The 72,089-nt window shown below is 35.6% G+C and overlaps 1 protein-coding gene and 2 long non-coding RNA genes across 5 annotated transcripts; 2 read left to right on the plus strand and 1 right to left on the minus strand.

The window, feature by feature from the left end:
- Nucleotides 1-4,793: 4,793 nt before the first annotated feature.
- On the minus strand, nucleotides 4,794-7,490 carry LOC128230085 (uncharacterized). Of its 3 annotated transcripts, none has more exons than XR_008260165.1 (3): nucleotides 7,461-7,490; nucleotides 7,036-7,156; nucleotides 4,794-5,443 (listed from the first exon to the last, which is right to left on the minus strand). It is a non-coding gene; the product is annotated as an uncharacterized LOC128230085 (long non-coding RNA). The 3 variants fall into 3 exon arrangements; XR_008260166.1 differs by having other exon boundaries at nucleotides 7,418-7,467; XR_008260164.1 differs by lacking the exon at nucleotides 7,461-7,490 and having other exon boundaries at nucleotides 7,036-7,404.
- Nucleotides 7,491-8,586: 1,096 nt separating this feature from the next.
- On the plus strand, nucleotides 8,587-10,870 carry LOC128230086 (uncharacterized). The gene is made up of 3 exons (XR_008260167.1): nucleotides 8,587-8,676; nucleotides 9,324-9,394; nucleotides 10,061-10,870. It is a non-coding gene; the product is annotated as an uncharacterized LOC128230086 (long non-coding RNA).
- A 7,271-nt stretch (nucleotides 10,871-18,141) lies between these two features.
- LOC128232882 (tumor necrosis factor receptor superfamily member 16-like) lies at nucleotides 18,142-41,545 on the plus strand. Its single transcript, XM_052946664.1, has 8 exons — nucleotides 18,142-18,216; nucleotides 27,223-27,634; nucleotides 34,366-34,530; nucleotides 36,677-36,754; nucleotides 37,245-37,365; nucleotides 37,664-37,740; nucleotides 39,508-39,576; nucleotides 40,104-41,545. The coding sequence occupies exons 1-8, from the start codon at nucleotides 18,202-18,204 to the stop codon at nucleotides 40,121-40,123; spliced, it is 957 nt and encodes a 318-aa protein (XP_052802624.1). The 5' UTR covers nucleotides 18,142-18,201; the 3' UTR covers nucleotides 40,124-41,545.
- The last annotated feature ends 30,544 nt before the right edge of the window (nucleotides 41,546-72,089 follow it).

A 72,089-nucleotide genomic window follows, 5' to 3' on the forward strand; every position in this document is an offset into this window, starting at 1 on the left:
TATATGGACAATTGAATGAAATATGCATGGACCGAAATGACAGCTGATTTATCACTGACATTGGATGCCGTTGAGGCAGTTTTAAGATTATGACCATTCAAAGTGTGAGGATAGAGTGTGTTACGACCATGACCTTTGACTCTATGACCTCAAAATCCATAGGAGACATCAGCTGGTCACCAAAAATCTAAATGAAAAGTTTAAGGGCCATGGGTGCAGGCATTGACAAGTTATCACACAGACGAGCTTTTTTCATTGAAGGTCACTGTGACCTTGACCATTGACCCCTAAAATCATAAGGGGTCATCTACAGGTCAGACACAACTCTAAGTCAGATTTGAGGGCCATGGGTGCAGGCATTGTTGAGTTATCACTTGAAACATTTTCGCATTCAAGGTCACTGTGAACTTGACCTTTGACCCAATGACTCCTAAAATCAACAAGAGATGTTTGTCAAACATTATGCCCCCCCTGAGCGCCATGTTGTCAGGATTATATGGACAATTGAATGAAATGTGCATGGACCGAAATGACAGCTGATTTGTTGCTGTTTTAAGATTATGACCATTAAAGTGTGAGGATAAAGTGTGTTATGACCGTTATGACCTTTGACTCTATGAACTCAAAATCCAGAGTCATTAGCTGGTCACCAGAAACCTAAATGTCAAGTTTGAGGGCCATGGGTGCAGGCATTGTCAAGTTATCAAAAGACAAGTTTTTTTCGTTCAAGGTCACTGTGACCTTGACCTTTGACCCGATGACACCTTAAATCATAAGGGGTCATCTACAAGTCAGATGCAACTCCAAGTCAAGTTTGAAGGCCATGGGTTCAGGCATTGTTGAGTTATCACTCGGACACCCTTTTACCATTCAAGATCACTGTGACCTTGACCTTTGGCTCTATGAATCCTAAAATCAATAAGGGTGATCTACTGGTCAGGCTTAACATCCATGTCAAGTTTAATGATCATAGGTTCAGGCATTGTCGAGATATCATTGAGGGAAGATTTGTTAACTTTTTTGCATTAAAGGTTACTGTGACATTGACCTTGCCCTGATGACCCCAAAAGTCGATAGGGGTCATCTACTTGGCAGGCCCAACCTTCATGTCAAGTTTGATGACCATAGGTCCAAGAATTGTTGAGTTTGCTTTCAAGGTCACTGTGACCTTGACCTTTGACCCCTAAAATCAATAGGGGTCATCTACTGGTCAGGCCCAACCTCCATGTCAAGTTTGAGGGCCATGGGTGCAGGCATTGTTGAGTTATCACTTGGACAACCTTTTATCATTCAAGGTCACTGTGACCTTGACCCAATGACCCATAAAATTAATAGGGACAATCTTCTGGCCAGGCTCAACCTCCAAATCAAGTTTAAGGGCCATGGGTGCAGCCATTGTCAAGTTATCACTCGGATATCCTTTTACCATTCCAGGTCACTGTGACCTTGACCTTTAGCCCAATGACCCCTTAAATCAATAGGGACCATCTTCTGGCCAGGCCCAACCTCCAAGTCAAGTTTGAGGGCTATGGGTGCAGGCATTGTCGAGTTATCACTCGGACAACCTTTTACCATTCCAGGTCACTGTGACCTTGACCTTTGGCCAGATGACCCCCAAAAACCATAGGGGTCATCTCCTGGTCAGGCCAATTCTCCAAGTCAAGTTTAAGGGCCATGGGTGCAGGCATTGTTGAGTTATCAATCGGACAACCTTTTACCATTCAAGGTCACTATGACCTTGACCTTTGGCCCAATGACACCCAAAATCAATAGGGGTCAAACTACTGGTCAGGCCCAACCTCCAAGTCAAGTTTGAGGGCCATGGGTGCAGGCATTGTTGAGTTATCACTCAAACAACCTTTTACCATTCAAGGTCACTGTGACCTTGACCTTTGACCCATTGAGCCCAAAAAACAATAGTGGTCAGCTACTGGTCAGGCCCAACCTCCAAATCAAGTTTGAGGGCCATGGGTGCAGCCATTGCCAAGTTATTACTCGGATAACCTTTTACCATTCCAGGTCACTGTGACCTTGACCTTTGGCCCAATGACCCCTTAAATCAAGGGACCATCTTCTGGCAAGGCCCAACCTCCAAGTCAAGTTTGAGGGCCATGGGTGCAGGCATTGTCGAGTTATCACTCGGACAACCTTTTACCATTCCAGGTCACTGTGACCTTGACCTTTGGCCAGATGACCCCCAAAAACCATAGGGGTCATCTCCTGGTCAGGCCAATTCTCCAAGTCAAGTTTAAGGGCCATGGGTGCAGGCATTGTTGAGTTATCAATCGGACAACCTTTTACCATTCAAGGTCACTATGACATTGACCTTTGGCCCAATGACACCCAAAAACAATAGGGGTCATCTACTGGTCAGGCCCAACCTCCAAGTCAAGTTTGAGGGCCATGGGTGCAGGCATTGTTGAGTTATCACTCAAACAACCTTTTACCATTCAAGGTCACTGTGACCTTGACCTTTGACCCATTGAGCCCAAAAAACAATAGGGGTCAGCTACTGGTCAGGCCCAACCTCCAAATCAAGTTTGAGGGCCATGGGTGCAGCCATTGCCAAGTTATCACTCGGATAACCTTTTACCATTCCAGGTCACTGTGACCTTGACCTTTGGCCCAATGACCCCTTAAATCAAGGGACCATCTTCTGGCAAGGCCCAACCTCCAAGTCAAGTTTGAGGGCCATGGGTGCAGGCATTGTCGAGTTATCACTCGGACAACCTTTTACCATTCCAGGTCACTGTGACCTTGACCTTTGGCCAGATGACCCCCAAAAACCATAGGGGTCATCTCCTGGTCAGGCCAATTCTCCAAGTCAAGTTTAAGGGCCATGGGTGCAGGCATTGTTGAGTTATCACTCGAACAACCTTTTACCATTCAAGGTCACTGTGACCTTGACCTTTGACCCATTGAGCCCAAAAAACAATAGGGGTCAGCTACTGGTCAGGCCCAACCTCCAAGTTAAGTTTGAGGGCCATGGGTGCAGGCATTGTCACGTTATCACTCAGACAACCTTTTACCATTCAAGGTCACTGTGACCTTGACCTTTTGGCTGATGACCCCCAAAAACAATAGGGGTCATCTACTGGTCAGGCCCAACCTCCATGTCAAGTTTGAGGGCCATGGGTGCAGGCATTGTTGAGTTATCACTCGGACAAGCTTTAAAATTATTTTACCATTAAAGGTCACTGTGACCTTGACCTTTGACCCGATGACCCCCAAAATCAATAGGGGTCATCTACTGGTCAGGCCCAACCTTCATGTGAAGTTTGATGACCATACGTCCAGGAATTGTTGAGTTATCACTCGGACAAGCTTTGGTCTACCGACGGACCGACCGACCGACCGACCGACCGACCGACATGCCTGTGCAAAGCAATATACCCCTCTTCTTCGAAGGGGGGCATAATAAGGGTCATTTCCTGGTCAGGCCCAACTTCCTTGTCAAGTTTGATTATCATAGGTTCAGTCATTGTTGAGATATCACTGGGAGAAGATTTGTTAACTCTTTTGCGTTAAAGGATACTGTGACCTTGACCTTGGCCCGATAACCCCAATGTCAAGAGGGATCATCTACTGGCCAGGCCCAACCTTCATGTCAAGTTTGATGACCATAGGTCCAGGAATTGTCGAGTTTGCTTTCAAGATCACGGTGACCTTGACCTTTGACCCCTAAAATCAAAAGGGGCCATCTACGGGTCAGGCCCAATCTCCAAGTCAAGTTTAAGGGCCATGGGTGCAGGCATTGTCAAGTTATCACTCGAACAACCTTTTACCATTCAAGGTCACTGCGACCGTTAACTTTGGCCCGATGACCCCCCAAAACAATAGGGGTCATCTACTGGTCAGGCCCAACCTCCAAGTCAAGTTTGAGGGCCATGAGTGCAGGCATTGTCGAGTTATCACATGGACAACCTATTTCCATTCAAGGTCTCTGTGACCTTGTCCTTTTGCTCGATGACCCCCAAAAACAATAGGGGTCATCTATTGGTCAGGCCCAACCTCCAATTCAAGTTTGAGGTTCATGGGTGCAGGCATTGTCAAGTTATCACTTGGACAACCTTTTTCCATTCAAGGTCACTGTGACCTTGACCTTTGGCCCGATGACCCCCAAAAACAATAGGGGTCATCTACTGGTTAGGCCCAACCTCCAAGTCAAGTATGAGGACTAAGGGTGCAGGCATTGTCGAGTTATCACTCGGACAACCTTTTACCATTCAAGGTCACTGTGACCTTGACCTTTGGCCCGATGATCCCACAATACAATAGGGGTCATCTACTGGTCATGCCCAACTTCCATATCAGGTTTGATTACCATAGGTCTAGGCATTGTTGCGTTATCACTCGGACAAGCTTTAAAATTCTTTTACCATTAAAGGTCACTGTGACCTTGACCTTTGACCCGATGAGCCCTTAAATCAATAGGGGTCATATAATGGTCAGGCCCAACCTTCATGTCAAGTTTGAGGACCATACGTCCAGGAATTGCTGAGTTATCAGTCGGACAAGCTTTGGTCTACCGACGGACCGACATACCGACCGACATGTGCAAAGCAATATACCCCTCTTCTTCGAAGGGGGGCATAATAATACACTTTTACACTGTTTAATTTTCAACACTTTGGCACATACATAATCATATTCTCATTAAAAACTACACACTTTATCAATTTACAACACATACTATGTACTTGTACAGTGTGTATACTGATTGACATGCGAAAGATAACAAAAACCTTAAATATTTACATTTCAGTGGGTATAATCAAATCAATGCATTTGCATAAAAATATTATATTTAATCAATATGCTATGTATTATATCTTATACCATGTTTTTCAAAGACAAACACCCTCAAACGATAAAAGAAGTCTTCAAATTGAGGGGAATGCATAAACATATTGACCATTTTGAGCCTTTTCATTAAAATGTCCCACTGGTGTTAGAATTAAAGATGTCTTTCAGTCTGCAGATGTTCATGTCATCAACTGAATCATCTTATGATGAAAGAATAAGGGTATACAACCCAGCACACCATCTTCAAAAGTTCCCTTTCAGTCAATAGCAGTATCATGCAAAATTACATTACATCGAATATGAGGTTGATCAACTGCTTGCTTTAGTAACAAGATGTCCTATCAGTTTGTCAACATTGTTGGATCATCCTTCTAAACGATACCAAATGTATGACGTTTAAAACCAACACTGGACACACACAAGCTTCTGTATTTTGAATGCCAATGAGTGGTGATTAGGGATTAAATCTGAAGTCTTATGGCAATGATTTCAAGTATGTAGTATAGTTCTGAGGTAGTTTATTTATGCACTGTCAGTCAAGGTTGTCTAGTTATTGCATTTGGCTACAGATATGTACATGCAGATCGTGTCGCATATAATCGTCTTTAAATCAGCTGCTAGTACACTGTACTTTGGCCTGAAAGTAAAAAAAGAAAAGTTGAATGATTTTTCATAAACAAATAAATAACAGTTATTTTCCTGATATACCTTTCAAATAGTTGACAGAAATAAATTGAGTACAACAATGTTTATCATTTTTTTACAACCCATCTCAATATCTTCAATTTGTGAATCGAATCAAGACTTCAATGATCAAGGTACCACTTTGAAGAGCATTTTACTTCTTAGCAATTACAGGGCAATAATTATATTCTGAATAACAAATGGAATTAGCCTTAAAGATGCACTTTTACACAGTAGATATTTTAGCATTCACCAATCATTTAATATTTTTGCGTTTTCAGTTATTAAATACACTGTTACAATCTTGTTATACTTATAGTAATTAATAATTTGCATAAATGCATCATTTAGTAAGTAGTTAAAGGTTTATCATTCAAAATCATGTTTGTTATACATGAGTTTGTATTGATTTTGAATAAGAGTGTCACTTTAACATTATTCCATTCCATATTTAAAAGATGCTGAAGAACATTGTATTGGTCTGAAAATGCATTCAGAAATACCATTCTCCAAATATTATTAACATGACATACGAAGTTAATGCTATAAAGTATATAAATTGCAAATACCAAATGTGCATACATGTATATCTGAATGTCTTATACCCATTTTACTTATGGACTGCACTGCCATTCCACATTAGTAGAATTTATAGTGTGTTTTTATTTAAGTTTGAGTAATTTAGGCAATTTGAGGGATATAACTTTAAAGTGACTGGGGCTACATTTGTAGCTGGTTATAGAACCTGACTGAGATATGCTGCTCATGCACATACTGTCCAATGTTGATGATTATTTGGATAAATGCTCCGCAATAGTAAAACAGTGTAGCCAAAATAAAGTTGATGTAATAGAAGCAATTCAAGGACCATAAGTCTTATGTAATTCTATTGACATGTTTACAATTTCTACACATGTATGTTCATGTTATCTAAGTCTCCCTGCTGCAGATATATCCATTTTCCATCATATAGCGGGCATATAAAAAAATGAGGGGAGGGGGGCACATCCAAATTTGTGGCCATACGGTTGCGCCTCTAATGCCTCTAATGCCAAGTCCTGGCTACGCCCAATACTTTGCATACTTTAAAGTTGCACTCTCACAGGTTGACCGTTTTTGACAACTTTTTATACTTTTTTTGTCTTGGAATGAACCCATATTTGCGTAAACGTCTGGAAAGTGGAAACCATTCATATTAGACTACTGGCAAAAGATCAGATCGCAGTTTTTCATATTTATGTTCAAAATTGTTCTGTTATGGCTAAAAGCGTCACTAACGCTTAAAGAAAAATAATATTTTAAGCAATCTTCCGAACAATTCAGATCTGTTTTATTGGAAGTTATCTTATGACTAAATTGAAGGCATTGATATCAAAATCAGCCGATTCTGAGACCAAAAAAAAATAAAATGTCAAAACTGTCAATCTGAGAGAGTGCAGATTAATAAGACCTAGCTGGTACAATTAAATAGATGGCTAAGTTTAACGATCAAGTTGTTCATGTCATTTTTACAAGTGATGTCAAAAACCAGATCACTCAACTTACATCATTGGTGCCTAGAACATGAGAGAAGTCCTTTTAATAGCTGGAACCAATAAACATCGCACTTCCAGTTGGTGCAAAAAACCTGCAGCGTGACTGCCAGACATCTCAAGAACTCAAGCGTCTATAAATTTAAGAGGCAGCAATATTACCAATACAAGTCTATTACTGTCCAACATTTCAGAATTTAACAGTTTATAGCAGACACTTATCAGTTAATAAAGCCAATTTTGTTTCAAAACTGCTCAAATTGCTTGAAGTACTAAGACACAAGAAATCGACTACGACAGCACACAGACAAATTGCTCAGACAGCATGATGTTTTGGCCCAGTCATCAGACGACGACAACGCCATAATAAACAATAACAAAGTAATCTCAATTACAATTATGTTAACAAAAGGTTATAAGTAGCAAGAGTAAAAGTACAATGAGGAATAGTACTATGTGGCTTCCTAGTGAAATAGTCCCCAAGTGAAATAGTCCCCAAGTCAAATAGCCCCCAAGTCAAATAGCCCCAAAAAACACCCCCACTTTTTAAAAAAACCTCGAAGCTTGCCGGAGATGGCCGGGACTTGTTACAATTGGCATAAATGTTGTCTGTGTCAGTATAGTTTCGTTTTATTGGAAAGGTAAATCCATTTTTAATGCATTTAATGCATAGTATTGTGCAAAATATATTTGCAATTACTTGGTAAAATATATAAATATAAGCCTTTATTATCTATTTCACACATAACATACTTCTAACACGTCTATTATTTTAGACTACGGAGACAACAAGCCAAAAATTCGATAAAACAACAACAATAGGAGTACTGGGAACTTTTTTTAACATTTGGATATTCAGAGTCGCCAAATAAAAAATCATCAAAGACTCTGAGGCGGCTGTTTATATGGACTAGTTTTCGCCGATGTTCTCGTTATACTACGAATTGATACGCCGTTATCATCTCATAGTACTACCTCTCATTGTACTTGAACTCTTGCTACTTATTAACTTTTGTTAACGCCACTTAATTTGGAAAGTTGTTTGAATCTATTTTTATTATTATTATTATTATTATTATGCACCAGTCAATTGTAACCACGCCCCCCAGGTCCGGGGAATAGCGGGGACCTTGACTTTCGGTCTAGCCAACCCCGGCTAAAATAGGGCGGGGACAAACAGATGGTAAAATCCCTGCCAAATGCCCCGCACCTCAGGGACCCTAGGTAAGGCCCATTCCCTGCTATATTTAAAGCGAAGACAAAACCACCACATTCACCTGGCACTGCGGGGCCACCAGAAAGGTAAAAAACGGCAGTCAACAGGTCCATGGTTTACTTTACGGTAAAGATTACTATCTAGTATGGAGTTTAGTGCTGGCAATTTTAGTCTGGTTCCCTGCTTTCTGATATTTCATACAGTACGATGTTAGGGGAAGGAACTCCAGACTATGGCAATTTCATTCGGAACTCCTAGGCCATTTTATTCTAAAACAACCTCAGGCAATCGGAACTCCTCGGCTAGTATCAAGATATGGCCTCGGGTCGTAAGAAAATAGTCCATCATGGCCGACCGACCAAGAAGGTGTTCAAACAACCAAGAGATATGTTAGTCCAAAGACAGAATGAGGAGCGAACTTTTACCACTTATTTGTGTGTAAGTGTTATTTTTTTATACTTATTGTATTTTAATAAAATATAAAAATAGTTTTAAAAGAGCCCTAATGAGAAACTAATTGGAAATGTCATTAATTCTTAGTGGGTGGGGTAAAGTCTTCTTTCATTTGACAGATTCTAATTTAGTAAATAACAATTTTGAAGCTCCAGTGATCAGTGGCAAAAATTAAGAAAACAATTACTTTATTTGTTTTGTGTTTTAATAACAAATAAGTCTGAATCTGACTTTACTTAGATCGATAATGGGTTAGACTTTCTTTCTCAGTGTATTTATCTCATACATTTCATATCATTAACTTTATTTTTTTATAATTAAAATTTACATTCTTTTAACCAAGGATGTATGGTTTATATGTCCGTAAGTGTTGGTAGCGAACAACTTAATGTAATGGCACAATTGAATACCTCGGCCCTGTTCACTAATATAGTTCTCTAAATAAATAAGATCTTCATTCTATTGGTTTAACAAAATGAGTTTGAACGCATAAACCAGCACACATTTCTTTCGAGACTAAATTCTTTGATATCCACCAGTGGTGGTGATGCAGAAACATTGAAAAATGCTGACATTTTTACTGTGCCAATGAAATGCAGACATTTAAATTTTAATCTTATTGTCATTTTCAGAGAAGAGTATGGTACCAGGGGTGCAGCTGACTCTGATTCCCGGCTTGTTCTAATGAAAAAAGGCAGATGAGGTAATGGTTGTGCTATTTTCGAAATTCGGACAATAATTTAACAGTCAAGTATCCTATTGGTTTAAGCCCAAAAGTACCTGCATGTTTGTACAATTAACCAACAAGGATTGACAGTATTAAAATATCAACATTGTAGATGAATTTAAACATGATAACAATTTCATTTCATATTCTTTAATTAACCAGTAGTCCAGAGCTAAAAGCTGCTCTCTCACAGATTGACGAACAGTTCTTCTTGGTCATTCTTCAAAAGCCCAAAAGAATAATTAAATTAAAACACATATAATTAATTATATGGCTTAAAGCAATAGCAAAAAAATATTTTCCAAACAATTGAAATCTATTCTATTATGTGTGACCTTATATGACTAGTTGGAGGATTTTTTACCAAATTTTCAAACTTGTATATGAAAGACTGTGATCTGATATTATGTCAGCAGTCTAATATCACTGGTTTCCATACATTTGCACAATAATTGCCAATTGGCTCGTTTAAAGACAAAAATAAAAAGGGTGTCAGAACAGTAAAACTGTGAGGATGCATCTTTAAATCGGTGTTGCACTTAATGTTTTGTGAATACTTTTCTGCTGTTGTACAGGCTTTTAAAATAATTGATCTGAAAATATAATTCCTATTATTGTTGTATTTTCTGTTTTCTATTTCAGGCACTGGAATCCGAATGTAATCAAAAAATGCCATTGTATGAGGATTGACCTGCAATGCATGGCAATCATCTTAACACAACTGCAACGCCTTCCTTGGAAAAATGAGTGCAAGATGGAAGCGTTCAGTGGAACATCTTGTCATCTCAAATATTTGATGACTTACATACTGATGTGAAGTTGAAGATAAAATCATCTGTTGGTCCGTGATTATTAAGTAAATCCGAACATATATTTTAAAAGGGTAAAATGGTAAAGGATTTATATACGCTTTAAGTGGTTTTCCTATAATATGGAGGGAAGATAACTACAAAAACAGAAACAGATGGCATCGGCAGACCAAATAAAGGAGAACTATTTTGTTCAGTTCAATTTTTAAGACTTCAGAAAATCTGTTAATAGGGCACATCCTTGCAAATGCCATATTGTAAACTGGGCTCTTTAAAATGTGAAAAGGTGAAAGTGGTCTAGAGGATAAGCCCCAAATTCAAGGTTGTGAGTTCAAGACCTCCAAGATACTTTCTCTTGACCTCAGGAAAAGGATGTCTATACTTCCAGCTTGCATATAGCAATCTGATAAGGCATAAAATAAGATACTAGCTACAGTTTTTCCATTTGTGTTGATTTATTTTTCAGTCTGTTGGAATGTTTATTAGAAGTGATGCGCATTGCTTACTGCAACCAATATTTATTTTCTTTATTAAGTTGAATTTAACGAACACATAACATGACTTGTGATTTTACAGATGCATGTTTATTTCGTTGATTGTATGAGTTTATTTTCTCAAATGATGTAATAAAAGTTATTCTGAATGACTGTCCTTTTTTGTTTGAAGAAAATGTGTTGAGGTTTTGGCATAGCATAGTGTCATCATCATCATTACCATTGTTGTGTACAAATAAAACATTCAAAATAATGTATTAAAAACCAAACTGTCAAGCCAAGTACTCAAAGAGGCACAAGGATATTGCTAAAGAGACCGGTAATACAATTAGACAAATAAAATGTAAAGAAAGATCTATAATTCTGACACATGGTAATGCTTTAAATAGTCCTCTCATTGTGTGTTTATGGTTAAAGTGGAGACATACAGTATATTTTGTAATGAAGACTTAAATTTGTATGGCAACTTAAAGCCATATATGGGGATTAAGCGCCAGAAATATTGTGAAGTCTCCCAAAAGACTCAATGCACTTAAAAAGCACAGAAATGAAAGTAAAAATGGGAGCAAAACCTAATTTATCATTAGTTTTACATTGGATTGCATACACATGGCTCTGCTATTACTTGACTAATATTAAAAATAAAATTAAGAGACATGTTGATCCAAACTGTAATTATTCTTGTTTGCATTTTATGGAGTTGGACATAAAAGAGTCATTTGGTGAAGAGTGATCTAAAGGCTAATTATTCAAAATAGATTAAGTATTATTGAAAAAAGTCTGGTATACATTGCTGAAAAGATTAGTAACCTGGCTAAATATTTGTTTAAGGCTTTTATTTACAAAAAAATGAATCAGTTGAGTATCTTATCAGTTACTCTTTTGGTGTTGTTGTTTTTAATAAAAAATGACAATTTACTCAAAGATATTGAGACTAATAATTATAGATTTAGACAAGTATAATGTGTAAGGAAACTTCTAATGAGTGGGTTTTATCCACAGCCTAGGAGGTAAAGTAAGGCATGATCTGCCTTGAACAAATACAATTTTAAGACAAGATCTGTCAACTTAGTGCACCAGTCAATTGTAACCCCCACCCACCCCAGGTCCGGGGGAATACTGGGGTTAACCAGGGGAAATGGGCCGTGTTTTTACCTATCGGGTGGCCCGGTAGTGCTGGTTGAATGCGGTGGTTTTATCTTCGCTTAAAATATAGAGGGGAATGGACCTTACCTAGAGTCCCTGGGGTGTGGGGGCATTTGGCAGGGATTTTGCCATTGGATCGTCCGCGCAGGGTGGGGATTTTAGCCGGGGTTGGCTGTACTGAAAGTCAAAGTCCCCACTATTCCCCAGACCTAGGGAGGCCATGGTTACAATTGTCTGGTGCATATCCACATGAACGTTGTATTGGTACTCTAACAATTGAGCTTACTGCGTGGATAGTCACCGCCCCACCTCAACCCCACAGAACTGTTTACACAAAAAAAATCTGCAGCCCAAACCCAATAATGCTGAAGTAAAGGCATGCATAGATTTCAGCTTGTAAAGCTGACTGGGTGCCAAGCTCACACCCATCCAACTACAATCCACAAAAGTCTGCACAATGCAATCAATGATTTTACAGAATAGTAATGTTGTTTTAATGGCAAGGCATGGTGTGAAAAATAACACGGCAAAGTATGACTTAAAACTTACATTTCATAGGGTATTCCTATAACTGTTGAGAAAATGTTGACATTTAGTCCATGCATGCATTTAATGTAATGATTCATGCATGCCATGAACCGTATGACTGTCAAGTTCATCTGTGTGCTCACGATTTTTCTAGAGGAAATAGAGTGCTTCAACTATAAGAAAACATCTAAATATTTATAAAACGAACATTTTTTGAGGTTACAATAAATATTTTCTCTTAAACAAGCACATTTAATTTAACACAATCCATTTCCTTGTTGTTACAATGGGCCTTCTTTACGCGGATTGAAAACGGTGTTAATCGCCGGCAGCCGCATCGCACTTTCGTATATCCTTACTACTATTTACGAGGTCTATCTCGAAGCTTGCCGGAGATGGCCGAGTTGTTACGATTGGTTGTTTTAGAATATCTTGATACTAGCCGAGGAGTTCCGATTGGTTGTTTTAGAAAAAAAATGGCCGAGGAGTTCCGAATGTGGCAATTTTTGAATTCCGCGCTCGTCGTTGATGGGCAATACTAAAAGGCTGACCAAATGGCTGCCCATATAGATATAGATGGAAAAGGCTGACCAGGCCAGAAAAGGCTGACCAGGAAAATAAAATAGAATTGAAAAGATGTTTTTAATAAAAAAAATAACTTTTATGTTTTAATAAGTTTATATTCATTAAGAGTATTGTATTTTTATATGTTTTTTTTTAAATGTGTAAGAAATCGTGATGTTAAATTAATATCGAATAATTCAATAATTCAAGTCGATGCGATACATTCTATTTCATTATTTTATTAAATTATCAATTTATAGATTACAATTGATATAAATATATACAGCTTTGCATAACTTTGTATAGATCTGTAAATATGAGTAATTGAAATAAACGAAACAAACCCCTCAAGTAAAGTGACTTTCTTGGTAGCAGTTGCATGGGTTTGGTGAATGTGTGAGAAGTTCACACGATATTATTAAAGTTGTTCCTTGTTATAACTTATCGTAATTGGCGTAATTAAGTCAATTCAATATTTAAATAATTAATATATTGCTCTAGATATTTAATAAATTGTGTGATTTGGATCTATGTGATTTTGATTATAATATTACGTGGATTTGTGTTTAGTTTATTCAAGTATATCTTATGACGTACTTAACGCTGACCAGTGTATCCATGGTAACACACCCGATGTGTACAGCCCCATGCCGAACAGCAACAGGCCTATGGAATCTATTACGGCCTCACCAGAGGCTAGTGTTTTAGACCTTCTGGAAGTAGAAGGTAACGATGACATCAAACAAATCCAGGAAATACAGTGTTGGTTTAATACCTACCCTATGGATAAATTTGTTGATCATATATTGTTGACATACCAAAACTCAGATCTCGTGATAGAGGAGGTACGTGCAAAACTCTTCGAGGTCCTACGCCAGAATGACGATTACCCGTTTGAACGTAATCGTGAGTTGGAGCGAAGAATGAACTCGCGCCTCGGAGACAGCGCTTGCGTGAAAATGGCACGTGATATACATACCATTACTTCAGTGATCGAGGGAGACGACTTCCATTTATTGACCGAACTCCTTGGCAACCCAAAGAAGCATAAATCACGACCGTCGACGTTCGAAACACCGACGTCTCAAGGGACGACAACGTGTGAGTGTGCCGCCGATGTTCAGGTCCTAAAAGACACTGTTAAGTCTCTACAAGCTGAATTGCTTCTTATTAAACAGAAGCAAGCAACGATCGACAACGATAAAACAACAGATGTTAAATCGCTTAAAAAGTCTGTCGACACAATGCAAGAAACCATGAATAACTCGGAAATGTATATGTCGGCTACGTGTACGAAACATTTACAAGATCTCGATTCCCGGTTCTCTAATGATCGCTCCAGATGTAAGGAAAAATCACTTTCAGACACGGAGTGTATTAAAACTATGCAGCATAACATTCTAAATATAAACGCTGTGTTGCCGCATATTCAAACATCTATTGGGAATATTCAAGGTTTCATACAAACCAAATTCCACCAACTCGACACTAACGTACGACAGGGTACACTGTCCCCAAACGAGTGTAATGAACCAGAGAGACGTAATGAAAACAGTCGATGCCAGTCTTCTTTTGACGTTGATGTGCCCGCTCAACCAAGATACAGTGCTGAGCGTATAGACAATTCCAATCAAATGACTGCTAAAAATAGTCAAACAGCAACAACACCTCAGAGTCCTATCGACAACGCGTATTGCAGAAATGACACAATAAGTGATGGGTCGGATCCAAAGCGCATCCCGACGCGTGTTTCCGCCAGAACGACCTACAAGAAGAGAGCACTTCCAAAACATCAGAAGCAAGACATTGCATCGACGGCTCCGAACATCAACTTTGATGTAATAAACGATGAACGTTCTAGGATACAAGAACGCCGAAACCATACATTTAATCAACATAACAGTCGTCGAATGTATGACGCAGACGTCGCTGAGCACACCGATGTGGGCGACAGTGATGGCGAATTCGAGAAATATGTTCAAAAGCGAACCAAACATTTATATATAGGTGGTTTTAAACCATCCATAACCGAAGACAAAATTGCCAACTATATCAATAAACGCGGCCCAAAGGTTACTCATGTAGCTATATTTCCAAGCCGGCGTTACAACAAAGTCGTGGTGCGCGTTAACGTAGAAGACGATGATACGGCCTCTCTTCTCACGGACGACCCGGAGTTCTGGCCACGTGGTATAACGTGTCGGCCTTGGGCCAGGCAGAGATCGAATAGGTTTCAGGGCCCACATGAAAATGACGTCACTTCCGGAAACCAACGGGGACCACAGGCTTCAAACGAAAACCTCCAAAACCACGGCTTCTTTGACAGTAACCAATACGAGGTGTTAAGTATTGAATAACATTTTCTTTTGTATCATGCCACTTCAAACATTAAATATAGCAACCTGGAACGCAACAGGTGAATGAACTTCTTACAATGAATAATATTGACATATGCGGCGTCTCTGAGCATTGGTTGTTTCACAAGGATTTACACTTTATGGGCTGTATACACAGTAACTTTTCACATTATTCAGTGGCAGATCAAACGTATTTCATTTCAGAACATGTTTTGTTATTTTGTCGTTCGAACGATACTACTAGGCAGTGCCTTTGGCGAAAATTAAGTTTAATGTTCACAGTAAATCAGTATGACGAATTTTGTCAAATGCATTATTCCGAACAATTATTAGAAATGATCACCGGTTTCCGATCGTTTACGCTCAGCGACCACAGTCGAGTACATATTTTCAAGACGGTACTACGATACTTACATTTTCTCAGCAAGCCACTGGCTCATTTTTTACCGCATATGTAATTACATGTACAATGTGTGTAAACATACCCTCTTTTGAAGTCTTGTTCATTTGGGTTGTTTTTTGTAAAAGTAACTATCTATTTCACTATGCTTACTTTACTTATAAATATCACTCCTTTTATATCATTGTCATAACTCTATCTAAAATGCAGGACGATGTGTAATGTAGGGACATGTCATTTATTTCCCATTCTTTGTATTGTTGTGTACCCTGAAATTGATGCCATGCATATCATGTTCCTATTCTTTTCTATGTTATGATTATATATCAACTGTATATTCATGTATTGTATGTTATAAATATGTAATGCTCTCCATTGTTGGAGGAATAAAAGAATCTATCTATCTATCTACCGTGCGCGAATTCCAGGAGAAAAGTCATACATGAATGCAAATAAAAAAACGAAACTGATCATGAACGAATTATAACTACGACAATCCTTTCCATTATGATCAATCAAGCGAGAAATTGTCACTAAGTCACAATAAAACTGCCACGAGGAGCAATTAGCGCCCCGGGTGTCGAATCGATGTACTGTATTTGTTATGAAATTGTATTGATTTGGGTACAAATAATGTTGAATTAGTGAACGATACATTTTTCATTAATGAATCTGAAATACTATTTAAATCATGTTCAAATTACTTGATAATGTTTCAAAAGATCCAGTAGGTAAATAAATGATAATACATGTATGATATAATAGAAGGATACAGTTGATCATTTGTGAAACTTAATGACATAATGTAATTGGAAACATGTATTTCTTATCGCTGACCAACCTGGTCAGCCTTTTTCGAACACTTACATAGCGTAATATCTTATCGCTGACCAATACGGTCAGCCTGTATTTGTTATGTTATTCGCCGACTATCACGGTCCGCCTTTTTCGAAACTCTAACTAACAACGATAGTAGATGTTGTTTAATTCGGAAATAAAATATTTAAAAGGTAATGATAATACATGTATGATATAATAGAAGGATACAGTTGATCATTTGTGAAACTTAATGACATAATGTAATTGGAAACATGTATTTCTTATCGCTGACCAACCTGGTCAGCCTTTTTCGAACACTTACATAGCGTAATATCTTATCGCTGACCAATACGGTCAGCCTGTATTTGTTATGTTATTCGCCGACTATCACGGTCCGCCTTTTTCGAAACTCTAACTAACAACGATAGTAGATGTTGTTTAATTCGGATTTTTTTTTTTAAAGTAATGTTAATACATGTATGATATAATAGAAGGATAAGTTGATCATTTGTGAAACTTAGTGACATATGCGCATAAGAATAAAATTTATTTAATCGACAGCATGGGAAACAAACGACGTGATGATAGAATTAATTAATCCGGATGGGTTAAAAATTCAACTATCGCAGATTTATGGGGAAAATGAAGACTGTCTAAATATCGTTGTACCTACAGTCAAAAAACAAGACAATTCAATAGATTGTGGCTTATATGCCATTGCACATGCAACATCTTTTTGTTTTCGGCAAAACCCGTTTTTCGATTTAATATTTAATTCATTAAAACTGCGTGATCATTTATTAGAATGCTTAGAAAAAGAAGAAATGTCTGAATTTCCAATCACTTCCAAGACAATCAGTGGACGGCGAAAAAATTCAAAAATCATTAAAATTGAAAACTATTGTGTATGTAATTTGCCAGAATGCTTAGGCGGCCAAGTGCAATGTGATAACTGACTGAACAATTACAACTTAGGCTCAGACATTTACGTATTCAGTAACTCGATCAATCCTTCATTCAATCTTGTGATCAATCCATCATTCTTTCATTTATTTAACCATTAAATCAATCAATCAATCGATCAATCAATCAATCACATGTGCCATGACAAGAGCACCTCCACGTGATGTGGCCTGGATGAAGAAGGATACTTTTTCTTACAAAAACGTGAAAAAATGAAGACTGTCTAAATATCGTTGTACCTACAGTCCAAAAACAAGACAATGCAATAGATTGTGGCTTATATGCCATTTATTTAACCATTAAATCAATCAATCAATAAATAAATCAATTGATACTTTTTCTTACAAAAACGTTACGATAAGTCATCCATCTTCAACTAAACGCTCTTATAATTTATAATATATTAATAATATATCAATTATAATAATTTAAATAGTACACAGAAATAAATAAAACAACAAAAAAATAATAAGATATTAAAAAAATTCCATTCTCATTTTTCTAGTCAGCCTTTTCTGGCCTGGTCAGCCTTTTCCCTCTATATCTATATTGGCAGCCATTTGGTCAGCCTTTTAGCACGACCCGTCGTTGATCTCTATACGGGTATAATGCACCAAGCTAATACCCGTATAGAGATCAACGACGAGCGCGGAATTCAAAAATTATTCGCATGCTTGACCATTTAATTATTATTTAGTATATAATGTGGTTGTCAATGGTTAGTATTGGGTTGGTTTGTTTCTTTGTCAAAATGGCCCATATGCTTCCGTTGCGTGGCGAACGAACTATTTGAATTAAACCTGTTATCTGTCTTTGAATTTTTGATAATCTTTGTTGACAGTTACCATTACCCGGTTGGTGGAACGAAACCACGGAAAGTCCGTGGTTATGGGTGGTTGCAGAGGGGTGAGGAAGTCGGAGGGGGGGGGGGGAGTGTGGCTAAAACTTGGAAACCCCCTTCATTTCCATAAGTACATAAAATAAGAGTATGAGAGGTGGTTTAATGCTGCTGCTAATTGTGTTGCAATGAAAAGGGACTATGAAGAAGTCTCAAATACTTAAGATATTTCAGTGTAGAGGTATTGGAGGGTAGGGCTCATACTTTATCAGTGGTCAAAATTAATACAAGCCCGCAAGCCCTGCACTGGTAAAATGTCTTCCGGGCTTGCTCTAATTCTGAATTTTATATAGCAGGGCTTGTTAAAACAAGAGCTGTCACAGATACAGCACGCTCGACTATTCCGCCGCTTTTCAGTGTAATTATTAAAAAGAAATTAATATATTTGTGTTTATTTTACACATGTTTACAATACTAAATGTAAGACAAAATTTAGAGCCTGTGGTCTCATGTTCTGTAATAGTAACTTGTAAACACTAAAGGACAGTTGCGTTCTGAATAAATAATGTAATTTATACAAAGAAATGTACAAACAATATTGTAAGGGAACATTGGTGCTTAAAATCAGTGCATGTACTGTATCTGTTTGCCTTTTAAAATATGATGAACAAAAAAAAATTTAATAATGATTAAATAAATTAATAATCGATCATTGATCTGTTTCATAGACCGATTATCGATAGTAATTTTTCTGTCCGATTCCCAACACTACAATATCACTTACCATCAATGCACGTAATTACGAATCATCAACATCATTTAATCATAGCTACAATAATGAGCAATCAGGGATACTTTTTTAATATTTTGACATTTCTTATGTATCCCTGTAACTCTACAACTCTCTACCATTTAACACTGGACGAAATACTATATAGTAATATTATGAATCCATGTTGAATAATAATAACAAAATTGTTCAATATATACCCAACAGTGATCTAAACTGGACTAAATTTGTCATTAAAGTCGTTACTTTCACATAGATATATTCTGGGTCACGAATACCATTTTATAAAATACATGTACACAACCTGTCAGATTTGTCCCTGACACAGATTTACAGATATCGGGATACTTGATAAACGATCGACACATGTAAGTGTTAAAGCTGCACTCTCACAGATATATACCAATTTTACAACTTTTTTATTTTTTGTCTTGGAAAGAGCAAATTTTTGCTAAAATCTGCAAACCAGTGATATAAGATTGCTTACAAAAAATCAGATGGTAGATTTCCATATTTCCATTCGAAAATTAATGTTTTATGGCTTAAACCGTTCCTAACAGTTTAAGAATCAAGAGCCGTCGTAAGACAGCGCGCTTGACTACGCCGCTTTGACTTGGAATACAATAACGATGTAATAATACCAAGTTTGGTCTCTTTATGTCTAACCTAACTAAAACTATTCGATACATAAGGTGACTTTGATGCTGCCCTCCCACCAGCCCGCCCAAACAATGACGCAAGTCATTCAAATAACTTGATTTCCCATTATGAAAATGTGGTTAAGAATATACAAATATGCCTTTCAAAGGAAATTTAAAAAAAATTAAAAAAATTCAAGGGTCATAATTTGTATTTAGGCTTAAAACAGAGTTATGTTTCTTGCTGTAAGATGGTTGTGAATAATTTTGAATTTTATAAAGTGCATTTAATGAACAGTATAGAAGTTTTGTTTTATTAAAATCCCAACATCCCTTAACTTTTACTTGCTTCAATCAAGTCAATCAGGGGCCATAACTTGTATTAAGGATATGGAGTTATGTAACCTCATTGAGTGATGGTCCTGAACAATTGTGTGAAGTATTAAGTCAATTGAATGAAGGGTATAGAAGTTATTAAACAATATCCCAACCTGCCCTAAAACTTTAACCTAAGTTCCATAGTCAATCAGGGGCCATAATTTGTATAAAAGATAATACGGAGTTATTTAACCTCATTATGTGATGGCTCTGAACATCTGTGTGAAGTATTAAGTCAATTGAATGAATGGTATTGGAGTTTTAAGTGAAAATCCCAACTTGCCCTAAAACTTTAACCTGCCCTAAAACTTTAACCTAAGTCAATCAGGGGCCATAACTTGTATTTAGGATAATAGGGAGTTATGTAACCTCATTGTGGGATGGTCCTGAACAACTGTATGAAGTATTAAGTCAATTGAACAAAAGATATAGAAGTTATCATTAAATATTCCAACTTGCCCTACAACTTTAACCCAAGTTCCATAGTCAATCAGGGGCCATTATCTATGTAAAGGATAATATGGAGTTATCTAACCTCATCATGTGATGGCCCTGAACAACTGTGTGAAGTATTAAGTCAATTGAATATAGGGGTATTGGACTTATAAGTGAAAATCCCAACTTGCCCTAAAACTTGAACCAGACGCCGACGCTGGGGTGAGTAGTATAGCCCACCTATTCTTCGAATAGTCGAGCTAAAAAGCATAAAACATCAATTTTTGAATTTAAATATAAAAATCTACGATCTAATTTTTGTCAGCAATCTGGTATATAATTGGTTTTCATGGATTTTCGCATAAATTGGCTCGTTCCAAGACAAAAAATAAAAAAGTTGTCAAAATGTTCAATGTGTGAGAGTGCAGCTTTAAATGATATCATTACTCTGAATATTTTTTTGCATAATGACATAAATAAATAAGTGTTAAATAGTAGGCAATAATATTTTCATATTAATTTGAATTTATAACGGAGATAATTTCAAAATTGTGGCTGCGAGGTTTCTCTGATCAAGAATTGTTCGCTACTTTTTGCTGGGACGTCTCAAGCATAGTAAAAAAAATTGTCAAATACTCGTTGACGTCCATTTAGGTAAACTACATTTAAACATTGGTCAAAATAGCGGAAATGGGAAAGTATACTTATTAAATGAAGGCATATATAAAAAAATAAAAAATCATGCAGCATTCATTGTAAATGCTTACAATGCTTGCTTCAATATCAATTATGTTCATGTTATGCACCAGTCAATTGTAACCACGGCTCCCCAGGTCTGGGGATAAGCGGGGACTTTTGACTTTCGGTCCAGCCAACCCAGGCTAAAATCCTCGCCCTGTGGGGACGAACAGATGGTCAAATCCCTGCCAAATGCCCCGCACCCCAGGTAAGGCACATTATCCACTTAGTCTAAAATAATAGACGTGTTATATGGGATTCTTCCAATCCCTGAAGGATTTGCCATATCAAAAATCTAAAAAAAAATCCGTCAACGTACAATTATTTGGACTAATTACCCACTATATTTTAAAACGAAGATAAAACCACCGCATTCACCCGGCACTGCGGGGCCACCTGAAAGGCAAAAACATGGCCCATTTCCCCATCTGAATTACGGACACTACGGACCATGGACATTACGGACCATGGACATTACGGACCAGATCTAGGGACACTACGGACCAGTTTTAGGGACATTACGGACCATCTTCAGAAACTTACGGACCATGATTTAAACATTATTTTTTTTAAATTATTCACTCATTAGTTTTTAATTTGTTAATAAATACTTGAATATGAGTGCTCAGTATGACGTTATATCTTCCATAAAACTGTGAAAAATCCCGTGAAGTTCGAATATAAAACTTGTGAAATTCCAAAAGGTGTTAAAGACCTATGCATTTATAACAATTATGTGAAAAATAATGAACGAAATTTGAAAGATCGGCAGTTAAATCAGTTAAAAGCAACAGAAGAAATATTTTCCAAAACAGTTTATTTCCCAAAATAAATCGAGCAGAAATATTTTCCAAAACAGTTTATTTCCCAAAATAAATCGAGCACATATAAGAACATATCAGTGTTTACATGAATCACGAATAAACAGCATATGTCACCAAAGCCACCATTCATATCTAAACAGGCCCATAAAGTCTCGCACATGCTTTGAGCAGACTGCTTGTAGACAACTCGTTGGCAGAATACTCTGCCAAAAGCTTCATGAGCCGGCCTTGCTTTATATTAAATAAACGATGTGTGTTTGTTGCAATTCTTGCAAACTGATGTTTAAACTGGCAATTTCTGTTGCCTTACCGGTAATTAGTGTTTATCAGTTATAATTGTACCCGTAATTATCGGCGGTTTATTACAAAAGAAACAAACATTATACGGACAACCTTTAATTGGCAATCATAAAAGTGTGAAAACCCATTGTAACGGCGCACTTTCACTGAACCTTTCAATTAAAACAGATGAAACGGAAAACAAATAAATATGACGATCCAAAGTTTATTTCAGAAAGCAATCGATCACATATGAAAACATTAATATCCACATTTACAATTATAAGATAAACACATATTTCGTTCATTATTATTCACATTATTATAATATTTTATTAAATACATTGATGTTTCACATTGGAATTTCATGGGATTTTTCAGTTACATTAAAGATAATTGTCATACTGAGCACTCATATTCAAGTATTTATTAACAAATTTAAGACCAATGAGTGAATAAATAAAAAAACCCAAATGTTTAAAAACATTAACAATGATGGTCCGTAAGTTTCCGAAGATGGTCCGTAATGTCCCTAAATCTGGTCCGTAGTGTCCCTAAATCTGGTCCGTAATGTACATGGTCCGTAGTGTCCGTGACCCCCCCATCTATCCCCCCCGGAACTGGGGGGCCATGGTTACAATTGACTGTTGCATTATTAACATGTTATTTATTAGGTGACTTCATATTGCATTATTGGCGTAGTTATTTGTCTGAGGTTAGCTGCATTTGCCTGAGCCAGAAATGGCGAAGGCAAAAACAGCTGACCGAGGACAAATTACTGGGCCAATATGAAATCACCTAATTAATAAGTATTTTATTAATTAACTATTACCCTTTTGGTTAAAAACATTCTTTTAAACTTACCTTCATGACCTATACTAGGCTTTTAGTTCACATTGTTCAAAGCCGTATTTATCCCTTATTCATTCATGGTGTCTGCTTTTCTAGACGTGACTGCTGATTTTGACATGCATCCTTAAAGTGACATTGCACATATTTATGAATTGTTAGGAAGCATGTCTTTTCGTCTTAATTTCTTAAATCGTTTGCCAAAACGTCTAATGTTTCACCTTCGTCGTCCAATCGGAACTCCTCGGCTAGTATCAAGATATGGCTTGCCGGGCGGAGATGGCCGCGTTGTTACGATTGTCTATCTCAAAGCTTGCCGGAGATGGGCAAGTTGTTACGATTTCTTCGTCATCCTAATTGTCGGTGTACAAAATCATAATAGTCGTAAAATCCACCAACGGGTTAAATTCAACTATAATATCAAACCGTACAAAGTGGTTCAATCATTCAGTAGGTTCAAGTATTCCAAATAGGTTTATACGAAGCACAAAATTTTCAAAACAGTCGGAAAACTGTAAAAAATATAGCTACCTTTAAAAATATTTTCCAGCATATTTCACATATATATAAGGCGAGTTTCGACAGCCAATGAAAATGGCCCATTTCTCAATTTCTATATTAGGCGAGTTCTGTAGCCAATCAAAATGGAGGAAACTCATATTAGCCGTGTTTTGTTGATATTGGCCGAGTTTGGTTGATATTGAGCGAGTTCTGGCATATATCGTAATATTGTCTGGTATTGGTACCGCAATTGTCTCTGTATCTCGTCAAATACGTAATAGTTGATTAATTGTGAGATATTGGTTCCTGTCTGTTTCCAATATCAGTAATGAGACCCCACTGGGATAGATTCCAATTGGGTAATCATTACTAAGAACCATGCTGTCACTGATTACTAATATATGATGTGTAGTGGAAATTATGCATACATATATTATAATGTTATTAATTAGGTGATTTCATATTGGCCTAGTTATTTGTCCGATGCTTCCTTACAATGTACAGGGCTTTATTCATAAGTATGTGCAATGTCACTCTAAGGATGCATGTCAAAATCAGCAAAGTCAAGTCTAGAAAAGCAGACACCATGAATGATTAAGGGTTAAAATACGGCTTCACTGTGAACATAAAGGTAAGTTATAAGAATGTTTTTAACCAAAATGGTAATAGTTAATTAATAAAATACTTATTAATTAGGTGATTTCATATTGGCCAAGTTATTTGTCCTCGGTCAGCTGTATTTGCCTTCGCCCTTTCGGGCTCAGGCAAATACAGCTAACCTCGGACAAATAACTAGGCCAATATGAAATCACCTAATTAATAACATTAAAATATTGACATCTAATCAGGAATAGATTTTTGAGTGCTTTCATGATAAGCGTTTCACTTTGTTTTCATTTGTTCTGAAACGAAGACGATGAATGGTACGGGAAAAGTTGAAAGCTTATATGGAATTTAAATTGGCTCATTAAAGTCTCAACAACTTGAGCCATTAGGACGTGGTAAGTTATAATTGACGTGATTGGTTAAAATGTATGAATCTGCAGAACGTAAGGAAAGTGCTTATTAATAGATCAAAGTTAGCACCATGAAAGGATTTGTATAGCAAAATTTGCACCGTATTAGGTATGCCCGTCCCACCTCTCACTCACAGCATTCTCGCCCTACAGAGAGTATAGTGTAAACATCAGTCTGCAACAAGACCCTCACACACTATGATTGGGAAAACGAGTGTTTTGCAGTAATCATTAACTGTAACATTTGATGCATGTTTATGGCCTCTCCGCCCTCAAGCTTCCTCACCACTCACCACCCACTCCAAGTATGAGCCAGAGCGACCCCCTTTCGCACAGTAATGAAAGTGTTTCCCGGTTATAAGCTGTAGCTTTTAACCCATTCAATTTCTGCTTCTTTACAAAGCGCTTCCCCATAACAACCCCCACCCCTCATATATAGAGTATAGTACAGTAGCCCCAGCCACCACCATCCCTTCGCGCAAATCTAAACAATAGGCAAAGGCAAAAAAGTTAGCATTTTTCTCGCCGAAACCTATCACTTCCGACTTCCCCCCCCCCCCCCCCACACTTGCCATGTAGGTTAACCATGATGAGGCAGCATATCGCGCACAAGACCAAGGGCTGCACCTTAAAGGTCAAGGTCACGCTTAGAGGTCAAAGGTTGAAATAATCTTATCGGTGCTGTATCTAAACCATGCATTATATAATTTTCATAAAACTTGCCATAAAGGTGCATGTCGCGCACAAGACCCAGGTCTATACCTCAATGGTCAAGGTCACGCTTAGTGGTCAACTGTTGAAATAATGCTTGTCAAGGCTGTATCTTGACCATGTATTATAGGATTTTCAAACTTGCCATGAAGGTTGAACAGAACTTAAGTAAATAAAAGCTTAATATAGGTCACATTATACCTCGTATTCAAAAGCGTTACACCTCTCAGAACAGGAATGCTAATTCTATCATATTTTTAGCTATTCATTAACTAACAACATAATTCGAACTTTTGATGTTTTGTCATCGAAAAAAATCAATGTGTTACACAAAACAAACTGGAAACAATATATTTAACAAGAGTAAAATGCGTTGTTATATATTTGGATTAGACATAACAGCTTTAACACATCAAGCATAAAAGTAACTGATATTGTGTTTTCGAATTATATTCCGTGTAACTGGTGCTACAAAGAAGTGAACTGAAATACTTTTAATCCATCTTCGAGTTAATTAAGAAAACTTTCACATTGTTATATACATGTTTGTTAAAGATGCACTCTTATTCCCAAATAGGACTTACCAATCAATACAATTATTTAAATATACCAAAAGGGTGAATAAATGTCAAAAACAATCTTATGAAGAATACCGAGTTTAATAATGAAAGAAAGTTGCAGAAAACACGGTATTCATACCTTATGAGACTATAGTTAATCACAGTAAATCTTTTAGCATTCACCAATCATTTAATATATTTGCGTTTTTAGTCATTAAATACACGGTTACAATCTTGTTATATATTAAAATAAGTAATATTTTCCATAAATGCGTTATTTAGTAAGAAGTTAAAGGTTTATCACTGAAAATTTATATTTGTTTTACATGTGTATGTATTGATTTTGAATAAGAGTGTCAATGTAGGAATAAGCATGAACACTTTATTAATTTACTACACTGCTTCGTAGGTCGTTGTTTCACTGGGTGATCAGTAGATGATTTTTTTCCTAGATAGACCATGACCTGGCCTTGTTGTCTCGCATAACGAAAATATTAGCTCGTTTTCAAATGCCTTAAAAGTAAGGTTCAAAGGTAATGCATAGTGCAAATGTACAATGGGTGGTTTTACGTGTGTATTATATCAATTGACCTTACACTGGATTGAATAATAGTATTTACTATTATAATGCATCAGTCTTCAATAAGATTCTGTAAGCTTTCTGCATTAGAATGTGCGGTTAAATTTAATCTTTTTTTGTATACATATATATACATGTTCTAAACACTTATTTGGTTACTTTGTAGTGTTTTATGTTAACACATATGCTTCGTTATGGACATTGAGAATAACAATCAAACGTGTAAATTTCACGCTTTGTTGTTTTATCAAAGGCCAACATTCACTGATTTTGGAAGGACATTCTTTAAGGGTAGGGAGACCTTGACCCAACGATGCTGTTAAAAGTTTCAACCAAACATGATTCGTTTAGAAATTTAGCATTGGTCATTTTAACGTGCAATTGCTAATATAACTCATGTAGCTGGTTTATATAAAAATGCTTACGAAGAATAATGTGTACATTATTGATCGTATCTTTTGGGATTTTACTAATAGTAAGAAGTTTGCCATATCAAAATTCGTAAAAAAATCTCAACATAAGTCTTATTTGGACTAAACACGAGCTTACTGGAATGTGTAAGTCAAAGCTTACTTTTTTTCTTTCAGAAAGTATCCATTACTTGTGGTTTGTTTGTGATGGTATCCACAATAGGATCTTTGGCACAGGTTAATGACACTTATTATTATTCAATAGAAGTTAACCTCGAAATCATCCATTGTAAAATGTGTAAACCTGGCACTTACTGGATTAAACATTGTACTCAAGACGGTGGCGAGGCAATATGTGAGGACTGTGATGATGGACGGTTTACTGAGAACTACAATCGAGCAATTTATTGTAAAAGGTGTACTGAATGTACAGGAACTGATCAACCATCGGGTGAAGCTGTGGCAGAGGCATGTACGCGACTTCACGATACGATATGTGAGTGTAAATCTGGGTACTGGAGAGAAGGAAACGTCGGGGCTTGCCAAAAAGTATTGCCATGTGAGCCCGGATATGGCGTGATGAAATTGGGTATGTTGGTTTGCATTTACCTCAATATGAGAGACTATTATTAATAACATGACACTTACATAATCAATGAGAATCGAGGAAGTATTTTCGAATTTCCTTATTAAAGCACGATATTTTACCAATCTTCATTCAACATCATAATAAATTAAGATGGTGTAAAGTAGTGATGAAACGATTATCAAGTACAATCGTTAAATGGTCGCTGACAATGCTATATGTCGGCGACAATCGATAGTGGTTGTCCAAAATCGATGTCGCTAATGTTACTTCTGGTAACTACGTATTTTTTTGTTTTGTGGTAAAGGTCGAGTAAATGTATTTTTTTCTTTCAGATAAATTCTCGCCGAGTTCATTTAAACAAGGGAGGTCACTCTCTTACACAAATGCGGTGAATGTTAACATTTTTGCTTAAAAACTTACAACCTCTCCCAAAATAACAAATTAATCTTAATTGTGTATATATTTCATAAAAAAATCATCAATAACCTGTCTCTATGATAGTGGGTGCGGTCTTTCCTGTAAATACTGGGGATCCCGGCATGATGCATTCTGTTTTTAAAACCGTTTTTGGTTTGGTTTTAATTAACTAAATTACTTTTTTGTTGAAAGTCTTATAAAATTAATATGTTCCAATTAAATGTTAAATTTAACAGGTTCACAAAAAATAAATATGCATTGACATGAATAAAATATTAACATGTTCCAATGTGCATCATTTTGTAGAATAATGTGCCATTATTAAGTATGTGTTGTGTTGTAATGTTGTTGTTTTTTCGTTGTTAAAAGACAGAAAGGGGTAACCGTTATGGAAATTTACTTTTTGTTGCAAAAAGCATGTCTATAGCATCACACGTACTGAATCAAGATTTAACCATTTAAATTTTCGAGATATTATGTATAAATAATGTATTCCTTACTGATATTATGGACTTCCGATTATTGTCCGATAGTAAATCGAAATGCTTGGTCCGATTCAATTCGATAATCGATAGCAAATGGAGTCTGATTTTCAAACACTAGTGTAAAGCTTTGGGGATAATTATCCCACGCCTTTAAAAAGGTGAGGGGATATAGTAATGGTAGGCGCGCTTCCGTGCGTGTGTGCGTCCGTCCGTCCCACATTCATTTCTTTGCATCTCCTCTTACATTTTTTATGTGATTTCTACCAAACTTTCACAGGTTGATGATCATAAAGTGAAGCAGCGCATTTTGTCGGCCTTTCCCGAATCGACCATTTTTGAAAGAATTATTGCCCTTTGCTTATTTTACATTTAAAATTGGTTTCTTCGCAACTCCTCCTTTGTTTTTCATGCCATTTCTACCAAACTTTCACAGATTGATGATCCTAAAGTGAAGCAGCGCATATTGTCGGGCTTTCCTGATTTGACCATTTTTGAAAGAGTTATTGCCCTTTGCTTATTACAATTACGACGGTAACGAGCGATACGTGTATTTTCAAACCATTTTTTTTCAAACCATTTCAAATGATTTGGTTAAGTGCATTTAGATTACTCCCTTCTTCTACATCAAATTATTGATATATATATCACACATTCAGCCAAAAAAGGTAGAATAGTCCACAGATTACCACAAACACACTTACCACTGTTTTGTCCCATTTTAGGTCGCAAAATTCAACAATTTCTGTAACACAAATTCCAAATAAAAAAAAATAAAAAAATCGGTATTTGTTATAAGTTATGTTTATTTATCTCTCTGATCTATTTGTAACATACTTATCTAATGTAGGATGGACTAATAGTATTCATTAACTAAAATTAAAAAAACAAAGTTGTGGAATACCCAATTTTTCACCACAAGTGTGGAATAAGCCTCTAAACAACATAACTATGGCGGAATATATTTTTTTTTAGTTTTGCCCTTTGTTCATGTTGATAGTTATGTTTCGTCCAGATCGTAATTCAAAAGGTCCTTCGTGGTATTGACATCAAATTCCACATACAGCTATGTCTTACTGAAGGTAAGTGCAGTACACAGAAACCATAACACTGCATGTGGTATTAGTTTTAATAAATGCCTTTATTCAAGTGTAGTGCACAGAAACCATAACTCTGCATGCTGTATCGAGTTTTGGTTGAAAATACTTTGGGAAAGTGCATTGCGCAGGAACCACACCTCTAGCTGCAATATGTTTTTAATAATTGCCCTCGTTGTTTATATTATTATGCCTTATTTTTGCCAGGAGCTTAACTCCAAAAGTAATATACTTGAAAAAATGGAATCCACACGGGTGTGTCACAATCAGATGTACAAACTATGTTTCACATGGGGCTATTTTTCAGATTCTTTTGATTAGTGAGATAATCATTTTTTTGGAAGCCCAAATAATGATATTATATGAAAAAAATTCAAAATGCTTACAGGGTTTCATTAATTTTGCATTTCAAACATTGTACATTAGAGAGAAAAAAACAAATTACTTACAATTCTATAACCCTACTTTGATAATATTTTATCATTCATTATGGCGTCAAATGGTTCTTATCGTAACATCAGTATGTAAAGCTACGAGACGGAAAGCAGAATTACATTGCCTTCATTTTTTGTTCTTTGAAAAAATCACAATTGCTCACATTTGTCTCCGTTTGAATAAAACTGTCATCTTTCAGTTGTCTTAATCCATTCAGAATTGTCTGTATAGCTGTTAAAGTCACACTTTTGGACAGGCTTTTTAATTCTCTTTAAAATGATATATATATTTATTATCCTAAGATGAATAGTTACAAAAATTTTGCCATTTGAAATGATTTATTTTTCCATTGGATTTTGTCTACAGATAGGACATTTTAACATGCATGCAAACTTGAGATAATATTAGGATATAAATTGTCAATAATAACAAATAAAATTCTTAATAAATTTATTGAATGAACAAAGAACCAGAAAAAAATACAAATATGAAGTTGTAACTCAACTTAAAAGAAAAAAGAACAGGACACATTAACAAATTATAGAGCAAACAGAACTACATTGCTAAAAAAACTTCTGTATCCTTCAACAATTCTACAGTTTGGCAATATTAACTTACATTTATGGGTAGGAGTTTCAATTTTTTTTCAAAAGGTGTATATATATATATGTATAATTTTATGTCAAATTGAAATAGAATTATCGCATTTAAAGGTCAGTTATGTTTTCATATGTCTACGGATGGGACATTTTAATTTATATATATGTAAATTTTCATTTTTTTTTTGTAACATTATATACATTTGATTCTGTAAGGTATTGAATAAATGATCTACTATATCTGTCTACAGACAGGACAATTGTGAGTTTAGGTATAACATTAAGATATTTATCATTTACAGAAATAAGCATTTATTTTCACAATGCCTCTTATGCCAAAGTAAACATGAAAAGAGGTTAATTGCAGCTATTTCATCACATAAAAATATTTTAGCATGTTACATGATATAAAATTTATAAACCAAAATTATATGTTATTTGAAAGTCAAAAGAAAGATCCAAATTGAAATAGTTAATTGTAAGATAGGGACAGTTCAAAGAACATTTAACATTATTTGCTGCATGATATGTCAGTAACCCATCAATATGCTGAATATAAAGTGGCTGCCAACTGTTAACTGGCTACAAACTGTTAAGTGGCAGCCATACATAAGGTGTCTGCGGAAGGGCAAGCTAGGCTTTATATGGCTGAATATAAAGTAGGGATGCAAACTAATGGCAAAATTGATATTCGAATATTCGGTTATTCTTTTGAACGAATATTCGATTACCAAAATACATCTTTTGAAAGTTGAAGTAAACTATTAAAATGTTTGCTATTTTAATAGCTGGAGCATTTTAGCTCTACTTTGTCATAACCACTACGCACGGCGGACCCTAAATTTCACCAAATAAGACTCTGAAATTCCTTATTTCAGAAAGACAAAAAGTAATACTTTATGAACAAAGAAAAAAACAACTTTTAAATTATTTCCTCTACCTTCATATTTCTAAACAACATGAACTTAAATGGATTTCTGGTCAATTGGCGTTATGCGCCAATGGAGGGTCTTTCCGTAGGATGAGCAGCCTCGTTCTGGGATTGACCTCTACTAAAAGAAACTATGGAAAAACCAAACCAACTTGGGGACTAGTTTATTTCTTAATTGGTAGAGGCAATTTACCGAAAATAATTGTGAGTTTTTGTGTCACTTGTCTTACAGCCAGTTTTTGTAAAATCACGGGGACTTTTTATAGTACCAGCAGATATGTCCCTAAATGATATATGACACGTGTTTAGTGTATTGCCATCACATTCACACCTCAGGCACTTTGGGCCAATTGTTGTAAAAACAAGACAAACGAATCTTAAACACAATAACATAGTTGTAGGCAAAATATTTATTATTGTATTTATTCAACAACAAAACTTCGAATATTCGAATACCGATTTTGACATTCCAATACCAAACATTTGATCGAATATTCTAATATTCGAATATTCGTTTGCATCCCTAATATAAAGTGAATGCCAATTGTTAACTGGCTACCAACTGTAAACTGGCTACAAGCTGTTAAGTGGCTGCCAACTGTTAACTGGCTACAAACTGTAAGGTTGCAGCTATACATAAGGTTTAACCCTAACCCTTTAGTGTCAGCATTTCCCTGTTTTGCAAAGGCCACGGTTAAGAAAATTGCCCCTGTTTCGAAAAGGCCACCGTTAAGCAAATTGCCCCTGTTTCGTAAAGGCCACCGTTAAGCAAATTGCCCATGTTTCGCAAAGGCCACCTTTAAGCAAATTGCCCCTGTTTCGCAAAGGTCACCATTGAACAAAATGCCACTATTCATCAAATGCCATTGTAGATCAAATTGACAAACACTGAGCCATGTCCTATCACAGCTTCGCAGACAGCCTTACAGTCACACACAGACAGACAGACAACAGACTGACAGACAGTACAGAAACAAGCTCAGTAGCAAACAGTTTAAACTTAAACCCGGTTTAATGGCACTGGGTAAAAGCCAAAGACATAAAATCACAAACAAGCCTACTTGCAAGTCACCTCTTTTTCCTTTTAGGCTTAATTTGTGGTTCTAATGTTTATTTTTTTGCTTTTTCTTCGAAGATCCATTTCAAAGAATTAGACTGTTACTCCTGCATTGGAATAAAACCAATGTAATATTATGTTATGCATTTTTGTCTTGTCCGTAGACTAATTTGTTAGGTAGAGTGAATTAATATTTAAGTTCAATTACTATATTTCGAATGATACTTTCTTTATCCATCCGTTTCTTTAGTTAATTAGACATCATTCTTGAATAAGACACACATGACACAACTAGTTACAGAAATCTAAAATGAATTTATTAAATACATCTTGGGAAATGATTATATAAAATATTACTTTTGGCAATATTTGAATAATTTGTTTTTGTTTTTTTTGGACCAAACCATAATCATATATTCCAAAAATATCTAAAATCATTTGCTCAGAGTAATACAATGATCTCAGAATTGATTTTACATGTGTCTACGGACTGGACATGTGTCTACGGACAAGACATTTCTGTTAATGTACGTTATGAAAATCAAGTATAAAATACATTTTGATATCCATTTTGATATTATAGTTACATCAAAGGCTGGTGTATCTGTTGCCATAATTTGTTGCTATATAACTATTTGCAACATTGATATAGTGTAGGTCTACGGACAAGACAATTTTTTTGCTGTTTGGTGTCAACGAACTTGCTCTTGAGGCAGTTTAGTAATCCTTTGAACCACCATAAAAAATGGATTGAAAACTTTGTATACTTGTCTTCCTTGATTAAAAAAAACTGAAAATAACAGTATTCTGATATTCATTAATCAATATTAATTCAAATAAAGAAAGTAAGCCAGCAAAAGTGATTTTGTATAACGAAATAGTGATCTTGGATATTTTGTCATAAAACAGAAATTGCTCAGCGTATCTCAAAAAAATAACCTGCAAAAGAAAGAGGAATAATTTATCTCAATTATAAAACACATTCTTATAGAATAAAATAGTAAATGCATACTGAATTTATTTCTGCAAAAAAAGAAAATTTCAAATGAAAAATCATATTGGACATTTTAGCCCAATTTTTGGATTAAGATAAGCTCCGATATATTTTTTAAAGCAAATACTATCTTCATAGAACTTCTTTACGGATAAATCACTATGTTGTGATAAAGTTGAGCCTTGGAATATGAATATTTCTGTAATTGTATGTTAGAAACTATCACATAACAGAGTGTAGGTAAAAGATGGACATCTGATTGTGACACACCCGACAGGAATCATTATTTTGGCTGCAATATTGTTTTTGGTATCTCCGTCTGTTTATTTTAACACTTAATCTCGTCCTGAGCATTTCTTCCAAAGTGTTAGAGGTATTGGATTCAATCTTCATAAACATATCTTACTGACGAGAAGTGCACAAGAACTATAGCCGATATTTTGTTGCTGCATGTATTTCTAAAATGAAAGTACCTGAATTAATGATTGTTTCACTTTAGGCACAGTACTGACTAGCAACTAACCACATAACAGTTAATTAAATACCAGAAAATCCTGGACTCAATTTCTTATCTTTAATAATCGTCTGTTCAATTTCACGTCTTTGACAAAATGTGTAGGACGTACTGTACTTCATTCGGCGGGGGATGTAGTAGTGTATTACTGCCTTGTTGAATAATAAAATAGGGCAAAGTTCAAGCTCATCTTCACTACTTACAGGGGACAGTCACAATGATACAACATGCGAGAGATGTGTAAACGGGAAGACCTTCTCCAACATCAGTTCCAAGGTGACGCCATGTCAGAACTGTTCACTCTGTCTGGAGGGATGGGTGCAAAAAACTCCATGTAACGAATTTGAGGACACTGTGTGTATTCCAAAAGGTGATTTATTATTGTAAAAATTAACGGTTTTTAAATTTATAAGCTAGTCTGCTGTTCAAAGAAAATCATTTTAGTTTTATCTCACCTTAGATTTCATTGTCATGTGTGCTTTGTCAGAACTTTAAGCGTAGCAATAACTCAAAACCGTACGAGGACTTGGTACACATGATGCCAGGGATAAAACGCTCATGTATACATACCATGTTTTGCTAAACCTATAAGAAGGCTTCAATGATATTTTGGTTATCACTCTTGTTAGATTCAATTGGAAACTGAATTGTCATTCTCACTATTTTTTTAATTGGGTGGCAGAAACAATCAGAAATGGTTGTGACCTTTTTAATCTTCCTTTTTGATGCTTTAATTTCGAGTTAAAAACGACTGCTTATGTCATCTCTATTGATATCAGCGATGGTAAGATTAAGCCCTTTAAGCTCATTGGTAAAATCAAGCAAGGGCATATTTGGCACCCAACAGTTGTCCTCCGTTTATCATGTGCTTTTAACCAACAATAAGAACTCTTAATATTCCTATGTCTGCCTTCTTTAACCGAGCGCCAGTCAACAACATATTTTTAACGTCCTCAGTGCGACGTGGTTGTAGATAGGTTTGACTCCGCACCAAAGAGGCGGTCTGAGCCATATTTTAACTCCTTGAACTACTGTGTACATTTCTCAGAATATATCAAGAGTATGTGTTGTTCTGTTTCTAGTTAATTATGACACGTATGTGACCTTTATTGGATTTTTTGTGAGTATTTATGAATTTTAATGCCCACTTGAAGATGCCTGATAGAGATTACCGGTAGATTACATTGTACTTAATAATACAAAATCAATATTTTTTTATCAAGTCTCTGAAATTATTGTAAAACAATATGAAATAATAAATAAATTGGTCTAAAATCCCAGTATTGGTTCCTGTCCTGAAGCAATGTTTACGAACAGTCTCAATGGAAGAAAATGAGTATTTGAAATAAAATTACAGTTTTTATACTTCTGAGTCTGATCATGGACTAAGACTACAGACTGTTCGTAATCATTGGTCCTGTGCTAGAGCGTGATAGCTCCTCGATTTTTTCACAATATATGAATGAAATAAAATGCGTTTGCTACGGATTCTTGACGGTAGGGTTTGAAAAAATGCTACTTGATTTAATCTACTGTTGAATAATGATACAAATTACTCGAAAGTATTTAAACCATACATGATTTTGCGAGTGATTAAGTACAATTTAATCGGTCGTATTTCTAATAAAAATGTAATATCATATTCTTAATTCTTTTTAAATGGTTGAAGTGTATCAGATATATTCGTACTATATTTGGAAATGAGTGCATACATAGCATGCGCATGTAAAAAAGAAGCACGGCAATCCATCTTTGGTGCATTTAATGTACCACAACCTATGCATAAGCACCATAGACTGATTTTGTGAACACAAAATCAAACCTAGTGCACCAAGATTAAGAATAGCAGTTGGAAAAGAGACAACGCTTTGTCAATAACAAGCTATGTGCAAAAATGGCAAGAAAATTTAATAGAAATCCTGATTTGTTCCTTGTCAACACTAAACTCTAGCAAGTGATGAAAGTTGTATGCGATTTTATTCAGAAACTTGCATTTAAAACAATATTTATATGAAAAACTACAGAAACAAGCTCAGTAGCCAAACGTTTATACATAAACCCCGTTTAATGGGACAGGGTGGACGCCAAAGACATAGAACACAAAAACAAAAAATTACAAACATTTAAAACAACACATAGTTAATCCTATTTGGAAAAACTAAGCCCAAATATATATATATATATAAACCAAGTTGCAAATGAAAAGCTACAGACCATCTGACCATTAACTTTCACTTCCAACTTATTTGCATCACAGTGGCAGATGCATTGGAGCATTTTCAAAGCATATAAAATGTTGTTGATTCAATGATTGCCTGTTTTTAATGGTGATTAGATGATAGTTTAATTTTCTTTCAGTATATATCATCTTCAGGTTTTCATATATTGTATTGGTTTGCAAAGTCTTGACTGTGTCATGGATGGAAACTAAAGTGGAGTATTAGATTTTCTTTTGCAAAATTAGAGCAATCTCAATGATAATTATTTTTGTTGAACTTAATGTGCACTTCTTACAGCGGGCAGTCACAAAAGTACAACAGTTTATGGGAATACCTTCTCCGACATCAGTACCGATCAAAATCAAAATCCAGAAGGTGATTATTGCGGTATTTTTAAACCTTTGATGTTAGGTGTCACCGATAAGTGCGTTGAGAAAAACATCCACCGTGGCCATTGACACCGTGGGAAAACTTAGTACACATGGTGCCAAAACATTCATATATAAAAACGGTCCATATTTTTGTTTGCTTTCAATAATTCCCTTTAAATAAGTTGAGCGTTGGAATTCGCTATGCATCGCTCCTGTTCTGAACTCTAAAGCTGCCTGAAATTACCATTGTTTTTACGCTGGCGAGTTCCCAAAATGTTTTGAACAGTTTTAAGCTGTATAATGATCTAAGACGCATAGCCCTTTTATTGAGGATGCAGAAGTGGCAAAGTTTTTCCTTCAAAGCTGTTGTCAGGAAAATAGCTAATTTTAGCTTAGGAATATTCAACCATTTGTAAAATAAAAATATTCCTATAAAACCAATTAATTTATCTATTTAAAAATGTATGTCCATAAATAACTCATTTTTTTTGCAGATTTAAAGAATGCCAGCGTTTATGTCATTGTGGGAGTGGGCTGTGGCGTAATATTTATGATACTGGGTGTCATTATTGTATGCTACCGTCGGAAAAACAAACTTCAACAGTCACCTTGCTGGTACTGGTCTTCCTAGATAGTGTTTACCATATTCATGTAATGCACAATTTACTTTATACTCAGACAATGCCCAGTGAGATTATCGAAATAATATGAACAGCTTTTTTCATATCAGAATCGAATCAATTATGTGTGTGTTTTTCATGTTGTTCCTTTCATACTACTAGATTTCAAAAATAGTTTGTGATAATATGGTAACTCCGAAACTTTTTAACGTAGACTGGTAGGACATTGTTTAAATCAATACTGCAAGACCCATGGACGTCACCTTACTCAACACATGCATGTGGCCTTTCAGGGGTTCCAACTCGCATGGTGAGGAAGAAGACAGCCAACAACATCCATCCACTTCATGTGAGATGGATCTGTTAAATGGTAAGTACATTTAAGCTATTTGAGCCATTGTTTTGTAGTAGATTATGCCTTGGTTACCGTCGGTGGCAGAAAGGTCAATGTTATAGTCGTCTTGCACAAATCTTAATTGGCTATTACTTGATAATCGTTACAAATATTAATACTAAACTGGATACACATGTTATATATGAGTCCCGATTTTCCCCTTCTATTTTCAATGTAAAATAATCTCTACAAAACCGGAACCTCGGATTCCCGGTTACCGGACAAAAAATTGAGAAAAATTGTTAGTTGTCAACGTAATTTTACCTCGCAAAACCGGACGTATATTTGTTCAAACATGTCAAAATGATTTTGTGTATTAGGAATTCGCGAATCGCGTGTCACTTTGTTTTGACAGCCGGTGCGTCGTTAAATATTGCACCTGTGATGTTGTGTTAACCCGATAATCGCTTGATAATCAAACGATAATCAAACTTGTGAAAAGAAAATTGATTGAAACATTAATTTGTTTGTTGCAGAAAATAAAGAACTAGAAACGGTTATTAAGTGATTATTTTGGAGGGTTGTTTTATCTAAAGACTTCTATGATTGAATCAAATTAGAGCGGTGCGTTAATTAAACTATCAAACATACTTAACAAACATTAAACAAACATATAAAGAACTTTGCTACATGTGTTGATAGTGACTACCTCGATAAGGTGCAGGACATTATGCCATGACGCAAACTAAGATTGTGAAAGCAAAATGTAGAGCTCAGAAACAGACGACACTGGACACTTTCTTTAAGTAATGTAGAAGAATTACTTTGACTAAACATTATTTGTCACACTAGAAGCGTAAAGATACATGTACATTAACAAAGATATAAACTGTATCTGTAATGTTACAAACACATGCACATTGATATATTAATGAATACTAGTATACATGTATATTCTATGCATTATTTCAAGTTACTTGAACCATTGTTGATGTAAAATAATGTTATCTTTATGTGTTTTTATTTTATTCCAGTTTTCAACTTCCCTTTAAAGGTTAACTCAGTTAATATTTTGAGTAAACTTACTCCGTACATCAAATCCTCGCTAAACCGGAATCCTCACTAAACCGGAAATTTTGCCCAGTCCGGAACTTGTCCGGTTTAGTGAGTTTCCACTCTTATTAACTTTTTTATTAAGCTATTTTTTATACTCTTAAAGCAATTTTGGTGCAATTTTGATATTTTGTTCACAAGTTACTATTTCTCGTTTTGAAACCACCATGTGTTCCGATGACCCTTAACAGGGCTGTTTTCCGAAATTGTGAAAACTTATGATTATAGCATTATTGTTTTGGTGAAGTTCGCCATCGATATATCAGGGTTTTAGTTTGATCATTAATTTGTCCCTCGCCTCATTATCACGAAAATAGTCAAGTCTCAAACACAACTCATTTGGCTAGTTATCAAATATTGTATAAGATTTTACACTTTATAAAAGTTCATTCTATCAATGATTACAAATATATTTGTTGGTTAAAAATCATGGTCAAAATTTCCTATGTGAGTAATTATTGTGTCACGTATGTTTCCTTATATTTGAACATAGCAGTTGCGTGATGATTGAGGTAATGGACAATTCAAATACAAGTTAGCCAGCCAGATGTTATCTTATGCTTTAGTAAATTGTTTTACACTTAAACAGGACATGGTATGGTCTTAAATCTTACTTCTGCCTTTAAACATTTTTCACTGACTGGAGATGTTGGACGTTTGATGAGAATGTTTTATTTCCTTTCCATGCAGCTGGAGAAAACCCGCATGATGTCGAAAAGCCAAACAACACGAGTCCTGCATTGCTTAATGAATCTTCCAGTAAGTACTTATTAGCTATTCTGGCCATTGTTTTGAAAAGCTGGTGCTTTGGTAACTGCCAGTGACAGTAGTGTTGCTGTTATATTTGTCTTGCAAAAAAACTAATTGGCTATTACTTGAAAATCGTTAAAAATATGAATACTAAACTGAATACACATGTTGTATATGCATATATGCACATGTACTGTGTTTCCCTGAGAGAAAATAAGACAAGTACTGGCATCAGCTTGCAGTGCTCTTGTGGTATAGTCAGGGCACTTGTTGGTTCAAAACTACCCATACATATAAGTAACTTCCAATATAATGATACATTATTCAAGACTATATATATCGGAGAACATGACACTGTGATCAGTTACCAAATGTTATTTAAACTATATGAGTATACAGGATGTTGTTCAACTTTGCTTTTAATAAGTTTTTAAAAAATGAACAGTCAGACAATATTTATATAGTTATTGGCTTCCCAGTTTTGTGACTTCAATAGACACTTAATTTATTGTTTTAATTATTTTTTTCCATTTCAGCAAAAAAAAAAAGTTTATAAACTACGTTGACCTTAGGGTACTGCCGTCATTCTGGTGCCAGATCTTTATTGCTAAAACATGCCATTTTAGTGTTAAAACGTTATTGCTCAAGCAATGATGTTTTTTGTGTTTAAACTTTTTACTTGAGTAATGCAATTTATGTGTTCAAACTTTATTGCACAAGCAAAGACATTTTTTGTTCAAACTTTTCACTTGAGTTATCCCATTTAAGTGTTCAAACTTTATGCCACTAGCAAAGACACTTTTGTGTTCAAACTTTTTTCTTGAGTAATGCCATTTTTGTGTTCATTCTTATTGCTCAAGCAATGCCATTTTGGTGTTCAAACTTTTTTACTTGAGTTATCCCATTTAAGTGTTCAAACTTTATTGCACAAGCAAAGACACTTTTCTGTTCAAACTTGTTTTACTTTCAAGACTAATACCATTTTTGTGTTCAAACTTTATTGCTCAAGCAATGAAATTTTTGTGTTCAAACTTTTTTACTTGAGTTATCCCATTTAAGTGTTCAAACTTTATCGCTAAAGCAATGACATTTTAGTGTTCACGCTTTATTATTCAGGTAATGCCATTTGTGTGTTCAAACTTTTTTACTCAAGCAATCTTAGTTAAGCGTTGAACCAATTTCATTTTAGTTTTCAAAACAATGTCATTTTGCTGCACAAACTATGTAATTTTGTTGCTTAAACAATGTCATTTTGGATCTTGACAATTATTGTGCACGATGTGATTATAACAAATTTTTGCATTTGGGAAATCTGTAATTTAGTTTAATCATTATTTGTTCCTGGCGCTAATATCGCGAAAAGATCTTATGTCAAATCTTAATCTCAGCCTTAACTCAGTTTACCACATATCAACAAAAGCTTTTAGTATTGGTATATGGTTTAGTACTTTATGAAAGCCCATTTACCAAAAGAATATGTTGAATAAAATCTTTTTCAAAAATCTAAAGGGAAAAAAAGATTGATCAGCAAAAAATAATTGAGTACAAAATGTGTTTTGGTTAAGGTTTGGCATATTATCTAGTTTTAATGTGATCCATGCGTGATTTACCTAAACGTTGTAATCGTTAAACTTAAAAGCGGCGAAAAAGTGTAGCGCGCTGTCTTCTGTTTACCATTGCATGGTATTTAAGCAAATCATTGGAACCATAACTATAGTCTTGTTCAATTGCTGATGTTATAAACTGATTTTTTTTCTGTAATCATACAAATGTTCAATATTTGTTTCATCCTTGAAACACCACTTCTAAGCTCACCTTAGCCGTAGGCTGAGGGTAAGCTATTAGGATTGATGAATATCTGTCGTCCGTCGTTTGTCCACACTTAGTTTGTTAACACTCTAGTGGTCAATTGTTTGCCTGAATTGTCACGAAACTTGGTCAGGATGTTTGTCACAGTAATTACTCGGAGGAGTTTGAATATGAGTCATCTGGGATTAAAAACTAGGTCACATGACCCAAAAAATAGAAAAATATTGTTAACACTCTAGAGGCTACTTTTTTAGTCCAAATATCCTGGAAATTTGTCAGCAAGGTTGTTTCGTTGATTTCTAGCTCAAGTTCAAATATAGGTCATCTAGGGTCAAGAACTAGGTCACAGATCACAATTATTGAAAAACCTTGTTAACACTCTAGAGGTAAGATGTTTTAGCCCAAATATCCTGGAAGTTTGTCAGAAATGTTGTTTCGATGATTTCTAGCTCAAGTTCGAATATGGGTCATCTGGGGTCAAAAACTAGGTCACAGAGCCCAAATAGGGAAAAACTTTGTTAACACTCTAAAGGTAACATTTTTAGCCCAATTATCCTGGAAATTTGTCAGAAAGGTCATTTCGATGATTTCTAGCTCAAGTTCGAATATGGGTCATCTGGAGTCAGAAACTAGGTCACAGAGCCCACATATGGAAAAACCTTGTTAACACTCTATTGGTAACATTTTTAGCCCAAAAATCCTGGAAACTTGTCTGAAAGGTTGTTTCGATGATTTCTAGGGCTGTCAGACTATTCAACCCCAAGACTTTTCAACCCCTTTGTCATTTGTGAAATCAAAGACTTTTCAACCCCTTTGTCATTTCAACCCCTAAAAGTGCTTAGACTTTTCAACCCCACCTAAAACAAAAGACTTTTCAACCCCTAATAAACGAAGACTTTTCAACCCCTTAATTTCTCACCTTTTTAAGTAAATAAATACAACAGTAAACAATTCATTTTGAAATTTCTTTTAAAAATCAAAAATATATTGAGACTGAAAATATAACACACAGAAAATAGGTAATACATACAAAATACACATACTTGAAACACATGATAATGCAATAATTCATTAGATATTTACATTGAAATAAATATAAAAAATGCTCGACTGTCCATTTAGGTATTTAGTCGCTTAGCCATAAATCTTCCCTATCTACCTGAGGAAATCCTCACACAATATATCATTTGCATTTGTTTGTTGGTGAAATATCTAGGTCAAGTTCGATAACCAGCCAAATCGCTCTAGGCACTCCAGAGTTATGGCCCCCTGAATTTGTCAAAATTGGGCGGGCGGGCGGCTCCACAATGTTGTCCGCTCTCTAACTTGAACATTTCTCATCCAATTTCCACCAATCTTCATGAAAGTGTTTGTTGGTGAAATATCTAGGTCAAGTTCGATAACCAGCCAAATCGCTCTAGGCACTCCAGAGTTATGGCCCCCTGAATTTGTCAAAATTGGGCGGGCGGGCGGGCGGCTCCACAATGTTGTCCGCTCTCTAACTTGAACATTTCTCATCCAATTTCCACCAAACTTCATGAAAGTGTTTGTTGGTGAAATATCTAGGTCAAGTTCAATAACCAGCCAAATCGCTTTAGGCACTCCAGAGTTATGGCCCCCTGAATTTGTCAAAATTGGCCATTTTAGCTTTGTCCGCTCTCTAACTTGATCATTTCTCATCCAATTTCCACCAAACGTCATGAAAGTGTTTGTTGGTGAAATATCTCGGTCAAGTTCAATAACCAGCCAAATCGCTTTAGGCACTCCAGAGTTATGGCCCCCTGAATTTGTCAAAATTGTCCATTTTAGCTTTGTCCGCTCTCTAACTTGAACATTTCTCATCCAATTTCCACCAAACTTCATGAAAGTGTTTGTTGGTGAAATATCTAGGTCAAGTTCGATAACCAGCCTTATCGCTTTAGGCACTCCAGAGTTATGGCCCCCTGAATTTATCAAAATTGGCCATTTTAGCTTTGTCTACTCTCAAACTTGAACAGTTTTTATCCGAATTTCACCAAACTTGCTACTATAAATGTTTGTTGGTATATATTCTTGGCAAAGTTCTATAACCAGCCAGGCTCTTCAGGATTATAGCCCTTGAATTGGTCAAAATTTGCCATTTTTGCTTTGTCCATTGTCTAATTTGAACAGTTATCATCTGATCTTCACCAAACTTGCAGAAAATATTTGTTGGTAAAATAAATCGGTCAAGTATGATAATCAGCCAAATGCCCCGAAGCACTTCAGGATTACTGCCCTTGTCATTTAAGCTTTGTCTACTCTCTAACTTGAACAATTCTCATCTGACCTTCACCAAACTTGCTGAAAATGTTTGTAGCTATAAAATCTTTACCAAGAATGTTTGCCGGTATAAATGCTTTGCCAAGTACACACTGATTGTCTCTTGGGTACGATTAAGGATGAATCATCTCTTGGAGACGATTTTTACATGAATGTTGTTTTTCAAATCCCGAACACGTTGATCGTCTTTGGGCATGATTTGTGATTAATCGTCTATATCTATAGACACGATTTCCAGGAGCCTTTTCTGACTTTGACAGATTAAGGTACTGAATTTCGCATCACGGAATTTCGGAATTTGGATACACAGTTTACAAGGGATACTTTTTGCTTCCACCTTATTTTGATGCCATACGTCTGAAGGTGCTACATTAAGTTGTCTTAGAATCCAAGAAATTATTGATGGGCGTATTTTGTGAGTGTCACTCTTGTTTTAAACTTATTTTAAAAAATGATTGTCATCAATAAAAAAGACAATAAAATGAGTTGAACGTTAAATAAAATTCTTCATAATATTTCAAAATATCTCGATTTACCAGACGATGCTTAAGAAATACAAAAGTATACATTGAGTTCAAATTTGTTGGAAATGTATTATAGATAGAGTTTCAAATGCTCTCAAATTACAAATAGAATAACAAAGAACTATAATTTAATATGTCAAATGCTTTTAAAATGTGTTGATGAAATGTTACATAAGTGTAACATAAGATTTTATTAATGTTTTTTTTTAATTTCTCAGTTTAAAAGAAATCAAGACATTCCATTATAAAGTGGTATATATGTAAAAAAAAATAATATAAGCATTGCATTGTTTTTATTGGCGTTCTACAGGCAAAATAAGGAGAATGTTCAGTAAATCTTTCTTTGCATACATTTTGTTTTGCAATTATTCAAATTTGTTATTTAAAGAACAAAATGTAATCATTACTTTGTACATGATATATGGGAATACGCTGATATATGTAATATCCTTTAGAATTATACAACAATTGTTTGGGGTAACCACAGGCATCAAAATCTTCATTTACTGTACCATTGTTAATGTTTGGAATATTATAGCAAATTGAAAAACACTAACCATCAAGTGCTTAGTAAATCAAGGCAAAGCCTTTGTAAATTTCATCCAATACTTTGGAGAAAAGTGTTACAAATAAGACAAACAAATCTTTAATTGTATTTCAATAACAATTTGTAAAGTTTCTTGCAAACAACAATGAACAAGACAACACCTGGCTGACAAAAATAATAGGGGTTGAAAAGTCTTTGATATAGGGGTTGAAAAGTCTTGAATATGGCTATTAAAATATTTCAATTAGGGGTTGAAAAGTCTTTGATTTAGGGGTTGAAAAGTCCAAACAGGTAGGGGTTGAAAAGTCTAAGGGTTGAAAAGTCTTCGTTTTGAGAAGGGGTTGAAAAGTCTTGGGGTTGAAAAGTCCTGCTCCCATTTCTAGCTCAAGTGTGAATATGGGTCATCTGGGGTCAAAAATAGATCACAGAGCGCAAATGTGGAAAAACTGTGTTAACACTATAGAGGTAACACTTTTAGCCCAAATATCCTGGAAATTTGTCAGAAAGGTTGTTTTGATAATTGTTAAGTCATGTTCGAATATGGGTCATCTGTATTTTATGGTTATTTCATTGTTTTAAAAACATTGAAGGTACCAACTTTAAACTTCATGAACTTATTCACAGTAAATTGTGATTTTTTTGTGATAGGTTATATAGAACAAACCTAAATATTGTTAGAGTTATTGCCGTTGGTATCTTTTTAAACAAAATTTAATACATATTTGTCATGTTTTTACACGCTTATATAAAAAAAACTGGACATATAATAGTTCCACCTATAGTTTTGAACCCTTTATCGAATTTTGACCAAATTTGGTCAGAATGTGTATGAACGTGTTTGATAATTAGCAAAATTGCTGTAGTTACCCGAGAGCTATTGCGCTTTAATTATAGAAGTTACCAAAAATTGCTCTTGTCCTATCAATAACTTTTTAAGCATTTGTCCAATCATCACAAAATTTGGTGAGAATGTGAATGGGCATAATACATCAGAGATGCCAAATCCCTGTTATTGCCCTTTAATTATCAACAAGTCTATAGCACAAAGTTTTACTCAGGTGAGCGATATAGGGCCATCTTGGCCCTCTTGTTTAATAAGTAGTTTTATTTTTCTGTTGTTCCATATGATTTCTTTTGATTTTATTTCAGCATCCCTTTTATTTATGAATAATGTCAATGACTTTAACATGTTTAAGAAAATAAGAATTTAGTTCAATATGTTGCACATTATTTTTATCAAAATTGCTTTTAAAAACTCTTGACCACCGTATTTCATCATTTCCATGTGCAATTTGTTTGACAGATTTCTTTTTACCCAGCTCGCTTCAATTGCTTTTACAAAATGAGATGTGTTGAGCATCTTAAGCCACCATTTTGAAAGTGTTGAATCATCTGATTTCTTGGTATGGTATCGGCTTTTCCATCCGATATTAAATTGTATACATGTATTTTGTTTTGTATTGTCTTTTGATAATTATTTTGCTGTAAAATCTGTTTTGAGTGAATCTGAATCCTTGATAAACATACCTAGTTTTTAGCTCGACTATTCGAAGAATAAGAAGAGCTATACTACTCGCCCCAGCATCGGCGTTGGTGTCCGGTTAAAGTCCAATACCCTTCTTTCAATTGACTTAATACTTCACACAGTTGTTCAGGGCCATCACATAATGAGGTTAGATTATAAGTGTCTATCATGTGTTTCCGGTACAGATAGAAAAATCCGACCCGAGGGCACGTGCGTAAGCCGGTAACGAGGCTTGCCGAGTAACCGACCACGAAGCGTGCCCGAGGGTCGGATTTTTCTATCCGGACTGGAAAAACATGATTGATATATTTTCTTGCATATCTAAATTTATCAATTTGTGAAAAAAATGACGTACAAAACGAACGTTTGTACAATTACACCAAAAAGCGACGTTGTTTACTGGCATCATAGAGCACAGTAATTTTGAATAACTAAAGGTAGCGTTTTTTACGATTATTTATTTTCAATTTAATTAAAAGTCTTGCTAACATATATATTTGTTTGCGCTTTATTGAATGGCATAATATATTTTTCATAAACCTTACAATAAATAAAATAAGAAGTGGCGCCTTGTTGCAGTTGACTCATCTTACATGGGGTATGTAAGATGGGGTTTTCCAGCACTGGTCATATGACCGGAAACACACTTGCGGTATGCAAGAAAAATCCATATTATCCTTTATACACATTATGGCCCCTGATTGACTATGGAACTAAGGTTAAAGTTTTAGGGCAGATTGGGATATTTATTTATAACTTATATACCCTTCATTCAATTACCTTAATAATTTCACAATTGTTCAGGACCATCACACAATGAGGTTACATAACTCCATATTATCCTTAATACAAGTTATGGCCCCTGATTGACTTAGGTTAAACTTTTAGGGCAGGTTTAAGGTTGAGGGCAAGTTGGGATTTTAATAAAAAAACTTCTATGTATATACCCTTCATTCAATGCACTTAATACTTCGCACAAATAAAGACGACCATCTTACAATAAGCTCACATTACTCCGTTTTAACCCTAAATACAAATTATGGCCCTTGAATTTTATTGTTTTTAGTTTTTCTATTAATTTCCTTTGACAGGCACATTTTTAGCTCGACTATTCGAAGAATATGGAGAGCTATACTACTCACCCAAGCGTCTGCGTCACACCTTGGTTAAGGTATTGCATGCAAGCACACATAGGTCAATATCTCAGCAACTACTTTATATGCAAATAATTGCCCTTTATTATTTGACATAGAAATTCTGGTTAAGGTTTTGCATGCAAACACACATAGGTTAATATCTCAGCAACTACTTGAGGTATTGCATTGAACTTTATACAGTGGTACTCAACCATCCAACCTACTAAATTAATCAAGTAAGATAACTCTAGTTTGCATTTAATGCAAATAATAGGCCTTTAATATTCGACTAAGTAATTCTGCAAGCACACACCGGTTAATATCTCAGCAACTTCTTGAGGTAGTGCATTGAATTGCATTGAGACTTGATACAATGGTACTCAACTATCCAACCTACTTAATTAACCAAGGTAGATAACTCTTGTTTGCATTTAATGCAAGTAATTGCTCCTTATTATTCGACTTAAACTTTCTGGTTAAGGTTTTGGGTGTAAGCACATATAGGTTAATATCTCAACAACTACTTATGGTATTGCATTAAGACTTTATACAATGGTACTTAACCATCCAGCCTACTTAATTAACCAAGTTAGATAACTCTAGTTTGCATTAAATTCAAATAATGGCCCCTTTTTTAGACATAGAAATTCTGGTTAAGGTTTTGCTTCTTACCACTTTTAAGTCAATACCTCAGCGAATACATCACATATTGCATTGAAACTTTACACACATGGTCCCAACCATTTAACCTTTTTCTTTAATCAAGTTAGATAACTCTATCTTTCATATAATATAATTTTGCCCCTTTATTATGAGAATTCTGATTAAGGTCTTGCATGTTAGCACACATAGGATAATATCTCAGCAACTACTTGATGCATTGCATTGAGACTTTATACAATGGTATTCAACCACCCATTGTTATTGAATAACCAAGTTAGATAACTGTATTTTGCAAATAATGGCCCTTTATTATTAGAATTAAAAATTCTGGTTAAAATGTTCCATGTAACCATATTTATGTTAATATCTCAGCAAATCATGTATTGCATTGAAATCTAATCTAACAGTGATCCATGCATGTTTCGCCAAAACTTTCAATCCTTTGTAACACTGAAAAGCGGCAGAATAGTCGAGCACGCTGGCTCTGTGACAGCTCTTGTTATGTTCTCAACCACATTTTCATGAAAGGGAAAACATGTTATTTGAATGACTTGCGTCATTGTTTTGGCGGGCTGGTGGGAGGGCATCGTCAAAGTCACCTTATGTATCTTATAATTTTAACTAGGTTTGACAGAATAGGAGACCAAACTTGGTAAATACGAAGAGTTTATGGAGACCTTTCATGGGAATGTGTTTGAGGCCCCTAGGATCAAGGTCAATGTTACTATTAATAGAAAAAGGGTTGGTATTGAATAATGTGACCAAACTTGGTATATAGAAAGAGTTTATAGAGACCTCTCCTGAGATTGTCTTTTGGGTAATAGTCTAGGTGAAGGTCACTTTGCTAAAAAAAAATATGGTTAGTACTGAATAACTCAAGTAAGGGTTGACAAAGTGTGACCAAACTTGGTATATAGGACAAATTTCATTGGATTGCCCTTTGGCCTTCTAGGGTCAAGGTCACTGTTACTAAAAATAGATTTCTGTTTAAGTTATGGTTGACATACTGTGACCAAACTTGATTAGTAGGAAGAGTTTATGGAGGACTTCCATGGGATTGTGTTTGGGGCCCTTAGGATCAAGGACACTGTGACAAAAAATTGAAGAAAGCAGTCGAAACTGAATCTCTTCTGCCAATCATTAAAAAACCAGGTTTTGTTACATCGCAATTCTTGTTTACCTTTTTAATTTGATTGTTTTTTTGCTTTTGACAGGCACATGTTATATACTTATTGTATTCACTTCTAAGTCAAAGCGGCGTAGTCGAGCGCGCTGTCTTACGACAGTTCTTGTTTAATATTGTTCTTCCATGTTCCTTATTGCGATTTTTTGTTTTTGTGTTCTATGTCTTTGGCGTTTACCCAGTGCCATTAAACCGGGGTTATGTTTAAACTTATTGCTACTGAGCTTGTTTCTGTAGTTTTTCACATAAGTATTGATTGTAATACTATAAAACTGTGATCAGACAATAATCAGACATGGATCTCATCTTTTTAACATATCATGATATGTATATACATTGTACACGTTTAGAATTAGATGTAAGGTAGCACACAGATAGAGAATTATGCCAGTACCAGCGAGCTACGAGTACAAGTTCATAGAAAAAATATCAAACACATTTTAAACAAAACTGCAACTTTTAGATGTACGTTTAGCTGCATGTACAAGACACGTACATGTCATCGTTCAAAACCTCTTTTATTTGACTTGCCTGATGCGAAAAGAAATGTGAACAGTGAATATGGGAAGAAAATTCCACCTAGAAAATATTTGATTCCGTATTAATAATGTTGTAAGATCATGTTTGTACTGAATAATTAATAATTACATATTTTAATGTTGGTAAAGGATAACATGTAGTTTCTCTTATTTTGTGAGTTTTTGAATATGTTAAAATAAGTGTACAGTTTTGTTTTATTGATTTGCGTGTAAAATTGACTGCATGTATACTCGTGTGTGTTGTTGTTATTTTTCTTTCAGAACTTATGGGTGCTTTAGAGTAGATTTCGCTAATATATATCTTTTTCATAACGCTCTCATGTGTGACGTCAATTTTGCATATATGCTAGTTAATGATCGCTTTCATTGTGGCAGCATGTTTTAAGCTCACTTGAGCACAAAGTGCTCAGCGTGAGTTATTGTAATAGGAAGATTGTCTGTTGCCCGTTCGTCGTCAAAAAATATTCTTTCAAAAAGAACTCTCCACTTTGACAGTTAGCACCAAACTTCACAGGATTTTTTCTTAGGTGGTCCTCTTCCCGATTCCTCCAGTAAAATTGGTTCCACTGGTTGCCATGACAATCGAAATGGAAAAAACTTTTAACATCTTCTTCGTTGCCAGGGGCGGGGCTAGTTTCCACTCTTTGTCAAATGGAAAATCTTGTCTGCAGAAACCATTAACCCAACCAAATTATTTCACAGAAATATTCCTTAGGTGACCATACATCAAATTCCATCACCTCATTGTGATTCATTAACATAGTTTTCTCTACTATAAGGAAAACTTTGAAAATCATTTCAGAAACCATTGGCCCGATTTCAAAAATATGTTCACAGAAATGTTTCTCAAGTGACCCTTTATCAAAACTACCATTATTTTTTTATGTTTCTGGTTGTTTTTTATTATTTGTTGTTGTTTTTTTATAATAATTTTTGTTTTCGTTCATTTTTTAAAACAACTTAAATATTGTAAGAGTTATGGCCCTTAGAAACTTTTTACGGATGTGCGCCTGTGCGGGCGGCGTCCATTAGGTTGCCCGATCAGTAAGTTTATAACCCTTTGCCCAATCAAGACTCATTTGGTAAGAATGTGTATGGGCATAATATCTTGGACATTTTGATCACCAGCCCTATTTCTCTTGACATTCCAGAGTAATTGCCCTTTCATTAAAAACAAATACCTAAAATATATTCTGTCCGATCAAAGACTTTAGAACCCTTTGTCTAATCATCAACAAATTTGGTCAGAATGGATATTGGCATAATATCTCAGACAATTTGATAATCAACCATATCGCTTTAGTCAATCGAGAGTAATCGCCCTCTGATTATAGAATGACATCAAATTGGTCCTGTCCGAGAATTAACTTCAGAAGCCAGTATCGAATCATCACCAAATTTGGTCGGAATGTGTATGAAAATAATATCTTGCACATGTTCGATAACCGGCCTTTTGGTTTGAGTAAGTAATGAGTTATCGCCCTTTTATTATAGAAATTGTCAATTCGTCTCCAAATAGGGTCAGAATGTGTGTTGTCATAATTCTGGGATGAGATCGATATCTATCTACATCGCTGTAGTCACCAGAGAGTTGCCGCCCTTTAACTGTAAAAATAACCCAAATTGGTCATGTCCGATCATTAACTTTAACAGAGATGTCCAATCTCACAAAATATGGTCAGGATGTGTATGACCATCATACCTAGTTTGATATCTAGCCAATGCCCTTTAACTACAAATAATGCCTAAATCAGTATTGTCCGATCAATAAATGTACATGCAATTTTCCATTTATCACCAAATATGGTCAGAATGTGTATGGTCATAAAATCTTGGATGAGATCGATAACTAGCCAAATCGCTGTAGTCACCTTCGAGTTGTTGCTAGTTATTCTAGTTATAGAAATGTCTAGAATATCATTATAGCTCTATCCAGGTGAGCGATATAGGGCTTACTTAGCCCTCTTGTATTTGTTTATGAGTAATAAATGTTAGAATTAGACATCTTGCAATACTTTATTACTTAATAGGATATTATTTATCACTAAACGACTGATTATGTTACAATTACAAATTTTCTTCAAAGGAACCCAAGTTCATTTTAAAAATATATATTTAAGCGACGGAAATGGATCCCAAAAATACAAACAATCTATCCATACAAGTTAAGAAATTTGGGCTATCAATTTAGAAGTTTATGTGATGGAATTGTATGAAGTATCACACAAATTCCAGCCATATAAATAAAAAAAAAAGAATTGGGGCTTACCATTTTCAAACGATCAAAATATAAATGCTATGAATGTTAGTTGCCGCTAGTGAAGTAACTGGTTGCTATGAACTGGTTGCTAAGGAAGGTATTGGTTGCTAAAGAAGAAAGTAGTCGCTAATTAAGTCTATGGGGGGGTTTGGTTCCTAACGAGCTAGTCATTGGTTGCTATGGTTGTAAGTAGTTGCTGAGAAATAAGTGGTTGCTAAAGCAGTCATTGATTGCTAAAAAATAGTAAGTGACCTAGTTAGTCAATGTTTGTCAAGGAATTCAATGGCTGCTTTGTTGGTTATTAGTAACTTGTCCGAGTGATAACTGAACTCAACAATTCCTGGACGTAAGGTCATCAAACTTGACATGAAGGTTGGGCCTGACCAGTAGATGACCCCTATTGATTTTAGGGTTCATAAGGTCAAAGTCACAGTGACCTTTAATAGTAAAATAATTTTAAAGCTTCTCCGAGCGATTACTCAACAATGCTTAGACATATGGTCATCAATCTTGACATGAAGGTTGGGCCTGACCAGTAGATGACCCGTATTGTTTTTGGGGGTCATCCGGCCAAAGGTTAAGGTCACAGTGACCTTGAATGGTAAAAGGTTGTCCGAGTGATAACTTGACAATGCCTGCACCCATGGCCCTCAAACTTGACTCGGAGGCTGGGCCTGACCAGTAGCTAACCCCAATTGTTTTTGGCGCTCATCGGGTCAAAGTTCAAGGTCACAGTGACATTGAATCATAAAAAGTTGTTCGAGTGATAACTGAACAATGCCTGCACCCATGGCCCTCATAATTGAATTGGAGGTTGGTCACAGTGACCTTCAATGGTAAAAAGTTTTCCTTATGATAACACGACAATGCCTGCACCCATGGCCCTCAAACTTGACTTGGAGGTTGAGCCTGACCAGTAGATGACCCCTTTTGTTTTTGGGGGTCATTGGGCCAAAGGTCAAGGTCACAGTGACCTTGAATGGTAAAATGTTGTCCATGTGATAACTCGACAATGCCTGCACCCATGGCCCTCAAACTTGACTTAGAGGTTGGGCTTGACCAGTAGCTGACCCCTATTGTTTTTTGGGGCTCATCGGGTCAAAGGTCAAGGTAACAGTGACCTTGAATGGTGAAAAGTTGACCGAGTGATAACTCGACAATGCCTGCACACATGGCACTCATAATTGAATTGGAAGTTGGGCCTGCCAGTAGATGACCCGTATTGTTTTTTGGGGGTCGTCAGGCCAAAGGTTAAGGTCAAAGTGACCTTGAATGGTAAAAGGTTGTCCGAGTGATTGCTCGACAATGCCTGCACCCATGGCCCTCAAACTTTACTTGGAGGTTTGGCCTGACCAGTAGATGACCCCTATTGTTTTGGGGGCTCATCGGGCCAAAGGTCAAGGTCACAGTGACTTTGAATGGTAAGAGGTTGTCTGAGTAATAACTCGACAATGCCTGCACCCATGGCCATCAAACTTGACTTGGAGGTTCGGCCTGACCAGTAGCTGACCCCTATTGTTTTTTGGGGTCAAAGGTCAATGTCAAAATGACCTTTAATGGTAAAAAGTTGTCCTTGTGATTACTCGACAATGCCTGCACCCATGGCCATCAAACTTGACTCTGAGGTTGGGCCTGACCAGTAGCTGACCCCTGTTGTTTTTGGGGCTCTTGGGGCAAAGGTCAAGGTCAAGTGACCTTGAATGGTAAAAGGTTGTTGAAGTGATAACTTAACCATGCCTGCACCCATGGCCATCAAACTTGACTTGGAGGTTGGGCCTGACCAGTAGATGACCCCTTTTGATTTTAGGGATCATTGGGCCAAAGGTCAAGGTCACAGTGACCTTGAATGGTAAAGGTTATCCATGTAATAACTCGACAATGCCTGCACCCATGGCCATCAAACTTGACTTGGAGGTTGGGCCTGACCAGTAGATGACCCCTTTTGATTTTAGGGATCATTGGGCCAAAGGTCAAGGTCACAGTGACCTTGAATGGTAAAAGGTTTTCCATGTAATAACTCGACAATGCCTGCACCCATATATATGGCCAAAGGTCAAGGTCACATGTACCTTGAATGGTAAAAGGTTGTCCGAGTGATAACTCGACAATGCCTGCACCTATGGCCCTGAAACTTGACTTAGAGATTGGGCCTGACCAGTAAATGACCCCTATTGATTTCAGGGGTCATTGGGCCACAGTTCAAGGTCACAGTGACCTTGAATGCTAAAAGGTTGTCCGTGTGATAACTCAACAATGCCTGCATCTATGGCCCTCAAATTTGACTTGGAGGTTGGGCCTGACCAGTTTATGACCCCTATTGTTTTGGGGGGTCATCAAGCCAGATGTCAAGGTCACAGTGACCTTGAATAGTAAAATGTTGTCCGAGTAATAACTCAACACTTCCTGCACCCATGGCCATCAATCTTGACTCGGAGGTTGGGCCTGACCAGTAGATCGCCCCTATTGATTTTAGGGGTCATTGGGCCAAAGGTCAAGGTCACAGTGACTTTGAACGATAAAAGGTTGTCTGAGTGATAACTCAACAATGGCTGCACCCATGGCCCTCAAACTTGACTTGGAGGTTGACCCTGACCAGTAGATAACCCCTATTGATTTTAAGGGTCAAGGTCACTTTGATCTTGAAAGCAAACTTGACAATTCCTGGACCTATTGTCATCAAACTTGACATGAAGGTTGGGCCTGACCAGTAGATGACCCCTCTTGACTTTGGGGGTCATCGGGCCAAGGTCAAGGTCACAGTAACACAAAAAAGTTAACAAATCTTCTCCCAGTGATATCTCAACAATGCCTGAACCTACGATCATCAAACTTGACATGGAAGTTGGGCCTGACCAGGAGATGAAACTTATTGATTTTGGGAGTCATTGGGTCAAAGGTCAAGTTCGAAATGACCTTGAATGCGAAAATGTTTCAAGTGATAATACGAAAATGCCTGCACCCTTGGCCCTCTAACTTGACTTTGTGTTACTGACCTGTAGATGACCCTTATGATTTTAGGGGTCAAAGGTTACAGTGACCGATGAAAAAAGCTTGTCTGTGTGATAACTTGTCAATGCCTGCACCCATGGTCCTCAAACTTGACATTTAGATTTTTGGTGACCATCTGATGACTACTATGAGGTTTAGAGGTCATAGAGTCAAAGGTCATGGTCATAACACACTCTATCCTCAAACTTTGAATGGTCATAATCTTAAAACTGCCTCAACGGCATCCAATGTCAGTGACGAAACAGCTGTCATTTCGGTCCATGCATATCGCTTGTTTACTTAAGGAGACATTGGTTACTTTGTTGGTCGTTGTTGGCTGAAGAAGAACATGGTTACGGAATGATTCATTGATCACAAAAGAAATCATTGCATGGTTGCCTAGTGAGTAAGTGGTTGTTAAGGAAGTTATTGTGTATCACGTGTGTCTGTACTTTACATTTAGCAGTTACATCAGGTACAGGTCTATTAACAAGAGCTGTCATAAAACAGCGCGCTCGACTTCGCCGTTTTGACTTAGAAGTGAATACAATAACAATGTACTATTACCAAGTTTGGTCTATTTATGTCAAACCTAACTAAAATTATTCAATACATAAGGTGACTTTTATGATGCCCTCCCATCACCCGAAAAATGACGCAAGTCATTCAAATAACTTGATTTCCCATTATGAAAATGTGGTAAAGAATATACAAATATGCCTTTCAAAAGAAGAAAAAAATGAGAAAAAAATTCAAGGGTCATATAGTAAAGCCTTCCTTATTTTCCCTTGGTAAAAACTGGTTAAGAATGTAAAAATGTGCCTGTCAAAAGAAATTTTAAAAAATATATATATTCAAGGGACAAAATTTGTATTTAGGGTTAAAATGGAGTTATGTTTCTTGTTGTAAGATGGTCGTAAATAATTTTGAATTTTATTAAGTGCATTGAATGACAGGTATAGAATTTTTTCTATTAAAATCCCAAAATGCCCTTAACTTTTACTTGCCTAAAACTTTAACCTAAGTAAATCAGGGGCCATGACTTGTATTAAGGATATGGAGTTATGTAACTTCATTGGGTGATGGTCCTGAACAATTGTGTGAAGTATTAAGTCAGCTGAATGAAGGGTATAGAAGTTATAGAGGTAGAGTTTCGAAACAGTGTTTCAATATTTCTGATATCTAGATGTGACTGGAATTGCAACAACTTTGAACTCAGGTCTTGATGGTATCTCAGCTTGTCAAGCCATACTGCAGTCCTTTGATGCGGGGATCGCTTCTTTTATTTTAAATAAACAAACATACTAAATTACAATGTAAGAATAAACAATTTTCCTGCCCAATCCGTCTTAACCGCTGGTCTTCGACCAACTTGAGAGTATGAGTGATATACGAGTGACGATAAATTATGTTTCATGTTGTGAATGAATTTACTGATGATATTTGATTCCGCATACAATGAATTAATACGCAAACCTCTTGTTTTCAAACTAACATTATTCATATATTATGATATAAACCATTGCCTTATTATTTGATAATTTGTGAATCAAGGAAATTTGATCTACATGTATAAGTAACTGCTTAGGGTTCGACGTTAACTTTTTGAGAGTTGGACAAGTTGTCCAGTAACTTTGAAACCTACTATACCAGACTTAAACTGAACAATACCAAAGTATAAACACATAATACCACACAATAATGGGTTAAATAACAAACAAAGTCAAACTTACATTAACTATGCCATTAATTCTCATTCTCAGTTTTCGGTGACAACTGTGCTTAACATTAATTTAACAATGATTACTAGCATTTTGCAATAACATAGCAATTAAGTATGATTCCTTTAGGTCTAGATTTGGGAGTTCACATTTTCCAATATTAATATCAAGAATTAATTATACTGTTGAAACAAGCATTCTAAACAAATTCTTAATTAATTGTTTCACAAACTGGAAAATGGTATGTTGTGGTAATCCTGTGTAGTCTTTGTGAAAGTAGTTTTCGTGTTTAAACTAATTTTGCTCGCGTCGCAACCATATCGAAACCGGTATACATCATCACTATGGTAACAACTGAGTATGTATCATTTGGTCTGGTAAACTTACTTTACCTTTTACAGAAGAAGAAATGCGGTCCACTTGTAGCAGTTGTTTGAATGTGGTAAAAACTATGAATGACACTGACAGAAAGGATCCAGCAGTATAGGAAGGCCTCTTTTACTGTGCTCAACACATAGTACTAGACGAACGTCTTCTAAATGCAGAGCCACGGTACTCAGCACAGTTTCTTCTCACAAAGAAACTACGTGAAATTTCCGAAGAACTGATGGATTCGATCTTTGACGCATACAGCCGAGATCTAGAGATCACGTAAATGATGTTTTTCAGAGAAGCTTAAAGATAGGGAGCAATTGAGCAAAAGGAATATAACTCAACATTGACATATCACTGACGCTACACTAATGCTTGTTGAATATATAAAACAAAATGTTTTCAAGTACATAGTGTATTACTAAAGTGAATAATCTATACATATGCTTGTTTTAAGACGGTTGATGTCGACGAAACTCAAAAGTCTTCCAGAAAAGAGGTATCATACAAGCCTATGGCTTTCTCCTCAATTCTACATAGCATATGTGTATGTTGTTTATGTTTAATTGTTATAAAAATAAATACTGTTTAAATCAAAAGTCTTCCAATTTGCCGGACACCATCAGTAATGCACATCCAGAACTATACGCGTCCAATTACATGATGGTATTGTATGCTCTTATCAGCATGTCCGTAGCATCGGCTCCTGCAGAGAGATCCTTCAGTGTCATAAATAGAGTGAATATCTACCTCTGAAAGACTATGAAGACCGGTCGGGACTTGGGCTTCTCAACGTTGATCGGGAGACATTATGAGCGTGTTCTAGACGGATTCGCAAGGCGCAATTATAGAGATAAACGCTTGTGTTTGTATTACAAGTTAGTGTTTTAATCCTCATAAGTCGGCGTTAAGGTTTGAAATTTTCAGAATCGCTAGGAGCTTGATTAGGCCATGTGTTTTTATTGTGGGAACATGTCTTTAAGTATGTATGGTTGGTTTAGATATTTAAAAGTATTGCCGTGATGCATCTGATTTCAAATAGAAGGACCATTCAATACCTTTTTTATTTTCCTTAAAACGTTGCTGAAATATTAAGGAGGTTCCCCACTATACCATTATATTTATTTGTCTAATCGTTGAAATTAACAACATGTTATCACCCAGTGATACGCTAATATACTTTAAGCTTTTTGTGCATGTTGCTGTAGATGTCAATCCTTGCGGCGTATAAATTTAACGTACCATATAACAGTAACTGTGCATAGTCATTAAACATGTTTAATTTATCTTGAACAACATGTTCCGTCTATTTATTCATGATTGTTATCATTTATTTGTAGAATAAAAAGGATTTTTACGCCACCAAATTCAGTCAATTTTACTGCCGAAATGCTTCCAAAAGTCAACACAGACGATCTAGGGATTTAAACATTTCAGGGGAGCATGACCCCGGATCCTTCAAACATGGCCAAGTACATAATGTGTTTCCTAGATACGCCCCTGACTATTTTGGGACTAAAGGTCAGCATCTTATATAGTTTTTGAGTTGAACCCCTCGATTAGCTTTCAGATCAAGCTGATTCTTATAGAGTGAATCATGAATTCATGAATAAACTTATTTATTTAAACCTATTAAGCCATTCGGATTAATCAAAGAACTTGTACAATTTTTTATTGTTATAAAGATAAATTTCGAAATCAACTGATATATCCAACAATAAAAGTGATTATCTTTCTTACACAGGGTGTATATACAACGCTTTTTAAAGTCAATAATGCTATTTTACATGCATTAAATTCATCGAAATGAATCATTTAATAATTTAAAAATCAGTTTAATACATGAAAGTAAACTTTATCTCAACATAAATTGACAATTTCAAAAGTTTATTACAAGGGAGATAAGAGATAATAAAAAGGGGTAATGGAAACATTCTGTACATTATCTCAGTTCGGGTATCTTATCAGATGAAAGCGGAAAGGAATTTTGGATTTCAGCTTGAAAATTCATGTAAGTACACCAAGATTATTTTTGAACTTTTACACAGCAAAAGCATGGTTTACCATAAAATTCTGCTTATCTGCTCAACATATCAGACATAAATTAAATGTATTACAGTAGTCCTTCAACAAATGTGTCTTAACTTGTCTACAGAAATTGTATTGGCTTATAAAAAAGTTTCAGAATAAATATGAATTAAATTTATTTGAATAGTACTTCAAAAAATTGTAAATAATAAAATAATAAATGAGGTTTATACTTTTTAAAAAAGGACAGAAACACATCATTTACTACGCAATAGAAGTAGTTCAAGTTCAAATGACATATTTTCAGGTTTGTTTCTGTTTCTATAATTAGACTATACTATTTACACTTAAAATATTCATTGGGTATTTATAAGGTTAAACGTCTGGCTTCCTTCTTCTAAATAACGGACCATATTTTCTGAAAACAAAAAAGATAAACAAAAATGACTAATGCCTTCAAGGCTGCCATTTTTGTGAAAGGTGGAGGTCTTTATTTAGATATGGGGTACTTCCTGACTGTTGAACTATTGTCTTAGCACCTGAAAATGTCGATTTTGAGCTCATACAACCACCTGCACTTAAATAAGTCTATATGTAGTTATAAGATAAAGCCGTAAAATATTTCATCATACATTTCAGCACGATATTTTAGTATTATGATTACTTTTAAGCAAAAAAATGACTCATGTATGAAAATATACGTTGCAAAGAGATATACATGTATTTAGATTCAAAACATGTATGACTCTATGTATATGAACGGTCAATATGGCATATTTTGGATTATGTGAATTAAATACTTTATAAACACCAGAAAAGCATATCAATACCGTTTCGGGTTTATTGCTATCATGAGTTTGTCTGTAGTCACTATCAATAGCGTCTGAATCCGTCCACCCATAACATAGATTTGCAAAATACCATCAAAACCTTATTAATGTCTTCAAATGTGATATAAATATGTAATGTGGGCTGACATCATATGCAACAGCAAGGTGGTACAGCAGACGATCATTTTTCATAGATCTGCCAGTTTAGCTTACGCTAAAACATGTGTTAATTTGAAAAATAATTGTATAAAACCACAAATGACCCCTCTTTATCACGTTTGTTAATATTGTGTGTCTGTATTCCAATATATTTGTTCAAAATTGTGAACAACAAAACACACCAAGACACATTGTTTTAACATAATGGCCGACATAGCTAACATTTTTAAACACATGTCCAACTTTGTACAGGAAATCAATATTTCGGAGAAATGTTTAGCTAGTGTACAATACTCTTCAATTCGCTAAAATATATATTACTTGAGCTATTGATTATCATTTTTATACACCCGTTCATAGAACGGGTTGTATTACTGTTTCATATGTGGCGTATAGGCGGGCGTTTGGCGTCAAGTATTTTGTCCGATCAATCTACAGACGATTATTCAATCATCACCAAACTGAATGGTTTGAATATGTATGGGCATATCACGAGCAAGTTCGATAGCAAACCATACCGCTTGAATTACTCGAGAGTTGTCGCCCTTTACTTATAGAAATTACCTTAAATTGCTCATATCCGATCAATAACTTTAGAAGCCTTGTTATCATCAAATTCGGCCATAATGTGTATGGGCATAATAACTTGGGGCGTTTTTGTGTTCGCCCTGTGTCCAGCGTGCGTCATCGACGTTTTTAAAACAAAAAAAAAATGTCTGAAACCATAAGGCCCTAACCCTTGATATAGGGAATAAAGCGTCACGTAGTGGTCCAATTACCCAAGCTTGTTCAAATAATGACCCTGGGGTCAAAGCTAGCCCTGCCCTAGGGTGTATTTTGTTCTATAAACGTATGTATCAGTAAAAAGGGTTTAGAAAGCTTCTCATCTGAAACCGCAAGGCTCGAAAGATGATATTTGGTATGTAGCCTTTCCCAAGGTTGTTCAAATAATGTCACTTTGGTCAATTCGGACCCGCCCCTGCGGTCACAGGTTTCTAATAGAGGTATAACGGATTATTTCCGAGAAACCAAGGCCCAGAATCTTGATAGTTGGTATGTTGCTCTTAAAAATAAAAATCGTTCAAATACTGCCTCTGCGGCCAAAGCAGCCCTGACACAGGAGTCCCAGATTTTCTATATACTAATATAGCTAAATTTTTGACAATCTTCTTTTCTGAAAACCGTAAGGCCCCCAGACATTTGATATATGATATGTAACCTTATGTAGTGTCTATTAACTTACTATATTGTTCCATGACTTCCTTAGCAACAAATGACATCCCCAGCAACAAATGACTTCCTTTTAAATCACTTACATATCTATAACGTTATGTAAAGTGGCCACATACATACATGTGCAATAATGCCCAACAATCTCATTTAGATATCTCATATTATTTACAGCGTAATGAAATGAAGTGAACGTCACGATTATGATTTTAATGAGATTTTTATTCATATTACTTAGCAAATGATAAATAATGTGTACATAAGTAATTAATTAAACAGAAGTCAAAATAAATATTTTATTTACGGGATTGTACTTATTCCGAGAGGTTTGCTATTTCAAAAGTCGTATAATAATCCCTCAATGTTCAATTATTATTCAAATAGGAGCTTACCGTTGTTGGAGAGTGTAAATCAAAGCTTTGCGTTTATATTATAGGAACAATCCATAACCAAAAATGGAACGTAACGTACTAGTGGCCTTTGGGTTGTTAGTTCTGACTGTATCCGCAACAGGAAAGGTGGCACAGGTCGATCACTTTTATTATCCATAGAAGTTAATCGTGAAATAATCGTTTGTAAAATGTGTCCGCCTGGCACATTCTGGATTGAAAGTTGTAGCCAAGACGGTGGCCAGTCTGTGTGTCAGAACTGTCCGGATGGAAGCTTTAGAAAGGACTACAATCGAGCTCTTTATTGTAGAAGGTGTACCGAATGTAAACGAAATGATAAACAATGGGGTGAAGTCCGGGCTGAGGTGTGTACGCGGTTTCACGACACGAAATGTGAGTGTAAACCGGGGTACTGGAGAGAAGAAGGAAAGGTCGGGGATTGTCGAGACGTATCGCCGTGTGAGCCTGGATATGGTGTGAAAAAAATAGGTATGCTGTTTTGCATTTATCTCAAACCAGATCTACATATAACTTTAACAGTAAGTGAGTCCACCTCGTGGTCACAGCTTTCGGATATACTTGTATAGGATTTTTTTCTATGAGACAGCTTAGCCCAGAATATTGATATTAGGATTGTAGCCGTTCTTCATCAAATTATCCAAATAATGCCCCGGTTTTCTATATACATATATGGTAAATCTTTGAAAACCTTTTCTGAAAACATAAGGTGCAGATCCTTGACATCTGGTATGAAGTCTCATGTATTGGTTCTTTACCAATTACCCAGACTAATGGTAAGTAGCTACCGCCACCCATATCGTCGGATGACTTCCTTAGCAACCAATGACTTCCTTATTAAACACTTATCACTTCCCTTCTAAGCCACCAACGAATTCCTACGCAACCAATGACTGCCTTAGCAACCACTTTTTTACTTAGCAGCACGCGACATACTAAGCAAACAATGACTTCCTTAGAAAACAATGACTACCTTAGCAACCACTTCACACCTTATCAACCAATGATTTTTTAGCAACCAATGACTTTCTAATCAACCTCTTACTTCATAAACAACAAATGATAATTAAACAACAAATGATAATTTTAGCAACCAATGACTTCCTCGGCAACCTGTCTTTCCTAAGCAACCAATGACCCTCTTGGCAACCAATGACTGACTTCACATTATATACATCTATATCAACAAAGGACATTCTTAGCAATCTTAGCTAGCTTTGTTAGCAACCAATGCCTTGCTTATACGGATGACAAGCTTTAGCAACAAGAGAATTCCCTTAAATTCACTTTCTTCCTAATTAGTTAATGACCTTCTTAGCAAGCAATGACTTTCCTAGCAAACTCTTATTTCTGCGGGACTTCCAAGTCCCATTGGAACTTGTTATTTTTTCCGGAGTCTGAGCCTGGACTCAGACTAGAGACTGTTCGTAATCCTTGGTCCTTTGCTAGAGCTCGATTGATCTCGACCTTTGCACAATTAAGGTATGAGGTAAAATAAATTCGCTATAAAGATGATTATTTGTAATTTTTATGTTGTTCATCATATTGTTATTTTTTAAATAAAATGTATAGGATACTACGTATTTTATAAACAAAATACTTAAATTAAGAGGATACATGAAAATTTTTGCACAAAATAAATGCGCAATTTAGAACATCAGCACAGTAATCCAACTGTGGTGTATTGTTACCACAACCTATGCATTGGCACCACAGCGTTCACAAAATCGAGCCTAGTGCGCTAGAAATAGCAATTGGAAAAGAGACAACGCGTTGTCAATAACAAGCTATGTGTGGTAATGTCTTGAAATCTTTATGAAAGTCCTGATTTGTCTGTTGTCAACATTAAACTCTAGCTTTTTATTTTTTTTTTGGTTGGCGAGTACCCTCAAAAATGTTTTTGAACAGTTTTAAGCTGTAAAATGATCAAATACTTATAGCCCTTTTATTGAGGATGCGGAAGTGGTAAAGTTTTTTCTTCAAAACTGTTGTCAGATAAAATAGCTAATTTTAGCTTACGAATAGTCAACCATTTGTAAAATAAAAAAGGTACTTATAAAACTAATTAAAGTTAAACCATAACGGTTTCACCATAACTAATTAACATTTGTATTTCAGATGTAAAGAATGACATATACGGTGTCATGGTGGGAACTGCATGTGGCGTAATAGTTGTTGTGATACTTTTGGGTATCAGTATTGTATGCTACCTTCGAAAAGAAAATCGTCAATGGCCACCTTGCAGGTACTAGACATCTTAGATATTGTTTACCTTATTCATTAAATGCACTATTTTCATTATACTCAAACAATGCACAGTCGAAATAATAGGAATATCTTTTCTTTCATTTAAGAATCGATCAATAATGTTGTTTTTTTTCATGCTGTTCCTTTACATACTACTAGATTTCAAAAATATTTTGTGACAATATGATTACTGCTGGAGGTTTTTACCGCAGACTGGTAGGACATTGTTTAAATCAATACTTCAAGAAGCATGGATGTCACTTTACTCAACGCATGTCTGTGGCCTTTCAGGGGGTCCAACGTAAATCATTTCCGCGAAAATTTAAGCGAGGGACATGTTCGTTGCGGAACAAAATTGCGGATTCTTTGAGTATTTTAGTGTGATTGAAGGATATTTTGACCTGATAAGATAATAATAAATATATATATAATTTTATATCACTTTTATCGCAATATATATTCGCCTATCCGGTGGCCATAGGTGTAAGCTCCGCTCGCTTTTTACCTATGTTTATAGAAGTTTTTACCAAAAATTATGTTGAATGTATACTTGCCTTTTATTATAATTATGTGCATGTGTTACAGCTCGTGTCTTAATCACAATTATATTGACGCACGCTTATTCTGATTCTACAGCGGAAAAAAACTGCATTAAACTTCCACAGAAAGCATAAAATGTGTTTAAACATAATAAAAGTGACCTTATAGTACCCATGCTAAGTGCACAAGACATCGTTAAGAAATAGATGAAAAACCTGGTTAAACACAGTTTCAAGCCACGCAATTTTCTATTTTTACTTTGTAAACAATCAGTCGGTCAGCGTATACATTCAATAACTTGAAGAGTTTGGTAAAACAAAGGTTAAAAATGAGAGGATTCTACACCTCTGGCCTCCTGGAAGCGTATATATATTGCAATAAAAGGGATATCAATTTACTTACCGGGTCACACCAAAATACAAAAAGAATCCGCCATTTTGTTCCGCAATCAACATGTCCCTCACCTTAAATTCAGAAAAAAAGTATTTACGTTGGACCCCTGCCTTTGTTGTAGACCATAATAGACACTTGGAATGGTTCCTGGGATTTAGCATAAGAACAGATTGCTTCTGTGCGTGGCAAACCCTCCTATGAGGGTTATTATTGTGTCACGTATATTTCCTTAAATTTGAAAATATCAGTTGCGTCATTTTTATAAAATATTACGAGAGTTGTTTATTTCTCACACATATTAATCAGAATCCATACTTTAATATGGCACGAAATAATTATTGACTGAAATCGATGATGGTTGAGGTAAGGTACGATTCAAATTCAAGTAAGCCAGGCAGATGTTATCTTAGTTAATTGTTATACACTTAAAACTGGACATGGTATGCTCTTAATTATTACTCTTGCCTTTTAACATTTTTCACTAACAAGAGATACTGGACGTTGAAAATGTTTTGTTTCTTTTTCATGCAGCATGAGAAAAAGAGCACATCATGATGCTGGCCGACATGATACGGAACAAAGCAAGGCAGTTCAATTGAGATGAAAACACATAGTAAGTACTTTTAAGCTATTTGAGCCATTGTTTTGTAGTAGATTGTGCCCTGGTTACCGTCAGTGGCATTAATGTCACTGCTTAAGTCGTCTTGCAAAAACCTTAATTTGCTATTACTTAAAACTCGTTAAAGATATTAATACCAGACTTGATATACATTTACATGTTATATGATAATGTGCATATGTATGACAAGACCCCATTCATCTGACTTCTGCCTTTTAACAGTTTTTAACTAACTAGAGATATTGGACGCTCGATGAAAATGGTTTTTTTCTTTTCCATGCAGCTGGAGAAATAGACAACGTCAAGAAAACCTGCATGATTTCGAACAAGCCAAACAACACGAGCCATGCATTGCTTAAGGAATCTTCCAGTTCACATTAAGTACTTATTAGCTATTCCAGCCATTGTTTTGAAAAAGCTGGTGCTTTGGTTACCGCCAGTGACAGTAGTGTTGCTGTTATATTTGTTATATTTTTTAAAAAACCTAATTGGCTATTACTTGAAAATCGTTAAAAATATGAATACTAAACTGAAAACACATGTTATATATGCATATATATGCACATGTATTGTGTTTCTCTGAGAAAAAAAGACAAGTACTGGCATCAGCTTGCGGTGCTGATGTTGTATAGTCAGGATACCTGTTGGTTTAAAACTACCCATACATATAAGTAACTTCCAATATAATATACATTATTCAAGACTATATATCGGAGAACATGACACTGTGATAAGTTACCAAATGTTATTTAAACTGTATGAGCTCAATCAATTTCATTTTAGTTTTCAAAACAATGTCATTTTGCTGCACAAACTATGTCATTTTGCTACTTAAACAATGTCATTTTGGATCTCGACAATTATGGTGCACGATGTTTCGCATTTGGGAAATCTGTAATTTAGTTTGATCATTTATTTGTTCCTGGCGCTAATATCGCGAAAAAATCTTATGTCAAATCTTAATCTCAGCCTAAACTCATTTTACAACAAAAGCTTTTAATATTCGTATATGGTTTAGTACTTTATGCAAGCCAATTCTCCAAAAGAATATGTTGAATAAAATCTTTTTCAAAAATCCAAAGAAAAAAAGATTGAACAGCAAAAAATAATTGAGCTCAAAAGGGCTTGCATATAATCTAGTTTTAAAGTGATCCATACATATTAAAACCTTGTAACCCGTAAAGCTTAAAAGTGTCGAAAACGTCTAACCTGGTAACCATTGCATGGTATTTAAGCAAACCACTGGAACCGTAATTATAGTCTTGTTCAATTGCTAAAGTTATAAACTGATTTTTTTCTGTAATCATACAAATGTTCGATATTTTTTAACCCTTGTAACACCACTTGTTTAATAGTACTTTTTAAAAGTAGTTTTTTTTCTGTTGTTCCATATGATTTATTTTGATATTATTTCAGCATCCATTTTATTTATGAATGATGTCAATGACTATAACATGTTTAAGAAAATAAGATTTTAGTTCAATATGTCGCACATTATTTATCCAAATTGCTTTTAAAAACTCTTGACCAAAGTATTTCATCATTTCCATGTGCAATTTGTTAAACAGATTTCTTTTTACCCAGCTTGCTTCAACTGCTTTTACAAAATGAGATGTATAGAGCACCTTAATCGCCACCATTTTGATACTGTTGAATCATCTGATTTCTTGATATGTTATCGGGTTTTCCGTCCGATATTAAATTGTATACATGGATTTTGTTTTGTATTGTCTTTTGATCATTATTTTGCTATGAAATTTGTTTTGAGTGAATGTGAAGCCTTGATTAAACATACCTCGTTTTTTAGCACGACTATTCGAAGAATAAGAAGGACTATACTACTCGCCCCAGCATCGGAGTCAGTGTCCAGTAAAAGTTTTAGTGCAACTTGGGATTTTCACTTATAAGTCATAAGTCCAATACCCTTCATTCAATTGACTTAATACTTCACACAGTTGTTCAGGGCCATCACATAATGAGGTTAGATAACTCCATATTATCCTTTATACAAATAATTGCCCCTGATTGACTATGGAACTTAGGTAATAGTTTTTGGGCAGGATTGGATATTTAATTGACTTAATAATTAACACAATTGTTAATACTTACTAGGTTTGACATAAAGAGACCAAAATTGGTATATACGATGAGTTAATGGAGACCTTTTATGGGAATGTATTTGAGGCCCTTAGGATCAAGGTCAATGTTACTATTAATAGAAAAGGGTTTGATATTGAATTACTTAAGTAGGGGGCTTCATTTGGTTGTGACCAAACTTGGTATATAGGAAGAGTTTAAAGAGGCTTTTCTTGAGATTGTGTTTTTGGCCCCAAAAGTTATGGTCTAGGTCAAGGTCACTATTGCTACAAATAGAAATATGGTAAGTATTAAATAACTTAAGTAAGGGTTTACATAGTGTGACCAAATTGGTACATAGGACAAGATTATGCAGAGCTTACATTGGATTGCCCTTTGTCCTTCTAGAGTGAAGGTCATTGTTACTAAAATAGATTACTGTTTAAGTTATGGTTGACATACTGTGACCAAACTTGATTAGTAGGAAGAGTTTATGGAGGACTTCATGGGATTGTGTTTGGGACCCTTAGGATCAAGGTCACTGCTACACAAAATGAAGAAAGCAGTCGAAAATGAATCTCTTCAGCCAATTATAAAAAAACAGGTTTTGTAACATCGCGATTCTTGTTCACTTTTTAATTTGAATGTTTTATTGCTTTTGACAGGCACATATTGCATCGTTATTGTATTCGCTTCTAAGTCAAAGCGACCTAGTCATGCGCGCTGTCTTACGACAGCTCTTGTTATATATTAAGTTGAATAATTTGAAAGTTAATAAGTCTTACTATTGAACGATCTGGTTCTGTTATCCACGTAGAAGGTATATCCAGCTCCCTGCAGTCTGAAGTTACTGTACACATCGAATCCCCTCGACCCATCATTACCTTCAACATTTATGCGCAATTCATGGCTTGCCTTGCCAAGCATCTCCTGTATTGTCCGTAGACCTGTTTGAATTTCGCAGTGAATATGCCAGAAACCCATTTAATTATCTGACTTTTTTTTATATAAATGCCATGTTGGGCAGATTGTTCAGAACTTTAAGTTCAAGTTAACAATGTTGTTAACGTCATCGTTGTTAACTTTCAAAATATTTCTGTTCTGGACGTCTAATAGATACACTTGTTATTTAAATTTCTAACAATATTTGAAAAAAAAAACTATTTCAATAGTTAAAGATTTTTTTAAAAGTATCTGTATATCATTAATTATTTCATATTTCAAAGTTGAAAATCATAACGTTGTTAACTTAAATAAAGTTCAGAAAAGTCGGCCCGTTATATCTTGTCATATATTCGATACAAACCAAGTCGTCGAAACTACGTATCACGCATTGGGATTGTAACTGAGCACAAACACCAAGAAAAATAACAACAACACATAAGTCAACCTTTCTACAACACCCGTCATCAGGAGAGTATCAATACCATACTCACTCATAACTTTGTTTGAACTAAAGTAATTATGTACCAGTCAATTGTTACCAAGCCCCCCCCCCCCCCCATCCCCAGGTACGAGGGTATACCAGGGATAGCGGGGGAAATTGGCCATGTTTTACCTTCCAGATGGCCCCGCAGTGCCGAGTGAATACGGTGATTTTGTTTTCGCGCAGAAAATAGCGGGGTATGAATGCTCCCGGGGTGCGGAGGCATTTGGCGGGGATTTAATCAGCAGTTTACCTGGGATTTGCTGGACCAAAAGTCAAAGTCCCTGCTATTTCCCGGACCTAGGGGGGGGGGGGGGGGGCGTGGTTACAATGGAATGGTGCATTTATATAATTGGGTAAAACAGTTTCATACAAATTCGTTGTTAATTAAATATGTTCGAATTTATACCTAGCCAATATTCTCCCGAGGCGGAACCGAATCCATTTTCATATTCACTGAAATTCCGGTAAAAGTCCACGGATCTATCGAGTCTTCGTTGGAAGACCTAAAAATTGCCTAAGTGTTAGTCCCGATCGAGTGTTTATAAATTATAAATATAGTTCATTTTCTGCACCGAAATCGATCGAGGGTTTAATAATAAATATAGTTCATTTTCTGCACCGAAATCGATCGAAGGTTTAATGATAAATAAAGTTCATTTTCTGCACCGAAATCGATCGAGCGTTTAATGATAAATATAGTTCATTTTCTGCACCGAAATCGATCGAGGGTTTAATGATAAATATAGTTCATTTTCTGCACCGAAAACGATCGAGGGTTTAATGATAAATATAGTTCATTTACTGCACCGAAATCGATCGAGCGTTTAATGATAAATATAGTTCATTTTCTGCACCGAAATCGATCGAGCGTTTAATGATGTTTTATTGTTGTTGTTATTTCGAAAGAACTCTAACAAACTGTCAATTAATTGATATTGCAATTGTGATTTTTATGGCTCCGTTTTTGGTTAAGGTGATTAAGAAGGATATTTACTCTTGTTATTGACGAGGTGATATATATTGCAATCTTACACTGAAACGTGTGTGTTTTATTTCAAATGCGAAAGTTAAAGCTGCACTCTCACAGATTGAACGTTTTGACTTTTTTTTATTTTTTTGTCTTGGAACGAGCCAATTTTTGCGAAAGTCCTTGAAAACCAGATGTATAAGACTGCTGACAAATAATTGGATCGCAGATTTTTATATTTAAGTTAGTAACGGTTAAGCCATAAAACAAATAATTTTCGAACGGAAATATGAAAATCGACGATCTGATCTTTTGCCAGCAATCTTATTTTATTGGTCTGCAGATATTAACGCAAAAATTCGCTCTTTCCAAGACAAAAAAAAACGTTGTACAAATGGTAAATCTATGAGAGTGCAGCTTTAAAACAAATTACATCATACAACAAACAAAGTTAAATGACGTCATTGCATTTTCTTCCCGGCATTGTACGCGTTTATTTACTATTTTACAAAAACGGGCAGTTAGTTGGTTTTAAGTTATTTATACTCGTAAGGGGCTGCACTCCGTATGATGAAATAGCGAAAAAAAAAGAAAGAAGAAAATTGTCGAAAACTGACATAAATTGGTATCGATGTGTACATTACATTGAAACTTACTAACTGAAGTACCACATAGTTAACAATTAAATTATTTTTTCCAATTTTTTTTTTAACATTAAAAAGATTACTAGGTATGTCTACCTAGTAGAATTCATTCCTTATGCGTGAATGGCTAGTCGATGTTATCACGTGATATTACCAAGTTAGGTTTATAGCTTAAATATTCCAACTCCTATGGGTAAACCTTCCTAGCACGGTGGATACAACGCTGGATTGCAATTTTTGCAACACCGGTTCGAACTCGGTCTCCGACACAATTTTTTGCTACATTTTTTTTTTTTTTTTTTTTTTTTTTTTTTTTTTTTGCAATTATGATACCAAAGAGTAAAACATTTTATTACGTAATTGAGACGTTAAAGAAAAAAACGTTTTTGGTGCCAATCTGGTGTACAGTCCACATTAAAAACAAAAAAAAATATTATGAAAGCCAGAAGTATCTGTGATAACTAATTACGATTCCTGTCATGCAAATACAACCTGTGATATTTATTGTATGAATGTTACATGTAATAATGTATTTATAAAATATAGACATTGCACGAATAAAACTACTAAAGTTTCTATAAAAAATACAAAAATAAATAAATAATGCACCGTCAATCCCCCTTCATCGGTTGTCATGTCACAGTATACACTAATAGTTGTGTGTGACCTCCACGTGGTTATATTGTACACTCCACTTCTATGAATTCCCGTCTTGTTTAGCAAATCGTAGCAGCTGCTTACATCTAAGACATTCATATACACTTTTACAATCGGAACACTTCGGCAATTTCCGCGATTTGACGAGCCTCGGATGTATGTCGGTGCAAAACTAAGAAATTTAAGTGGTCAAGCGAATATTCTGTCAAATGAGAAGGCACTATACTTCAAATTTGCCAATATATTTATTTGAGTTATTCGGCAGTCAGCCGTTTACTTTACTGTTATTAATCAGGTGAAGCGGTATATATATATATATATATATATATATATATATATATATATATATATATATATATATATATATATATATATATATATATATATATATATATATATATATATATATATATATATATATATATATATACATTGGCTGGCCAATTGAGTGGGTAGTTTACCAAATACTATGTAGACAACTTAACTTTAAAGATGGTGAGTATATCCTTAGACACACAGAATAAATGGTTATGCGATAGTGTCCGGCGAACCTCACCCCAGCACCCGGAAAACCGCCAGAATGGGCCGGAATCCGGCGTACCTAACCCCGGAACTCGGAATATCGTCAGAAAGGGCCGGAATTCGGCGTAACTAACCTCCGGTATACGGCGTACCTAACCTCGGCCTCCAGAATATCGCCAGAATGGGCCGGAATCCGGCGTCCTAAC

Source organism: Mya arenaria, chromosome 4 (genome assembly GCF_026914265.1).
Source record: "Mya arenaria isolate MELC-2E11 chromosome 4, ASM2691426v1".
In the NCBI taxonomy this organism is placed as follows: domain Eukaryota; kingdom Metazoa; phylum Mollusca; class Bivalvia; order Myida; family Myidae; genus Mya; species Mya arenaria.

Excerpts from the sequence above, each read along its gene's own strand:
- LOC128232882 (XM_052946664.1), top strand. Across the intron at positions 37,366-37,663 it reads CTTCAACAGTCACCTTGCTG|GGGTTCCAACTCGCATGGTG; the intron begins GTACTGGTCTTC and ends GTGGCCTTTCAG. Across the intron at positions 39,577-40,103 it reads ATTGCTTAATGAATCTTCCA|CAAAAAAAAAAAGTTTATAA; the intron begins GTAAGTACTTAT and ends TTTCCATTTCAG.